At 57.5% G+C, this 67,396-nt stretch overlaps 12 protein-coding genes across 12 annotated transcripts in view; 5 read left to right on the top strand and 7 right to left on the bottom strand.

Annotated features, from left to right (window-relative positions):
• Positions 1-2,372, bottom strand: part of VOLCADRAFT_99579 (uncharacterized protein) — a gene marked incomplete at both ends in the record, with an annotated part of 3,995 nt that extends 1,623 nt beyond the window's left edge. Inside the window, 2 exons of the mRNA XM_002958265.1 lie at positions 263-1,533; positions 2,356-2,372. Of these exons, the coding sequence (XP_002958311.1) occupies positions 263-1,533; positions 2,356-2,372 (1,288 nt within the window). The remainder of the gene's footprint in view (positions 1-262; positions 1,534-2,355) is intronic.
• A 5,285-nt stretch (positions 2,373-7,657) lies between these two features.
• VOLCADRAFT_108086 (uncharacterized protein) lies at positions 7,658-15,956 on the bottom strand. Its single transcript, XM_002958264.1, has 10 exons — positions 15,023-15,956; positions 14,395-14,673; positions 13,891-14,229; positions 13,625-13,749; positions 13,096-13,224; positions 11,879-12,616; positions 9,731-10,181; positions 9,102-9,547; positions 8,612-8,971; positions 7,658-8,229 (listed from the first exon to the last, which is right to left on the bottom strand). The coding sequence occupies exons 1-10, from the start codon at positions 15,588-15,590 to the stop codon at positions 8,116-8,118; spliced, it is 3,549 nt and encodes a 1,182-aa protein (XP_002958310.1). The 5' UTR covers positions 15,591-15,956; the 3' UTR covers positions 7,658-8,115.
• Positions 15,957-16,995: 1,039 nt separating this feature from the next.
• On the top strand, positions 16,996-19,485 carry VOLCADRAFT_84429 (uncharacterized protein; the record flags this gene model as incomplete). The annotated part of the gene is made up of 5 exons (XM_002958289.1): positions 16,996-17,140; positions 17,208-17,281; positions 17,420-17,506; positions 17,717-17,786; positions 18,177-19,485. The coding sequence occupies 5 exons, from the start codon at positions 16,996-16,998 to the stop codon at positions 18,275-18,277; spliced, it is 477 nt and encodes a 158-aa protein (XP_002958335.1). The 3' UTR covers positions 18,278-19,485.
• A 422-nt stretch (positions 19,486-19,907) lies between these two features.
• On the bottom strand, positions 19,908-24,647 carry VOLCADRAFT_69322 (uncharacterized protein; the record flags this gene model as incomplete). Its single annotated transcript, XM_002958263.1, has 10 exons — positions 19,908-20,120; positions 20,326-20,438; positions 20,839-20,957; positions 21,191-21,270; positions 21,998-22,210; positions 22,331-22,428; positions 22,584-22,721; positions 23,701-23,789; positions 24,132-24,289; positions 24,603-24,647. 10 exons carry the CDS (start codon positions 24,645-24,647, stop codon positions 19,908-19,910), a joined length of 1,266 nt encoding a protein of 421 aa, XP_002958309.1.
• Positions 24,648-25,588: 941 nt separating this feature from the next.
• Positions 25,589-26,160, top strand: VOLCADRAFT_99575 (uncharacterized protein; the record flags this gene model as incomplete). The annotated part of the gene is made up of 3 exons (XM_002958288.1): positions 25,589-25,732; positions 25,767-25,850; positions 25,969-26,160. 3 exons carry the CDS (start codon positions 25,589-25,591, stop codon positions 26,158-26,160), a joined length of 420 nt encoding a protein of 139 aa, XP_002958334.1.
• Positions 26,161-28,699: 2,539 nt separating this feature from the next.
• VOLCADRAFT_84428 (uncharacterized protein) lies at positions 28,700-34,080 on the bottom strand (the record flags this gene model as incomplete). Its single annotated transcript, XM_002958262.1, has 10 exons — positions 28,700-29,178; positions 29,421-29,584; positions 29,872-30,013; positions 30,277-30,538; positions 30,822-30,974; positions 31,482-31,576; positions 32,149-32,350; positions 33,150-33,228; positions 33,519-33,676; positions 33,799-34,080. 10 exons carry the CDS (start codon positions 34,078-34,080, stop codon positions 29,003-29,005), a joined length of 1,713 nt encoding a protein of 570 aa, XP_002958308.1. The 3' UTR covers positions 28,700-29,002.
• Positions 34,081-36,339: 2,259 nt separating this feature from the next.
• Positions 36,340-40,932, bottom strand: VOLCADRAFT_99573 (uncharacterized protein; the record flags this gene model as incomplete). Its single annotated transcript, XM_002958261.1, has 11 exons — positions 36,340-36,471; positions 36,916-37,039; positions 37,220-37,346; positions 37,650-37,795; positions 38,049-38,109; positions 38,588-38,617; positions 39,035-39,076; positions 39,838-39,892; positions 40,347-40,433; positions 40,594-40,686; positions 40,918-40,932. The coding sequence occupies 11 exons, from the start codon at positions 40,930-40,932 to the stop codon at positions 36,340-36,342; spliced, it is 912 nt and encodes a 303-aa protein (XP_002958307.1).
• Positions 40,933-41,557: 625 nt separating this feature from the next.
• On the top strand, positions 41,558-44,442 carry VOLCADRAFT_99572 (uncharacterized protein; the record flags this gene model as incomplete). The annotated part of the gene is made up of 3 exons (XM_002958287.1): positions 41,558-41,624; positions 41,773-42,338; positions 42,844-44,442. The coding sequence occupies 3 exons, from the start codon at positions 41,558-41,560 to the stop codon at positions 44,440-44,442; spliced, it is 2,232 nt and encodes a 743-aa protein (XP_002958333.1).
• Positions 44,443-46,948: 2,506 nt separating this feature from the next.
• Positions 46,949-49,632, bottom strand: VOLCADRAFT_108084 (uncharacterized protein; the record flags this gene model as incomplete). Its single annotated transcript, XM_002958260.1, has 6 exons — positions 46,949-47,317; positions 47,608-47,849; positions 48,332-48,409; positions 48,830-49,000; positions 49,221-49,501; positions 49,593-49,632. 6 exons carry the CDS (start codon positions 49,630-49,632, stop codon positions 47,212-47,214), a joined length of 918 nt encoding a protein of 305 aa, XP_002958306.1. The 3' UTR covers positions 46,949-47,211.
• A 283-nt stretch (positions 49,633-49,915) lies between these two features.
• Positions 49,916-53,276, top strand: VOLCADRAFT_77892 (uncharacterized protein; the record flags this gene model as incomplete). Its single annotated transcript, XM_002958286.1, has 5 exons — positions 49,916-50,107; positions 50,247-50,438; positions 50,922-51,022; positions 51,135-51,940; positions 53,224-53,276. Coding segments are annotated over exons 1-5 (1,251 nt in total), but the record flags the coding sequence as incomplete, so codon positions are not given.
• A 1,830-nt stretch (positions 53,277-55,106) lies between these two features.
• VOLCADRAFT_69278 (uncharacterized protein) lies at positions 55,107-56,857 on the top strand (the record flags this gene model as incomplete). Its single annotated transcript, XM_002958285.1, has 5 exons — positions 55,107-55,181; positions 55,420-55,501; positions 55,828-55,942; positions 56,289-56,445; positions 56,705-56,857. 5 exons carry the CDS (start codon positions 55,107-55,109, stop codon positions 56,855-56,857), a joined length of 582 nt encoding a protein of 193 aa, XP_002958331.1.
• A 2,040-nt stretch (positions 56,858-58,897) lies between these two features.
• orc6 (origin recognition complex subunit 6) lies at positions 58,898-59,890 on the bottom strand (the record flags this gene model as incomplete). Its single annotated transcript, XM_002958259.1, has 4 exons — positions 58,898-59,195; positions 59,423-59,572; positions 59,657-59,703; positions 59,777-59,890. The coding sequence occupies 4 exons, from the start codon at positions 59,888-59,890 to the stop codon at positions 58,898-58,900; spliced, it is 609 nt and encodes a 202-aa protein (XP_002958305.1).
• Positions 59,891-67,396: the final 7,506 nt, after the last annotated feature.

Here is a 67,396-nt window from a genome sequence, read left to right as displayed (position 1 = left end):
CAGATGTGGGTCTAGCAGGTGTTAGGGGACTGGAACTAGGAACATGGCGTACGACAAAACACAAGGATGCCATGTGTGAGTGTGCGCCTGTGTACGCGTGTGCTGTCACGCCAGGGCGGCGGCAATGCGCGCACGCGCCCGGGGTTGCGCAGTTCATGATCACCAACACAACGCGCACACAGCAAGGCGGGTGTTGTAATAACGCACCACGCTGCTACAGCGCTGCCCCATGGGGCGATGGGGACACGAACAGCTCACACACCTGGTGCGCTCTCCGCTAAGGGTCCCCAGGCGGTAGTTCCAGCCCGCCGCGGCGGCGCCGCATCGTCCAACGAGCTTCCGCCACTTGACTGCTCCCGCAGCTGCGTGAGCCGCTGTGCACCGGCCCCGCAACAACCGCCTGCATTGCCACCGTCATCCTCCGCGTTCCCCGCGCCATCGAAATTGTCGTCCCCCAGACAGCCATCCTCCACACCGCCACCGCCCAGCGCCGAAACCGCCCCTTGCAGCCGCCGCATCTGGGACTTGTACGACGACGAGCTGACTCGCGGTTCCGCTGCCGCCAGCACTGCAGGAGCAACACCAGCGGCTGTGGCTGCTGCACCGCCGCCAGCTTCAACCCCCAACGCGGCGCCCCTGCTACCCAAGAGCGAGGACGATCGCTGCGGCTGCTGCTGCTGGGTTGCCTCAGAAGAACCCACTCGAAGGCTGCGATCTGGGACTGACCTGCAGCTGCCGCTGGGAGTGCTGGGCAGCTGCATTCCCCGTGGCTCGGTCCCGGGGGGTGCGTTGCTGGTGCTGGTGCTACCACAACCACTGCTAGGCAAGCGGGAGGAAAGTAAGCCCATTCCAGCCCCGGCTGTCCCCGTCCTTGACCCCGTTGACCTCACCGCCTCCAATCCCAGCCCCCAACTGGTCGGCTCTGGTTGGTTCTGTTGATGCTGGTGGTGGTGGTTTTGGTGGTTGAGGGGCCCCTGAGGGTGAGGGGAGCCCGGAGCTCGGCTGCGGCTGCGGGAGGCACTGGGCGGCGGGCGGGCTAGCAGCAAGAGCTGCTGTGGGTCCTGATTGAAGTCGTCGTCGCCATCGGGCACCAGGGACGGCAGCGGCTGGTGGTTAATGTGGGGGTGATGGAGAGGAGGAGCGCTCGACATCACAGCGGCGCTGCCGCCGCCGCCGCCGCCGCCACAACCCAAGCTGCTGCTACCGAGCACATCGGCAACGGCATCGGCAGCGTCGCTGAAGTCGCCGCTGGAGCCGGGCAGCAGCACCTTGAGCGCCAACGGCGGCGTCGACGGCGGCGGCCTGCCGCCGCCAGCGGCGGAGCCGCGACGGCTCATCTGCGACGCCGGTGACGCTGCGAGGTCGTTCCGCCGCGGTGACATTGGCGTGGCGTCGTACAGCTGATTGTGAGGATGACCGTGATTGTTGTGCACTTGCTGCTGCTGCTGCTGCTGCTGCCAGCATCCTGACTCGGGTCGCGAGCCCCCGGAGGTCAATGTTGAAGCCGAACCCGAACTGAGGCAGATGGAGCCCCTCTGGGAGTGGAGGGCGCGATTGTAGGGTTGGGGGGTAGCTGGGGTGCCTCTGCGGCTCCACAATGGCTGGGGGACAAGAGGCGCGAGGGAGGTGCAGGGCCCTGCGGCTGCAGCTGAGGCTGCTTCTGCGCCACTGATGGCGACAGGAGTGTCCGTTAAACCCAGGACCATAAGGCCCTCTACCCCAGGCGCCGCATACATCTGTAATAGCTGCGGGGCGTGTTTTGGTGCCTTGTCCGCTTGGTCCGACACCTTCCGTCACTACCGGCTGTTATTGTTGTAGTGCTACTACTACTACTGCTGCTGCTGCTACTGTTGCTGCCGCAGAGGTTGGTATTTCCTGGCCGCTACCAGGCTGGCCGGCGGCCCTGAGCCGTGTATAGGGACTGCTGTTTCGATTGTAGGCGGAAGTGGCAGCAGTAGTAGGGATATGCCTGTATATCTGTCAGGCCGTAGTTGTACCTCCCCCGCTACCCCTTAGGGGTGCCCTCCTGCTGGCTGGCTGTGTGTCCAGGCCCGGAGGCGAGGTGTCGCCCTGTCCTCGTCCCCTCTTTGAGGCCGTAACAAAAATGCAAAAAAGTTTGAACGGGATGTCGTCCCCACGCGGCTGCAGAGGAAAGGACAAGGAACAGCAAGGACTGCGGGTTAGCCGCGTGCCGGTCGATAGGGGGCGAGGATGCAGGAGTTGGGGGCTAGGTAGGGGATGAAGGTGAATGTGCAAGGAGCCAGGTGGGTGCACGAGGACGGAAAGAAAGCTAGAATTGGTTCATTCTGAAGCTTGAAAGGTTTTCAGTGCCAGATGCGGCCAGGTTTGGCTCACGTGGTCATGGCTGCCATGGCGTTGGAACCCAGCACCAGTGATGACGTTGTTTATAATAAAACTCTCAGTCATACAAGGAAGAATGGGATTAAGCATTACAGGTACTTTTGCTGGAATCCGTAATGCTGAGGAGACAAGACTCGAACGTGCCATTCACAAAATGCAAATTTGTGGGCCCGCGGCGTCCAACAGCTTTCGACTAGCGTCCTAACGACAATGTTTCCGTGTGTTTAAAAGTTAGCACGCTTTCGTATGGCCCCAATGCTTGGAAGCCGTGGCCGCAAAACGAAAGCCAACAGTAACAAAGTTGATACTATCCCGGTGAATTATGATAATGGTGCACCGTTGCTTTCACACGCCCTTGCCTTTGTCCAATAGTCTCACAGATTCGCTTCCACAGTTTTTACCTGAGAAGTTTGTCGGTTCGCCAGGTCCAACCCTGCCTGCTTGCCGTCAGGTCCAAATTTTCCTGCTTATCCCAGGGCCTCCCATAGATGTATTTCAACCGGACGGAACTCAGCAGTACGCCGAGCCAAAGGATGCGCCATGATATACATCACTCGCCCTTGAGGAGATAGCTAGCTGAAGATAGATATCTATTTGGATTAAGGAGCTGCTTGAAAAAATTGTCATGTTATACAGACATGTATGAAATCGTCGGGAGGTTTGCCTGAACGGAGCGGGTGAGGATTGAGGCGTGTATGCCGTCATGAGAAATTACTAATCTTAGACCTTATAATTTTATTGCAGCATTTTGGTCTGATACATAACTATGTGTTGGACAGAGCAAGGGGTTTGTACAGTACCGGTACTGGAAGGTCCCTTCTGGTCCTCAGATGGGATATGCCCAGCCCCAGATGCCTTAAAGTTAAACAGTGGATGATTATCGATATCTCATGGCGAGCTTCTGAAACTAAAAGTAGAAAGCTGCCCGCTGTTATGACCAACAGCACAGTAGCTATGATGTCCCTTTTTCCTAATGTACTGCATATCAACACATGGCACGCTACCTTACATTTATAACTTATGCTTTACTTAACTTGTGACTATATCTTTACTGCGTTCAGGATGGAACCTGGCATTAACCTCCTATGGTCCTCTGCTGCAGGCGAGTTAAGGATGACACGTCCATGCTCAATCAAAAAGGCCTATTGTTTTCAAAAAACAAACGTACACCATCGCAAGCAAGCTAGGGCAATTAGTAATCACGCATCACGAAATGCATGCCACCGAGCCGGGTTGAGATTGTTGCCAACTGATGCGTACTGAAAATATGCTGGGGAGTTGGTTATTGTTTACAACAATAATTCCCAGACGTGTGAGTAGTGTCGGCGCGATGGCAAGCTGCCTCGCTGCCCGCTGCTTGCCATTTCGTTTTGGAAAGAATGCGGTTGACATAAGGTTTAAAAGAGAGGATTTAGAGGATTTAGATGTTGTTCAAATCCTGCGCACTCACCGGTACCAATTATTGGTACCGGTGCAAGAGCTATTATAGCTCTTGCTTTGAACCGCTGTCCATCAAGACACGCTCCTTACCCAATGCAAAAGCGCTTCCCCTGCTCTTTTGTCGTATGGGCAAGCCACGGACAATTATTACCCAGTTAAGTCATTCAGGATCCATCCAACATCGATACCAACACCGACACCACACAGTAATGGACTGCAAAGGCAGGGAGCACAATGGGCAGGCGATTAGCGCATGCACGTGGATTCGGTGTAAGGAAATGCACAGCGGAACTTGTCTCGCTCCACAACCCCAGTCGCACACTCCACGCGCACACGCGGTTTTTACATGCATACGCACCCACCCACCCACCCACCCCCACACAAACGCACAAACACATTTGGACATGCGGACCAGGCGCATTTGTGACATCTCTTCCTCCACGAACCTACCTCAATAGCATTATCAATTTATCATCGTGCTCCTTAACAAGTTAGAAGTTACAAGTGCCGCACGAGTGCGGGGGGGTCCGTCAAAGCCGGGAGGCCATGGACTATATATATTGAAAGTTGATTACACCGTACGACGGACGGCGGTTTGGGTCCTGCCAACTAGACCCAACATCCGTAGAGACAGATCAGCCACCACCACCATCTCAGCATGCGAAACTTAGTCCATCAACTAGACCTCATCTCCACACCTCAGCAGCGTTAGTAAACCTAGACCTCCCGGACAATGTCGGGGGTCTGACCAGAAATCGAACCCGGAACCTCCACATACACGAAGGCGACACCAGACCACACCAGACCACCACACCAGACCACCACACCAGACCACCACACCAGACCACCACACCAGACCACCACACCAGACCACCACACCAGACCACCACACCAGACCACCACACCAGACCACCACACCAGACCACCACACCAGACCACCGCACCAGACCACCACACCAGACCACCACACCAGACCACCACACCAGACCACCACACCAGACCACCACACCAGACCACCACACCAGACCACCACACCAGACCACCACACCAGACCACCACACCAGACCACCACACCAGACCACCAGACTAGACCAGACCAGACTAGACCAGACCAGACCACCAGACCAGACCACCAGACTAGACCAGACCAGACCAGACCTTATCGAGGGCAGGCACTTCCGAAACCCGTCTCCCAAACTACGGAGGCCGTTTCGCCCACCCACCCTGTTGTAGCAAAGGCATTGAGAGTAGGAAAGTAAAGTCTGTCTGAGGCCGGCACTCCCCCGGTCACGGTATAGAAACGTGTTCCGATCGTGGGTTTAGTATGAACTCTTAACTTTGATTGCTGTAAGCAATAACAATTTTCAGTATGTTCAGGAATTTCAAGGATTAATGTCGTACAATTTCTTAGGATTTATATCATCCAGACCAGCCCAGCCACGCAGCCAACACACGCAGCCAACTCAGCAAGGGTTGCTCAAATGCCCGACATGGTTTGGACATCAAGATGCAGGTAATTCAAATTCTATAGGTGCACATGCCAGGTTCATCGGATTGGGACTTAGAAAGCCCGGACTCACGTGGGTTTGAATAGATGCCTCCAAGCCTGATGTCAGTGTGAGCCACTCATCTTAAACTGAAGCGGGGGTCCTTGCCTGGCTTGGTCAGTCGAGCCCCTGGAACCATCCATCCACAGATCCGTCCAGGGGTAGACCATCCAACCGCTATGGACCCTGTCCAACGGTAAGCCCAACAAAACACGTGGGCACTGACGAACTCACGCAGATGTCGATTGTGTGCTTGTGTCAGGAGCCTCTGCAACGGCGATACCAGGTGTCGCAAACCCCTTCGCATTCCCCATCAGGCTAACGAGCACCTGGTGCATCACGGGGTGTTGTAGTGTAGTGCAGTGCTACTGGCCCGTGAAGTATGTCTCAGGCCGGCACTGCCCCGACCACGGTATAAGACCGCGCTCCGAACGTGAGTAGAATATGAATTCTAAAAGAACCCACGTCCGTTCTGTGAGCAAAGACGATTTCAGTAGATTTATGGATTTCGGTAAGGCTGTCGTACAGATTCATGATGTTCAGTTCCAGTGAATTCTTACAAACGATTCTTGACAGCCAGGTCAGTTTTCAGAAGATTTCATGATCATAATTGATTCGCATATTTCGTGATAAGCTCATCGTTACTGTGTAGCTATCGCGCTACAACACGGGGTATGTTGTGTCAGCTCAGTGCACGAATACCTGTAAACACTTTAAAACGAAGCACCGTCAGCCCTCCTGCTCACCTGCTCACCCACCCTCCCAGGCCTGCAGTGCACCGCCCCCATATATACAAGGGTTTGGCACTACTGGTGAGGCGCGACCATTGCCCCCGGGAGATCCCGGGATCGATACCCATTATGGTCAAAAGTCCTTCCGATAGTGGAAGGCATTGCGCCCCTAGATGATGGACGGTGGTGACCTGGGATAAAGTTAACCTGCGAGCCGACCAGGAATGGAGTTGGGCCGCTGTCGACCTGGCAGATTCCATGGGATGCTGGTGGTGGGTGCGGAACCTGAGCGATCCACTGAGAAGTTAACTAGGGTGACTGGATGAGGGTGCCCCGAAATACCGTGGAAGGCAGGGTTTCGCAGGGTAGCTGCCACGGGCGAAGATACACCCCCCTGTTTCACACATCATACAAGGCCCACCACGCACCCCCAACTAAGAGAACCAACGCGCATGGCGAAAGCACTATCTGTACATACTCGCCATGCGTTTTCTGTACGTTCGTCAACGGTTCGGGTCCGACTCGCGTTCAGTTCAGATGTACAGCGACGCGGCAAACATGATGTCTCGTCGGATGGTGTTGGTAGCTTCACGAATCTTGTCAGCGAGCGTGTGGTCTCCAACCGCCGCAGCAGCGTTAGCCAGCTGCCCCAGCAGCTCGTCCAACCGGCGTGTCGCATATTACTGCCAACCGCTCGCCTGGTTTTAGCAACCTTGTTCTCCGTCCATATTGCTTAGGGAGGAAATGCAACAAAAGATTGATGAAAGATTGTTTTCATTACAGCAGGTCCACGTCCAGAGTGGGGCAACGGTGCATCCTGCGCCCAAACACTGTATGCAATACAGCGGGCGATCAAGGACCAACGGGGGTGCCGCGATGTCCAAACCTAAAGCACCCCGAGTACTGAGTCCATTTCCCAACAGGTGATGAACATCATCCTGCACATACTCGTTCGCATCCTGCACACGCACATCCTGTATGCATGCGTGTAATTGTGTGTCTCTGCTTAGCCCCTCGGCCGTTTCCCCCCTCACCCCCCCAAAAAAACAGCGCTAGCTCAACACTTATGCTCCAGGCGACGGTCCACCAGCATTGGAACTAAAAAGCGGTTTGGTTGAATTACAGGAAAAATGACGGCAATAGATCAGTCCATCATCGCATTCCTCGTCGGTACGTCGCGGATTGATATCGATACGCGGGGTAGTTGGGTTGCAGAGGCTGCCAGAGCGGGTCGCCCGCCAGCCAGGCCGCGCACCGGGCCGGCCTGGCAGACACCAATGCAAACGTGCACGCTGTCGGAACGAACACACAAACACACCACATATACACACAGACTCACATACCTCACCATCGTCCTCTCGTTCACACGATCCTGCAATTATTATTCCGAACTGCCATCATGCCATCGTTCCACCATCCAGCATTTCCTTCCGGGCACTTCAACAAGTGCCTTCCCTCACTCAAAAAAGCTGAGCGCAGAGCTCTCCTGCGCTACATAACCCCCCTGCGCCCGCTCCTCCTACGTAGCCCCTGCTGTGCTCCTGCTGCTGCTGCCGTCACCGACTCTCTGTACTCCCTCCCTGGAGCTCGCCTGGATCCGCAGAACCCCGGTGAAGGTAACGGTAACCCAGCAGCAGTTTCTGTACACCGTTTCTAAAAGGTGACACAGATGCGCGCCTTATTCACCTACACGCCGACACGTTCACCTAGATGCTCAGCACACGCAATTCACACATCATGACACACATGGCGCGGATAATTTGCCGTCAATGACACACACACACACACACACACGCGCGCACATGCACGCTCGTCTTTGCGCTCGTCTTTCTTTCCAACAAGTCCTGTCAGAGTTCACTACTTTCAACACTCCACCTTGAACTCCTAACTCTCAACCCAGCTCGAACCAGTGCACATCTTCGGCGGTTCTCAACCCGTTCCACGTTTTACCCTTCGTCCACAGCTCGTAGACCTTGCTGCGGCTTCTTCTTCTGCTTCCTCCTCCTCCTCCTCCTCCTCTGATACAGCTAATGCTGTCACCGCACGCCCCCGCTAGCTTGTCGTCGCCACCAGCTGAGAGTTGCGCGACACGCTGCCGTGGCCGGGTCTACAACGGGCGTGTAGTTGCCGTACGCCATGGACACCTCGATCTGGCCGTGCGCATGCGGGCAACGGTGGGTGTGGGACACGCCAGGGAGGAGGTGGTTCCGGAGCCCCGTAAGATTAAACATGTCAGAGATCGGGCCCGGTCCGAATTCAGTTACGGGTTGGGTGGGGGGTAGATAGCAGTGCAGTGTGTATCAGTCACAAGGGAAAAACTCCCGAGGTTGGGGACCGGATGCGAGCCGCAACAGCAGAAACACATAATGGCCATCAAACCATTGACAGTCAAGGAAGGGGGAGAAAGACGGAACCGGACCAAACTTCTGTTTGTATCGTCACAGGTCATCATGGCCACTCCTGGACCACACTGCCTGGCCAGCACTGCCAGCATGGAAAGGCGGTGGGACTTCCGCCGCCGCAGCGACGTACCGATTTGTACAAATTAACGTTGTGGCCGTACATGGACGACGCCTTGGACTTCTTGCCGTTCAGCGCACCACGCGCGTGTGCAAACGCAGAGCTGCTCTCCAGATGCGGTCGGTGGATGAGGAAGGCAAAAGGATGCACACGGAGCTCATACCCTTCGTACGCCAGTGTACGGATATGTATTATTTTGTTCTTGCCGTATCCGCGGAAGCGCGCGTCTGCCCATGACGAGCTCAATCGGTCGACGACGACCCATGGTTCATACCGACCAGACCACTCCACGACGTACGGCTCTGTCGTATTAAACCATTTGCTGTAGTCCGTATTCTTATGTCCCGTAGAACCCCAATCGAAGCGGAGGACCTGGGGGACGACGGCAACAGCAGGAACAGGGAGATATCTGAATCGAGGGTGGTGGGGGGTGGGATCTAGGGTGCAGCACGGCCCGCACACACCCGTACACATCCACTGCCGCGCCACATCCGCAGGCTACCTTTCCGTGCTGGAAATACGGCAGCAGTCTACTCTTGTTCCCCGCCGCTGCGAGCTTCTCTGCTCGCTCCACTTGCAGGGTCACCGATCCGCTGCGAGTCTCAAACGCCGGCAGAATCCACGCCGCGCGCTGCCTGCGGCCGTGCCTCCCTTCCAGCCCGATCGTCGCCAACGAAAGATTCAGCTGCGTCGCGAGCGCCGCAGGCACGCCGTCCAGACGGGAATCCCCCGTGGCAAAGAGCGGCGCGGCTTCGCCGGCAGCAGCCGCCGCTGCGGCCGTAGTGGCCTCCGTCACGTACGTCGCCGCGGCGGTGGCGTTCAGCAGCTCTGAGCGGAGGCTGCTGGACACGATGAGGTCGACATCCACGAGGCCGATGATAGGGGTGCGGGCCATGAGCCGCGCATAGTTGCGCAGCGTGTTAACCGGGTACAGCACAAGAGACTTGCCTGCAGGTAGGTGACATCGGGCGGGGTCATATATGTGGCGGGCGCTATGGACATGGCTTCTGCTGGTGCGTGTAACTCCATCATAACACACCACACAGCGCTCTGCCGCCCTTCTCGCGGGGACCTTCCCCCTCACGGTCTTCTCTTAAGTCCTCCAGGTCGGTCGAGCCAGCGCGCACTAACCTTCCCGGTACGGCTCCGCCAGGAGCATGAGGTCCAGCTTGCAGGGCTGAGAAGCGTCTAGTCGCGCATGGAAGGCCGCCACCGTGTTCACTGCGCGCTGCAGCGTGGCATTGGATACATCGCCCAGCGCGGCGTCACGGCTGCGAGTCAGGCGCGGCAACAGCACTGGCATGTGCATCACCGCCGCGATTGGACCCGCCCAGGACCGGCACATAGCCTTTAGCTGCCATTTGCGGTTCCAGGACAGCTGCGTGGTGATGGTCACTGGCACGTCGGCGCGCTTGCGCGACCACCACATGCCCACCACCTTGAAATACGTGGGCTGGTCTCGCATAGCGTCGGTCCAGGTGGTACCTTTGATGTCGGGCTGGTGGGTGTTAATGCAGGCAGTCAGTTCGGCGGGCGTGCCAGGGAGCTCGTAGGAGGGAAGCGGGATGGCGTCGCCAGCGGACTGAGAAGTGGTGGAGGCGGAGGAGGAGAGGAAGGGGCTTGTGGTGGTGCTTGGGTCGCCGACAAAGCCAGTGCTTGCAACTGCCTGATGGAGCTGGCGCAGGTCGAGTTCGAGCCGTAGCTGTGTGCCTGTGATGGAGATGGTGGAGGCCGGGGAACTGGTGGTGGAGGAGTAGAGGTCGGAGGAAGGAGAGGTGCGCTTTTCGGAAGCGGAGGCCAGGAAGGGTGTGAGGAGCAGCGCGAGGATGGCCAGAAGGCGACGCCAGCTTGGACGCGGACGGGGATGGGAGTGAACGTCAAGGCGTGTTGCTTCGTTCGAGGAGTGGGACCCGTCGCCGAGCGGCATCCGGTCCGGCGGCCGTGGCAGATGGGGTAGTTTGATTGAAGGTGCGACTGGACGTCCTGATGCTTCAGGCCTTTCCATGTGTTGCTGGCGGGGAGTCTGTTGGAAACTTAGGTGATTACCACGGCAGCTGCATGCCACTATGATCAGTCTTGCATGTGCAGGGCAATTAATTCCGGTATTGGGAGGGCTGCACCCGGGTGCGTGCCGTCCATCGCATGAACACCCTCCGTCAGCGCTGTTCGGTGCGAGCTCCTCCTCATGACCATTCCTTGCATTCTGACTGCTGAATAACCTGTCTGTTGCGGAATTGCTACATAGCACTCCCGATGAGCTGTTCGCGTTTGAAGCCGTGCACCGCATACAACCAAAGCCTCCGGAGAAGTGAAACCATGCGTAATCTGGCAATGCAAACACCAATTCCACAAGACATTACGCGTCATTTCTTGTTAAGTATCCAATTCGGCACGCAAAACTGCCGAACGCGGTCGGATTTGGAAAATGCGCATCACCATAAAAGAATTCTCACCAAGGCCCCACGCCCACCTTTGGAAAACAGTGCCCGGTGCGCCAGCCAAGCCGTTTTCCAGCGACCTTAACTTATGTGGCGCTGCACATAAAATAACTAAAAGTTATCGCCTCAATGCACTTATACCTAAGCTTTTGGGGCCAATACACTTTGCGCCTTTCAGCCGATTATGACATCTTACACAAGGTCCTCCTATACGGCCAAAAAGCGCGTGTATTTTGAAAGGACCAAACAATAAATACAGAATTATTGAACGTATTTTAGTTAACGTGGTAGCTGCATGGCAGTTGAGCTCGACCACACTGTACGAAGTGTGGCGAGCGAATGTCCTGTACCGCTGCCAAGGCATTTGACCTAGCTAGGATACGGCCTCTACGGCCGCGTCATAAGTTGTCAAGCTTCTCTTCCTGCTGTTGCTGTGGCCCCAGCTCGCACTCCACCGCGCTTGAGCCCAGACAGCCCGCAGTCGCCCTACCTCGCAGTCGCCCTGTGACCGTCTGGCCGTGTGACAAGTCCATGCTGCTCACGCTTGATTCTCCGTGTACGTGCTGATCCAGTTCGCCTCCCTCACCAGCAGCAACCCTCGCAGCCATCCTCCAATCTTCATGAGCCTATCCGCAACAACCACTCAGGCCAACTCATCACAACTTCCCCCCATCTCCCAACACGCACATGCACACGCACCCACCCCATCCACCCACTTCTCATCCTAAGCTACTACGACGCCCGGGGCTGCAACTGCGGCCGCCGCTGGCGGAGGCGCTTTGGCGCCCATAAGCCGCTTAAACATGACGTTATCTGCTAATGCAGCCTTCACATCACGGACCATGACCCGCAGGCTCAGCCGTGTCGCCGCGGGGGTGCGGCCCTCCGTAACACGCAGCAGCCCGTCGCAGTCCAGCCCCACCAGGGCGTCCGTACGGAATGCCGATTCCGACATAGCCGGAATGTCCAGCTGCCGACACAGCGCACCGTACTGTGTATACACCTCCGCCAGGCCTAACGCCAGGCCCGCGTCCCCCGCCAGAATGCTCGCAGGCGTCCGTGATGGCGGCGGGCCGCGGGCACAGCTGCTTGGTGTCAAGGCAGCGGCGCCCCCCGGGCCCATTACGCCACGCACGCGGCTAACGGACGGTGTGGCAGCGGCGGCGGCACCGGGCCGGCCGGGCTTGCTCGGCGTCGGACCGTCAAAGCAAGCACCCGGGTTGCTGCTCGCCGCTGGCAGCGGTCCTTCCTGGTTGCCGATTTCCCGAAACGCCACTGCGTCGGCGAATTTAGGCCTGGAGCCGGTGAAGAGAGCGCTACCGGGCTGAAACATAGCTCCACCCCCCTCACCGCCAGCTGCTGCCGCCTTGGTGCCCACAGCGGTGGCGAGTGCGAGCAGAGCCAGCTGCTGCTGCGGTGGGAGGCCCTTAATCTTGGCCACGACTGCTGGCTGGCCGTTGCCCTGGCTGGACATCCGCTGCAGCGCAGCGTGCACCTCCCGGATGCCCACGGATGCGCGGGCGGTGGCCGGGTTGGCGCGATTGTGCTCCATCAACACATCCAGGGCGGTACGGCAGGCCTGGAAAGGGGAGTGTGGCCATGGGGGTGTGTGAGAGAGTTCAAGCATCACAGAACTGAGTCAAAATCAGGCGATCGGCAAAGCCGCGGCGATCGTTTCAAGGAAGAACGAAGAACGAGGAAGAACGAGGAAGAACGAGGAACGAAGAACGAGGAAGAACGAGGAACGAAGAACGAGGAAGAACGAGGAAGAACGACTGCCGGATCCGCTGGCGACCTGTTGTTACTATTGCGGCCATGCACGATTCGCGGGAGAACGTATCTGGGGAGAACATATCGATAACACGTGCAAGCATTAAAAACCGCCAAGCCAACCTTCACTACTCTCCTAAACCCTCGCCAAGTGATCCAAGTGATCCACTCGTGAAATCACGGCGTGAAACCTGCTGTCCGGAACTAGCGAACTGGCTGGCCAACCTTGATCCAGCCTCGGCCTTTCTACTGCGGGCTGTGCGGCAACCTGCACACTTTCACACGCACCTTCAACGCCTGACGAAGGTCCCCACTGCTGCTGCTTATACTCTTTGCAACCATATCCAGCGCCGCATCATCGAAGCAGCGACGCCCCCGCGGGTGGGCGCTCAGCTGCGCGGACAGAATGGCCAGAACCTGGAAAAGCCAAGGACGTGAAATGTGAGCTTAACGGAGCATAGTCATATATATACACATCCTGGCATCTGACTGTGCCGACGCAGTGAAAGGATACGGCTTCAGGAGGATCGCGGCAACGGCATGCTGCAGCAAAATAATCCGGCAGACAGGCAAAAAGCAAAAAGGCACGCTCCCACCACCCAAATGGCCGCCCAAGGCTATGACTCGAGACGGGCCCGTGCGCCAGGACCCGGCTCCCATCTCCTACCACTCGTATCCGTGTCCTTTCAACTGTTCGACTCTGCCATAGCCCATGCCAGAGCATCCGTGTCCTGTCCCTACACCCCTCGAATCGTCTCTTCCGTTATACCACCCTGAAATACCCTAAACCCCCCGGACAGGCAGCCAACTGACCAACCTGGGGCCTGCTGTATGCCGTGAAGACCAGGTGCCTGGGCGCCATGCCCCGAACCCTCAACAACGGCATCATGCGCTCCGTGAGGTCAAGACTGTTGGCCACGGACAGAAGCACCAACGACAGCCCTGGGGGTTTGCGGAGGCGAATGGAAAACATCGAGAGATCATGGAGTGGGACAGAGGCGGGAAAGGACGCGGTGCAGATGAAAGCGAAATGCCATGCAATACAAGTGCAAAAACCAAAAGCTGCTCGCAGGTAGAGCTTACCCGGGGTCGTAGGCAGTTGGAACAGCCGCACCAGCTCTTCCCCGCCATCCCGTCGCCGCAACAGTCGGTCCACCTCATCCAGCACCACCACGAACACGCGGCGCATCGGCGCCTCGTCCTCGTGCCCAGCGGCGTCCTCGGCCCCGTTGCGCCCGCGCTTGGCACTCTTGGCGCGACTGCCCTTAGCGGCGCCCCTGACCCCCTTGCCAGCAGCACCAGAAACCATTGTGGAGTGCACAAGCGAAAGCTTGGAGAGCGTGGCCACGAGGCTTTCGTGTGCGGCTGTCGCGTCGGTGGGTGTGGGAACGTCCGGGATGTCGTTCTGCGTGCAACTCTTGCCTGTTATGGGTACAGGAGACATCGGCCATTGGGTGAGTTAAGTGACATCAGTCTGTTGGCTTCAGGTTACGCTCACTCAAGTTCGGGAGATGCCAATTATGCAAGGACGCAGGTCTACGTGCGCTTGCCGGGTCACAGGTGCTTCCCATGCTCAATGTGACTCACGGCAAAGCTCAAAGGTGTGCTGCAACACCGTTCCTGCGTCAACACATACAAAGCAAGCATTATGCTGTAGGAAACAAAACGCCGTACCCGAGTCAGCTGCCGTTGCGGCTCGTAGAAGCTCGTTCTGTAGCCTGCCGTAGAGCTGGGCTGGGTCGTCTAACGTCATGCAGTTGATGGTGGCGCAGCAAAAGGATGCTCTCCCCACCCCGCCACCGCACGAGGCGGCGATCATGGGCAAACTTGACAAGAGGCGTGATACGGTGTACGTCTTGCCTGTACCTGGAGGTCAAGCGAGTCATGGTGCACGCAGTACACCGCATGGGAATGTAAGGAGGATTAGGACGTGGAGGCATTGCACCGCTCAGGCTCGTTGGATCCCAAATGCTTCGCAACGGCATTCTGTTTCCCCCAGGCCCATGCCGCGTTGCAGCCGCTCTGCGTTGATTTGTTATGCTTACATATACCAAAACCCCTCTACACATAGACAGTATTCGAGTTCCTTCCCAGAGCCTTGTCCAAGATCGCACCTAATGGATCAGGGTTCAGTTCCTTCCTACCCATAACAGGAAACAGTACTGGCGGTCAGTTACGTGGAACCCCCAATGCCACATCTTCCCACCGTACTCACCAGGAAGGCCGCTGATGTACACCGCAGTACCACGGCCCGAGCTGCAGCACTCGGAAACCAGGCTGCACAGCTCCTTGAACTGCCCGGTACGTCCCGCTGGCTCAACACTGGGAGCGCTGCCGGCGGCCTCACCACTGCACGTGTCGGCTGCTGTTGCAGCAGAGGTGGCGGCAGCCGTGCCATTATTAGTCGTTGCTGCGCTTGCAGCCGCGGCACAGCTTGCCAAGGTGCTGGCAAGCGCCCCCGGCATCAGCAGGCGGCGAATCTGGGTAAACTCAGCGTCACTGAGCGACCCATTTGGCCGGACGGCTTCCACCGCGGCGACCGGAACGGTTGCTGTTGCTGCGGCTTTGGGACTGCCAGGTGCAGGCCGCGGCGAGGGGGCAGCTCTGGGGGACCCAGCTGCCATGGCAGCAGCAGCCGGCGCTGTGTCTACGGTTGCTACAGGCGCATTCACGGGGCTTGGCATCCGCTTTTGTGGCGAGCTGCAGATCGAAGGCTGCTGAGGCTGGGGACCCAGTGGTACAACCGGTGCGGCTGGTGCTGCCGCAGGCGCCGTTGCTGGCATCGATTCTACGCTGCCCGGATGCGGCTGCAGCTGGTCCGAAAGGATGACAGAAGGGTTTGGTACAACCGCCGGTGCGGGCGCTGCTGCTGCTCCTGTCGTTGTCGGCGGAAGATCCACCGGCACTGGGGAGCTTGCAGGTGCAGTTGGTGAGGTACGCTTGCCGGTTATTGTCGCCGCCACAGTGGGCGCTTCAACGGCAGCAGCTGCTGCTGCAAACGCCGAACCATCGTCGGCGTGACTGGATGGACCCAAGGCATCCACTGCTGATGCAACCCCGGCTTTGGCGAAGCGGCCGCTTCGCCGAGTGCGCTTCAAGGGAGGCTCAGGCTCGGGCTGGGACTTGAAGGCATCGAGCACTGGGGCAGGCTGTTGTAAGGGAACAGGGGGCCCGTTGACCTTCTCTGGCACGAGCTCGGCCGCTGCTGCGGATTTCCGTGGTCGTCCCCTTGGGCGCGCCACTGCCTGATCCACCCCAGCTTCCGACTGCGGGTCCCGTTGATCCTTGGGAGCCCCAAGATCTTGATCGGGGCCCTTCTGTAGCATGGGCTCGGCTGCTGCTCCTGATTTGCGTGGCCGACCCCGCGGCCGCACCGCTGCCTTCTCATTCTGGGGTCCTGGCTTAACAATATCCTGTATATTGGTAGGCTCGAGCCCTTGCTCAGAGCTCTTCTGCGGCACGGGTTCAACGGGTGCTGCGGTTTTGCGAGGTCGACCACGCGGCCGTTTTGCGGCTTCCTCGTCCTTGGGGTCCGGTTGCGGATTTACGCGCTTACTGCCCTTTGGCACTGCTGTTACAGAGATTTCACCAAGCTCCTTGGCACCTGTGCCCTTGCCTTTCGTTGCAGGCGGTGCGGCCTTAGTACTTGCATGCCGGTTGCTTGCGCTGGCGACACGCGAAGACGTTCGCCGACCAAGTGGAAACTCCTGCTCATCAGCCATGGCCTGAGCTGCTCCTGCTGAAGCCGCAGCTGAAGCGCGAAGCCGTGTCGTGGTCATGTGGTGAAGACGTGGTGCTTAGGAGCGCAACCAAGTTGGGGTTTGCGAACTGGCGTAGACAGGAAATTTTACTGCTTTCTCCCAACTAGTAGTTTAAATAGTAATTTAATGAGGCCTTGCCGAAGACTACTGGCAAAATTAAACGCCTAAACGGGTCGTTGCACCGAGCACAGATATGATAAGGTCACGTTCTTATTAAGAAAATACTATGATCACTGATAAGCGCAGCCCTGGTAATCTCCTGTAGCAAGTTTTGACGCGTAAACCTCAGGCGGATGTGAGACAGCCGTCCCAATACGGACGCGGCCAAGCCGTACTGATTTGAAAATGCGCAGCATGAAATCCTATGCTGTCCTTGGTTTAGGGCTCCTGTGTTTGCTACTTTGTCCGTATTGCTGGATTGGAAAAAATGAAGGGGTCCCAACACTCCTCCTCGGCCAAGAGGATTCAGAAGGAGCTGGCCGAGATTAGCCTTGACCCGCCTTGCAACTGTTCTGCTGGTCCAAAAGGGGACAATATTTATGAGTGGGTGTCGACCATTGTTGGACCATCAGGTGTGTCCCCTAGCTAAGCGCTAGGTTATGAACCAACCGGAACTAACACCGTGACGCCTGTTCCTAGGGTCGCCCTATGCCGGTGGCGTATTCTTCCTCGATATTACATTTCCACATGATTATCCATTTAAGCCACCAAAGGTGCGGAGCTAGTCGACGACAGCCTGAAGTTGCCATGGCTGTCCATCGCCTCCTTAGTGCGTAATTTATCGCTGAGAGGCCCAAATGTGTATGAGTGACTTCATGAAAGTAAAGTACGTGCTGCCGGTACTTCCGCAGATTGTCTTCCGCACGCGCATCTACCACTGCAATGTTAATAGCCAGGGCCAAATTTGCTTGGACATACTTAAGGACCAGGCAAGTGCTGTGATATCTCTACTCATCAAGGGGGTGGGATGGGTGGGAAGCTGTGGGCCTCCGGTCCAGCCCGGGCTGGTAGGCGTCGGTGACAAAAATGACAACCGAGTCTTGTTTATGATTATACCGTCGTTAAGGGGGAAAGGCGGGGGTTGATGCATGGCCAAGCATTGTGCAGACACAAAGTCCTGACGCGCAATTGAACTTGGCCTTGTGCAGTGGAGCCCGGCGCTGACAATTTCCAAGGTGCTCCTCTCCGTTTGCTCCCTCCTCACGGACTGCAACCCGAGTAAGTCGGGCGTCAATGACTGCATGGGTAATTGGCGGGGCTCTTTGTGGGCATGGACACTTGCTTGGCGCTGGCCTTGCTGCTGGGGCACACTGTCGTAGGGTTGCTCCTCTATCCATTGGGCTTTTGCTTCTAGGTCGTTTTGTGTAGCATGGCTGCTTTTCCTTTAGGTAGCAGCCCGCTACTTCGCTGTTATCGCCGCGCAATTTAGGACGAGCCCTTCCGTTTGTACATAGCGTCCCCGTTGTGCTCGTGTGCTGTCGAAACGGTGACAACCTTACCAGTTAGCGTACATTTGGGTTTGGTATGGATCTATATAATCTAGCGGCTTCCTTGTCCGCCTTCTATCCAGCCAGCGCTGTTTACCCCACCATTCCGATTCCCCTGCAGACGACCCTTTGGTTGGCAGCATTGCCCAGCAATATTTGACTGACCGAGATGCGCATGATCGCACGGCCGCGGAGTGGACCAAGCGCTACGCGCAGGGCTAAGGCGTGTCATGGAAGCTTATCTGGAGTGGGGCAGGGTTGGCCGGGAGGAAGTCTTGTTGCAAAAGTGTGTTTGTTTGCGTCGGGCTGTTCACGTGCCGGCAAGTGCCCGGCGCTCAGCAGTGCTCGTACGCTCGTGGAGTTTGGGCCACGCCAATGCAGATAGCATGTATGAAGGCAGGATTTTTCGGTTTTCACCCTAGTGCGTTTTGCCCGGGTTAAACGTATCCTTCGGGAATGAATGCGGGTTCTTTAGCATTAGCAGAGTTCTTCGGATGTGTAGGCTGTAGTGGATATTTTAGTTTTAGATACCTTGGCGAAATGGCGCCAGAAGGGACCTTTAAAATTGTACGTAGCTGTCCGGTTTGGAGTCGATGATGCGGTTGAGCAGTCCGCTGCTCGTAAATGTAGGCTGTGGTGGTCTTGAAATTAGGACCATGCCGGATCACGTACTTACTGTACAGAATGTCAGGACTTCGTATTAGTTGTATGGCTAGCGAGGTGTGAGGCTAGCGTTTCCACGGGCTGCAGCTACTGGCCGATGCAACGGGGCCGCGCTCCGGGAATGGTCAGGTAGTTGTCAATGTGGAAATTCATAAGTGCTCGTTTGCACATGTATAAGGATGGGTTTTCTAAGCATGCCCCGTTCCATGTCACCAAAAATTCTCGTTACCCTGCATACACTGCATCGCCTGCAAAAATGCTATGGAATGGAAAGTCGCATCATTCGCACGTATAGACGGATGCATGTTGTGCCACCAAACAATAGATACCATACAGGCCTACCTGTTGAACGTACATCATGGGGTTCATATGGAGTGTTGATAACTGAAATCCTGAACATGTGCCCGACGGCCAGCGCGAGCTTCAGTGAGCTAATTTTCCTAACTTCTGTCAGGGGAACTCACCACAGGTAAGATACACCTTCATGTACCTAGCCACCATGAAACGGACAACAAATCTCTTGTTGCAGTGGGAGGAACTAATCTCTTGTAACCCGAACGCAACAAGAGCCCCAAGTGTGTGGGGCTGCGCCGTGCAACAGGACCTGTTCCTACAACTCAAATGAGCCAATATACAGAATGTACGCGGCGTATCAACCGAAGCGAGGATGCAAATCACCAACCCCTGCAGATTCCACACGTGTGTCACCGTACAGGCCGCCTCCACGACAGCTGCAAGGGAGTTTTTTCGCCAACATGCAACATTCCAGAATATCCTAAGCCGAAGTGTGGATTGTCCCAAAACATCCCGCCTGCTCCGGCGTCCTCCGTGACAACCCTCACACTCGTAACGCGTTACACCACGCCGAATACAAAAACACCTCTCAAAATCCATCCCTTTTCCCTAAAACTTTTAGGCAGCACTTCCCACCACCCCACACACAAGCAAGCCCGCCCTTTCATGACCTGTCCCTTGGGCGTCGTAGAGCAGAAAGGCAAGCTCCGCCTCATCTGGGATGGACGCGAAGTCAATAAGCACCTGCACATCCCGGAGTTCCGTTATGAGTCGCTAAGCACTCGCTCCCCCACCCCACGCTGGACCCGTTAGCCCCCACTTCTCCCCACGACACCCCGCCCCTGCTTTCCGCCCTGTCCCATGGCAGCTACCCATTCCCCGCCCTAACCCTGCTTCACTGTGAGATGCCTGCGATGGAGTCGATGATGACTCGGTACCCCTCCAGCACGGGTCTGTGCTCCCGCACCGCCTCGCACAGTAGTGCCATATCATTGGGGTCCAGGTTGGGTTGCTTGGCCAGCCACAACAGCAGGTGGAAGTCCGAGAGGCGCTCCACGTAGGGCCGCGAGGACATGCGCTTGAGGTGCTCCCGAAGCTCGGTCCTACCCTGCACCAGGGAAGGGAAGAGTCCGTGTAACGGAGAGATGAAAACGTAGAGAAGGGAGCGGGGCATTGTTTCGGTTGACCTCCGTCTTGGCAGGCCAAATTGGAAAAAAAAACACCCAATGCACAGCCTGCCGCCGTACGGGGCCCCCTGCGGCACTGACCTGTCGTGAAGGCCCATCTTACGCTATCAACCCCGGTGGCCGTACCTGTGGCGTGAGTCGGTTTTCCACGGGGAACGAAGTTGTGAGACGGCCGTCGTGATCCCGGATGCTCACCGGGCACAAGAACCAATCGTTGTCCACCTCGTCGGTATCCCGGTCTGAAGGGGAAGGGGGGGCCAGCGCGATGAGCGACGAATAGGCCAGTCCACAGAGGACACGGACGGCAAGCCCCGGTAGGAAGCAACCGTGGAGAGTATTACATCAGGGAACTCAATGTACATACGCGCAAGATGAGTTTCAAGACCATAAAACATCGAATACATTGAAGACAGACTTCTGCGAAAAAGGAATGAGGGTTAGGATAAGGATAAGGATAAGAAGCGACGGGGAGAAGAAAAGGATGGGAGGTGAAAGGGAAGGTGCCCGACCCACAACACGAGAAAGGCAGGCAACCGAGCAAACTGTGCGCAAACTTAGGAACGGTGTCCCTGCCACCATGTGGCTTCGACTGCTGCGCCCATCTCCTCCGTCCCGTTGGGCCTTGAGCGCACTTCTTACTGTTAAGCATGACTGGCTGCTTCAATTCGGGCTCCTTGGGGTTAACCATTCGGGAGACTCCATCCACAGGGTCCCGGGCCACCACCCAGCCCTCGCGAACCAGCCGGACCGCCAAATCGCTGTGGAAAGGAGTGGGTGAGGGTGGAACATGCATATGAACGAGATGAAGGGCGAGAGAAAGCCAGGAGCGAAGTAGACTCGACGTCCAAGATAGCTTTCTACTATGGTCACTTTCCCGAGTTCCATAACGCCAGCGCCTCTATCGCTCCTCCCGAGTCCCACTGGCAAACGCAGCGAGATGTGCTGCCCCAGCAGGGCCCTTCACTAACAGCTTCCGCTCTGAACGCCTCACCTGCATTGGAACGCCTCGAAATGAACCTGCGGGCCGGTCTCCGGCTCCTCCACCAAGGTGACAAGCGCTGTGGTGCAATGCTCGCCAATTTCGTCCTGCGACGGTGTAGCGAAAAATAAATAAGTAAAGTGCAGGTTCAGCCGAATTGCAAAATGTGTGCCGAGCTAGAGCATCGAGCATCGACCCCGTAATGGGCGTGCGCCGCCCTCCCTTGACATCGGATCCCAGGGCGGATTCTTGGATCTTGGATCATCACGCCGCAATCATGAAATGCAATTCTCTGCGGCCCCTATTTGCGTCGCGAGGTTCCCGCCCACCACTCTATCAATTTATAGCCAGGCGGGAAGGGGGAGAGAATTTGAAAAGAGCTCCGAAACCGGAACACCGAAAACAGAACGCCACGCCACACCACATAATGGTTATGGCCACTGCGCCCAGCGGTGCCCGCGGGGTGGCCGAGCGGCGCGGCAGTGTATAGCGCATAGTGGACGAAAGGGAGGCAGCCCTGCAATCGCGAGACTACACCACCTCGTTCTCCACTGCCTAGCTGGCGCTGCAATCCCGCGGGACGGAGACGGCAAGGCCTCACGGCGGCCCAAATCCCGAGGCCAATACAAATCCCCTGACCTTCTTCAGTGCAATGCAATTCCCGTCTCCAACTGAGGAACTGGAAAAACCCATCGGCGGTCGGCAGTCCCAGTCGGGCCTACTTTCCCTTTTTGCACACCACCTTTTCTGTGTTTCTCCCCCCCTTCCTTCCCTGCTCTGCAATTCACCCTCCAACGCAGCCTTCCCTCCTAACAATACCTCCCCCCTTCCTTCCCTCACCTGCATTGCCGCCATCATGATCAGCTCATCCGTGTTGATGATGTAGTCGCTCTCCGCCGCCGCCTTCTGTGCCTTGACGCTCTGGCAGAATATGAAGCCCACCTTGCGGTAGCCCAGCAACTGAGCCAGCAGGTCCACCTGCTGCTCCTCAGGGGTATGCCGCTGGAGCTGCAGCTTGTCGGAGGAGCCCTCCTAGGGGATCGTGGGAAACGGTTGGAGCCGTGCGGGTTGGTGTTGGGATATAGGAACATGGCGATAGACGTGGGCTGGTTGCGAAGGACGTGGGCGACATCTAAACGGGTTTTGTGGTACCTGTGGTGGTTCGTAAATGAAGTCCACCTTTACTGTTTTATCATCGTCCACGTTGCCGTACAAGAGGCCCCCACGCTTGATTGAAAAGTTGAACGCGCCTACAGCGGCAGCAACCAGGACTGGGTCAGTCAGTAACAGCAGCAGCGGTGCCGCGTTGCAGCACCTGCATCGCCGCTGCGGCGGCGCCGGGCAAGCTTCACGGGCTGGAGCTACACTCGGGGGCATCAAGGGGCTTCCACTCCGTACCACCCACCTTGCAGGTACGACTGGAATACGTTGGCGGCATTCCGGTCAAAGCTTATCGCTGAGACAAGAGGCTTCTCCTGCCGCTCAATCTTGATTACCTTGGCCATCACGTCATTCAGCGTCATATGAACTCCAAAAGGCTTGGCTGAGGTTCCGACAAACACACCAACGACCCCAACACCACGAGATGCGCAACAGGGTCCGATAAGACATCCAAACAGGGGTTGAAAAACTTGAAAAGGGGTTGGCGATGGCATTGCAGTGGGCAGCACCGCAGGATGTTCAGGCATTGCAGTGGGCAGCACCGCAGGATGTTCAGGCATTGCAGTGGGCAGCACCGCAGGATGTTCAGGCATTGCAGTGGGCAGCACCGCAGGATGTTCGGGCATTGCAGTGGGCAGCACCGCAGGATGTTCGGGCATTGCAGTGGGCAGCACCGCAGGATGTTCGGGCATTGCAGTGGGCAGCACCGCAGGATGTTCGGGCATTGCAGTGGGCAGCACCCCAGGATGTTCGGGCATTGCAGTGGGCAGCACCGCAGGATGTTCAGGCATTGCAGTGGGCAGCACCGCAGGATGTTCAGGCATTGCAGTGGGCAGCACCGCAGGATGTTCAGGCATTGCAGTGGGCAGCACCGCAGGATGTTCAGGCATTGCAGTGGGCAGCACCGCAGGATGTTCAGGCATTGCAGTGGGCAGCACCGCAGGATGTTCAGGCATTGCAGTGGGCAGCACCGCAACCAGGTGTTCCGCAGAGGGTACACCTCAACAGGTCGAAACAACCGTCGTGTAGGCGCAGTATACAGGCCAATCTATGCGCGACAAAAGCGCCGCAGGGTATGCTCACGCCCACTCACTCTGCGAACACTGCCAACGAAAGCTAATGGTGTGTGATGCGACAGGCAGAAACCGCAGGGCGGTTTAACTGTCTTAAGACCATTGCCCCTCTCTCGCCCCCTCCACACACACAACCCCGCACGCACAAAGATACAGCGCACACCTCTCACACCCAGGCGTAGGAGGCCGTCGTTATTCCCAAATGCCCTCCCTTTTGATTGTGCACTACTTCCCCACGCACGCTGATATACTTCCTTGGGGACCCTCCAGCCTCGAAACCACCCGTACACCGACCTGCTGGCCGGACCGCCGGCTCCACCTGGCGTTCGAAGCTGTACAACAGGTACACCATATCGCCGTGCGAGACACCTTGGGACCTGCAGTGCGGTTGGGGGACGGCGCGGTGGAGGACGGAGACGCCGGGGAAAAACTGCAGACTTGGAGGAGTTGGCGCCGGAGCTGGGGCTGGAGACGTGTACCGTACTCAATTTACGAAAAGATTATAACGAGCAGAAGGTTGAGAACGTCAGCACGATGCCGGGAGGGCGGCCCATGGAACACAACGTACGTGGGTGCCGCAGCTGCACATGGGTCACGCTACGCTATCTTATATGGCTAGGCTCCAAGCCTCCAGTGGCCAAGTTAACCCATGACCCACAAAAGGCATTACATACTTGTTTTACCCAAATAAGATTGGACTATATTCGTCGTGGACCCACCTAAGGGATGCGTCGTTGATGGCTAGATCTCTGAAGCTGTACGGCTCCTTGCTGGTGAGGAGCCCCGGCTGCTTAGACAGCAACATATCGTCCAGGGGGATGGCCAGCTTGGCATTGATAGCGGCCTTTAGCGCGGATAGGTTGGCGCCGTCATCCACCTACCCACACGGATTGCGGTGGGGCCCCAATGGGGGAGGCGATCGGTGAGAACCAATTCAACGCCACCCGCGCCGGTAGATTGCAACAAGTACGAGCGAGTGATACGCATGCGAGTGGTACTATATTTGGGCAAGTAGCGAAATAGATGAAGATGCCAACGACCATGGAATCGCAGTCAACCCCGTGACGAGTCACGCGTCAAGGCTCGTCGCAGGAGGGGCCCCCGGGGCGCTGGAGGGTTTTGCCTTGTGGGTCCAAGGTCCCCTTCTTCCTTCCTTCCCTGCCAAACCAACCAGCAACACCCTCCCTCACCTCTATCCTCTCAAGCCCATCCCTGGACCGCAAGCGCAGCAGCATCCTGCGATAGCCTTTTTTTCGTATTATTACTGCTTCTCCTGCCCTGTGTTCTGCCGGACGTGCGTCAAGCACGGACTGCAAACGACCCGTGGGTCAATCGCCTCTGGCGCAGATGGTGGGCCTGCTGCACGCGTTTCCTGAAAGGAGCCACAGGAATAGTCGCCAAGCAGCACCGCCAATCAAGATCTGGTTGCGTCTAGGGCGGCACGTCAGGACACTTCTGCAGGTGGATACGCCCAAGGGAAGATATGGACCAAATGCCTCAGCAGACTGCTGTTCCTCGCTAATGCGATTGCCACAGAAGTGGAGAGTTACTAGGAAACCTTCCTCAGTGTCCGATTATTGGACCCCTCCAGAGGGTGGTGCCGGTTCCGGTTCCTTTGCCGCGGCTTCACTGGGGATGCTACACCAAGGAAACACGCGCGAGTTTACTTAAGCCTCGCGCGCCACAGGCCACCGTCACTGCCGCTCCAGCTTGCTGATCTCACACCAGCTCTAGCTAGTCCGCAGCCACAGTTTGAAGAGCAAACCTGCCATTGAGATCGGAGGGATGATTGAATGGTTGATGGTGATGGGAAAATAGTGTGTTTTGTTGGATAAGGGTTGTGGCCCCAGCCTGGACCACCTTTTGCTTCACCGCCGTCAATGGATGGGGTTGAAGCATGTGCATCATGGCTAGGGCTGATGTGGGAGAGCCGAACCAGAGCAGCAGGCTACTCAAGGAGGATGCCGGCGGGCTGTGAAGTTTTGCACCTGGTATGGATTCCGTCCTCCCCGCCCACGTCTTACAAACTCCGTGGGCATATAAGTGACCACTGCTCAGTCCGTTCTGTGCTTCTCAACCACCTGTATGCGACTGGCAATGTTCAAATTTACAGACCCGGGTCCCGGTCCCTTCCCGGGGAATCGACCGCAATCAAACGGACGGGCACACCGAGTCGATGACTAGAGTTTCTTCCCTGCCTCGGGACGTCAGGCATGATAGTTTGCTTCTGCAGGCCGACCAGCCTACGCAGCTGGACGAGCCAGCCACTACAACACGGCTCGTGGATAAGGACCAGGCAGCTCGGGATGGCCCACGCCGGGTGGGTGCTGCAGCAACCGACTGCGACGCCGCAGCGGAAGCAAGGGGACAAGGAGCGGGAAGGGGTAGATCCAGAAGCAGACGCTGCTGGATCAGAGGTGCCAGCGGATGTTGACAGGGTGCGCGGGGTGCGCCTCGGCTTCGGAAGCTCTGAACCGTGAAGCACAGTCACGAGCTCCGAGCAAAGCTGCACCTGGTCAACCCAACCCAACACCCTGCCTGCGCCAACCCTTCCAGGCCCACCCCTGGGCTTCCCCGCCGCTGCCGTCCCATGCTCCTTCCTACGTGAGCTTCCCTAGCCCTGAGCCTGGTAGGACCTACTCGCCGGATGGGCAGGACGGTGTTAAGCAGTACCTGTCACGTCTCATCATTCGTCCCGAGAGGCCCATGGGGCGCGGGAGGGGGAACCAGAAAGCTGATACCATTTAAGTTATTCGGGGTAAAAGGCGGTACCCGTTGCCAAAAGTGGTGTCTGACCCCGATACACCATGCGGATAGCGTGTGTTCGACTACACACGCTATATGACCACGTAGCAAGGATGCACTACATTTGCTTGTTGCAACACGTATACGTATTGCAAACAGACAGGCCCAGCTGTACCGAGAAAGTCTAGACACTTTGGCATACCATGACCAGCGATGGGATGAAACGGTCATCTTACACCGGACCGCAGCGATACCATTATTTAAAGGTCACATGCAAAAAATCCGACTAAGGCACTATGCAAAGACATCTGCCAAGTTGGAAGGTTAAGATCCCTAGACTACCTGAGGGCAGCATTCACGTAAGCGTCATCCATACTTACCTGTAGATTTTTGCGCCTCCTAAGATTGCTTCGTTCCTTTGTTAGCTGTTGAAGTCACCTCCGACAGCTGCGTCGGAAACGTGCTTGCTTATAACAGGAAAGAGAAACAAATGATGCAATTCTCTCAATGGAGTGGTTTACCAATGCCATCACTAATCTGTTGGCATGGCGCACTCAGGTGGTCCAGAGAGCCATGTTCGTACGGCACCCCGTAATAGGTGTTTCGGGGAAGCCCTATGCGGTTACGTGTACTCTCGTGTCATGTCGTCCCCTTCTACCCCAGCGTCTGCTAGATGAGAGATGCAAGGGAGGGGCCCTCTTGCGCTGGTGTAAATGCGCAGGCGTTCCTCTCTCCCGCTATTGATCTCCGAACGGGGGAAACTGGTTTCGAACCCCTGGATATCTGTACCGGGCGGGACCTCAAACGAGTCCCTTGGTGGCGACGCTCAAATTTCCGCGCGTACGCACTTGTGTGCAACCGTCTTTGCTGTCGGCGCCCGATCCGCCGCAACGGTCGGTGGAAGCAGGCAAGGGCGGTAGGTGGGCGACAGTTTTTGAACGGAACCATGCACAATTGATTATATCTAAACAAAGGCAGTGATCTCCTTTCCAACCTGCCTTTAGACGGTATTGCTGTGCGCATGCCGCTAACACTATTTCGCCCCCCCACCCCAGCTGTGCCGATGTGCCGCGTCAGGATTTCCGCGAAAGGTTAAATGTTATTCGTTAAGCCATAAAGCTCCAGAACTCTTCACTCCATTAGCAAAGCCCCATGTTATGCAGAGGAAAACCTTCCTGGTTTGGTGCCACCCGTCTCTCCCGCACGGCCAGGTGCTACGCTCCAATCCCTGTTTGCCCCAATGCCTTGAAATGTCACGTTCGCTAGTAGAGCACATCGGCGTCAGGCGGGAACTCCGCTGCTAGCCCCAGGCCCGTTCATTATTCACTGCTGTACTGCCATCTGTTTGAAAGAATGCATGGCAATGCCTATGACGTATCTGTGTTCTTAGCCGCAACGTCAGACCATTCTGCGGCGCCCGCAATCGCTTCGGCCCCTTTTACCCGGCTTCTTTCCTCCCCATACCCCGATTTTCGCCCACCCCACTGCCCGATCACTTCAGCCCACACTTGAAGCCCCAACTCTGGACATCGTCGGTCAGCAACTCAGCGCCAGCCACTACGAGGTGATGCAATATATCCATGCCATCCATTTCCAAGCTCCATTACGCACTTCTCCATGTCAAAAGGAGCAAATCCGTCCCAAGTGCAGCACCACGCGCTAGCAACAAGCAAACGTGTAGACAAGCATCAGCATATTGTTTGTGCTGTCAATTAATAAATCGAGGGTTGCATCACCTTCCAGTCCACTATCATCAGAGTCAAACCACCAGTCCGGTGTGGGATTATCTCCTGCCATTACCACATCATACAGACACCATACAGGCACGCGTATACATCTACACGCACAACTTATTACATGTATCACTACCCCCCTTACCCGACTTCGCGGCTCCCTCATTTCCCTCACACATATAAGCCTGCCTTCCCCCGCGTGTACTTATACACGCAGTGGGTACTCAGCAGCCACACACCTAGTGCGGATGAGGGCGCTTCGGGTCACTGGATGAGGCGAACGGCAAAGATGGAAGATGATGTTGCATGATGAGCATGCACTGCGGATGGTATGAATAACAGAACACACGTAGTCAACAACCACGGCCTGGATGTAATCATACACAGGCAAAGGATCACGTGGCTCTGTATTGCCTTCGTCTCGGATGCATAGCCACAGAGCCACAGATTGCCCGTTCACTGGATGGCCGCAGGTTAGCCGCCTTGACCGCCATCTCAGACTCGCGCACGCGAGTGGTTGGCTTTGATTGTCAAAAAAATCAAAAGATAAGCACCCAAAGTATAATTTACAGTGTTGCCATGCGCTGCACGCCCCCTTCACTGCGTACAAATTACCCTAGGGCCCCTACGCAAGGTGGCGACCCACTGCACGCTTTTCAAGTGGGAGGCTTAGTTGCATCCTTGGGAGGCTGCCTAGTCATAGCCACATCCATCGTCGCTACGTTAACAGGGACCCACGAAGAAACGGTGACGACCGCCGCCCCCACCGCCGCTGGCGCCAGGCCACATAACATCACCAATAACTTGTCATCCAGGTGCATCCAGGTGGGCAGACGGCCAGGGGCCCGCCAAAGCTGTCCTCCTTTCCTTTTCCCCAGGTTTGCACCTCCCCACACGACCACACACGAGCATAAAACTCCCGTTTCTGAGCGAGTTAAGCAACTTCAACAGTGCCCAACCGGAATCAATGGATACATTTGTGGATCTGATCCAAAAGCTAACACAGCAGGCGGCGGCAGCAGGCCAGCCTACAGCAGGCCTGGCCCTCGAACTAACCTCTAAAGTCGATCTGCAGCAGGAGCCGGCCGCAGCCGTGCGGCTAACCCGGGGGCTCAATCGTTGGTGGCATACCCTCCGGAGACGCCTTCTTCCCCTTCGCCATTGCTGTAAAAGGCCGAGGTGGTGACGGTGGCCCCGGGACCGAATGCCGCAGTAGTGCCCACGCCCTGTTGCGGCCCAACGGATCCGCCGGCTCCGTCGTACGGCTCGACGCCCTCCTTGGTAACATCTACACATACGTTGCGGGTTGACGGCGATGTTCGGGGTGGGGGAGACGGGCGTTGGGTGACAAGGGGAAAGGCAAGCGATGAACCCTCAGCCAGGGGTTATAGCGTGTGTGAGGTATTGGTGGGTAATGGAGGTAATGTGAGTGCGGGCGTTCAATAAATGATAAAACTTATGGAGTCAATGCATGTATCACACGGGAGAGGAGAGGAACAGAGGGAGGTTTCTGGATTTCAGGGTACTTACCCTGCCCCGCAAGCTCCTGATCCACAGGCACCCGCAGCCGCTTGGCGGCTTTGAACACGTAGAAGAAAGTGCCCATCATAAGGCCCACCCAGAGGCAGATGGCGACCGCCTCGATAAGCTGGCATAATAGCACTTGGCCGTGACCGCCGTACAGGATGCCGTACCTGCACCGCATGGGAAGGGGGCCGTTTAGACCGACGGATGGATATGTGGATGGACGCAGGCAGTGTGCAGCTATCAGGGGCCACTGCAGGGAGGAATGGTAGGCGGCCTGTTGACTATGGATAAGGAAGAGTTGCGGTCTGGCGGCGATGGGGCTGGCGGTGGTGGCGGTGGCAGCAGCCGTGACGGTAGCAAAGATTAAGAGGACGAGAGGAAGCCGCGGAGCATGAGCACGAAACCCTCCCCTGCCCTCTCCCCCAACACGTAAGAAACAGACTAACTCTCTTACTTTCCAGCTGCCTTCACTGAGTCGGCCAGGCCGTCATCCCCGTACACATCCGCCATGTACTGCGGCTTGGCCAGCAAGCCGGGGAAGAAGAGACCCCACAGCCCGCAGAACAGATGCATGGAGACCGCACTGACGGGATCATCTGGGAGGAGGAGGGAAAACAACGGGAAAAGGAAACGGTGGGAAGGAAGAAGTTCAGAAAATGCGGCATAAACCGGCCGCACATATATGCCGCGGGCCAGAGAAAAGCAGAGGCAGGGACGACGTACTCAGGCGGGCGACAATCAAGCGGCCACCGCAAAAGCCAAGAGGCAGGACAACAGGTCCGGCCACCCAGGGTTCCGCTGCCTCTATTACCAGACCACAATTACCATCACCACACACACAAACAAACATGCAACCCACCAATCTTGAGCTTGTACAGCAACAAGTAGTCCGAACCAACGAACACCAGCGCCGCAGCGCTGCCACACAGCACCGCCGCCCAAGGCTCGACCACCGCGCAGCCCGCGGTGATGGCCACCAGGCCCCCCAGGCAGCCGTTACACACAAGCACTGTGTCCCAAGTGGATGACATGGCGTAGCGCAAGAATAACGTAGTGAGGCCGGCAGAGGCGGCGGACAGGGTGGTGGTCACCGCAACACGGGACACCACCACAGCGGCGTCCTGAGCGGGGTATGGACGGGTTATTGGGGACAGGGGCGGTAGTCGAGGGTGTGCGGGTGGAGAGGGGTTGGGGGAAAGAGGCCAGATCCCTGCGGACTGGAGAGTTGGGAAGTCTTGGGAAGAGTTGGGAAGAGTTGGGAAGAGTTGGGAAGAGTTGGGAAGGAGAGACACACATGTAAACTATCCTCAACTCATTCAAGAACGGCAGCACCAGCAACAACAATAATAAGAGACGCGGCGACGCTGAAGCCACAGGAACCGCAACTCTTGAGACGTGCCTCACCGCAGTGGCGACGCTGAGGTTGGCGCCTGGCGCAAAGCCGTAGTAGCCAAACCACATCAAGAAGGTGCCCATCACAACCAGCGTTGCAGAGTGGCCCTTGATCTCGTTCACCTTGCCAGACGCGTCAAAGCGGCCAATGCGTGGTCCAATGATCTGATGGGAGGGTTTGGAAGGCGGGAAGCCAAGTTGCGTGAATAGGGCTGGGAATTACATCGTAATCCCAAAAATGGACCGTAATTGCTTATGGTGTAATGCGCAACACCGTAAATACCGAAATGAAGGACTAAGTGTGTGCTTCTCGGCGAGAGTTTGGGGGCCTTCCTGTCGACTGCAAATAAAGGCGAGGCGGCTCGTTGTCAGAGCGCTTGCATGCACGCGCTCACAAAAGCGCCCACGCGGCCCCGAGGGACAAGAGCCCGAGCGCCTCACGACCAATGGTCACATCCTCCTGGGAACACCTGCCCTTGAGGAGGCCGCCACTTTTTGAGGAGGCGGGATATGCCGCTATGCTGCTTTGCAGACCGCTTCCCGTCCCGCGTATGCCATATATATGCCGCATCAGGCCTGCATCAGCTATGGCAGGGGCCATATGCTCGCAAACGAACGAACATGAATAGATGGTCACACCGCCACACCAGTGCCTCCCGGGACCCCACTTACCCACGCGCCCATGAGTGCTGCCATGCCGCCGGTCACATGCACCACACCCGCCCCAGCAAAGTCAATAGCGCCCGACCGGAGAATGAGGGCGTAGCCTCCCTTGGACCTGAAGAAGTTCGAGGTTGGGGTTTGGGTTCATGGCGTGAAAGCATTCCTAATAAAGTATTTCTAATATACTATTTGTCGGTGCTCGGGTAGCTGTTGGTCCGTCGTGGGTTGGCGGACGTCCTTTTGGACTGCCCGGCATATGACCGTGCAGGGGCCTTCTGTCGGGTTTCAGATGGATCAAACCATCAAGGATATGACGGTAGCGGACGACCCAGCTGAAGTTGGCGAACCTTATCCATAGTATATGGATAAGGAGGGTCTTGAATAGCAGGTAGATGGCATAGCAGTTTGGATAGTCCGGTTAGTCCCATATACGTTTTTCTCTTGTTGAGCGTTAGGATACTAGTTTTTCTTGTGCGCTTTTATGATATCTATCAATTTCGGACAGTTAGACTGGCCGTTGGGCCCCTCAGGGCCCGTATGGGGCCCCAGGTTACACTTTCGGAAGGCAACGCGACTCCAGAAGATGTATAACACACGCAATACTTCTCCCGTCTCGCAAGTCCATCCCGCCCGCCCCAAGCCAGCCCCTGCCCCTGCCCAGGCCCCCCTCGCACACGTCCCCCCACGTACGTGTTGAATGCGCTGAGCCAGCCGTCCGGTGACCACACCCAGTGCGCTACCACCGGGTACACGAAGGCGGATATGAAGAAGCTGTAAGCCAGGTAGGCGCCAAAGGTGCAGCGCTCTGCCACGGCCCCGGACACAATGGTGGTGGCGATGGCGCACAGCGAAAATTGGAAGAACCACGAGTGCCAGCCCTGGCGTGTGTGCATCCGGGTGCAGGTTGAGTTGTTGGACGTGGTCGTAGGACGTGGCATATGCAGGGTTTGTATGGGCTTATGGAGGGGAATCATCGAAGGGTCCCAGGCAGGGACGTGGATCGGCTGGCGGTAGCTGGGGGCGCCCGCGGCGGGAGGACGAGGAATTGGGTACCGGGGGGAAGGAGGGGAGGGAAGGGATCGCACAAGAGGGCGTTTCGTTTCTCCAACCCTGGGGTGTAGCCCATTCAGAGTTTTTAAGATACAGTTCCATTCCAGCCACCAAATGCAAGCTAAGATAACTTTTCAGGTCTGGGGTTATAGCTAAGGAATAGTTTACCAGCCTGAATTAAAAAATTCTCAATCCTTCGATTGTTATAAAATTCATCCTCCCCTTAAACGAACGAAACGTTGAGCCCATGCAGTGCCCTTAAACGGACTCCGCCCCGCAGTTGTTCGCACCGGTCACCTTAAGGCCCGCTGCCTCGTTTGACACATAGCCACGGCGTTTCTTACCCACCCATATGTACTTAATCGTTTCCCTCCTGTTTACGTCTTAGGGGAAACACCTGGAGAGAGCGCCCTTATTTCAGGGGGCCTTACGACACCTGCGCGCTGCTTTAGGTCCAGCTTGACGTCGTCGTGCAGAAGACAAGTTTGTGTTCCTTTCTATTCGCTGCGCTGTTTTCCCAGCAGTGAGAGTTCAGAGCTGGCCTCCAGCGGGGCTGACCCAGTCGGCTACCACGGCTGCTGCCCCCCCCATCACCACACACACACACACACACACACAGACACACACCTCATCAGGGAAGTCGTCGTCAAACTCCAACACGTTGCTCAGGGACGACTCCTTTGTCGTGAATGACAAAGCGAAATTCCTGAACGGAGTAGCGGCCGCCGGGGGAGGGCCGTGTGTGTGTGGTGCGCAACACGTGCGCAACGTGTGCCCCACACACACGGGCGCGCAGTTTGGAACGTGACTTTGGAACTTATTGCGATTAGGTGTTGGGCAGTAATATACAACGTACAGGGCTGCCACGGCGAGCAGTGTAGCCTCTATGCCAGTCCCACTGCTGTGTCCACTAGCGTTTCGGAGTCGCCGCTACCCTGTCCTGAAAGCGGCCCTCGACGACCGTGCCACCGCCACCAAACCCAGCCGCCGACCCACCAATTTCCAATGAAGCCGTTGGATGACTTCTTGGCTTCATGACCGAAGGCGAACGCATAGCCGAATAGATAAAACCCGATGGCGCCGGTGCAAGCGTCGAGGATGTTTTTCATGAGCACGTTCATACTGTTCTTGGAGCGGATTGCGCCAGCGCATAACTGAAATTGCGTCGCAGGTCGAAGAAAATTATATGTCGCCAAGATGCAGGGAGCTAAGGTCAAAGGCATGACCGGCATGCCTTAGACTGCCTGCGTACCAGCGCCCTTGTGCAACTACTCACCAACGCGAAACCAAGCTGCATTGGCCCAAACACAAGATATGCGCTGAAGAGAACAAAGGCCACATCCAAGCTCAGCGAGACCTCAGCTTTGGCCGTTTGCTGAACTTCTTCGATGAGTGTCTGCTGTTGAGTCGCCAAATAGCGAAGAACACAGGATGCCGCTGAAACACTGCAGTCATAGTTGTGACAAATTGCGCTCGCGATGTTGGCATCTTGCACCAAGTTGGATACTTCTTGCGTTTGTTCAGGTGTGCATGAGTATAGTATTGTGGGTACACTCATGGTTAGATGGAGGTTTCGCGGCTATCTCCAACTAAATAAAAGCCTAGCTAGCTATCTTAGACTTTCAGGTCCATCGTCAACATTGCATCGAAGCATCATCGTTCGTGCTGACATCAAAATCCATCACAGCAAGGCAAGCGTATCTGGCAGGCATGACAGGCTCGGTATGGGCTTCAGTAAGGGTACGGCTTTGCGTACGACTTCTGCAGGCGCATCATGTCCTACAGATATGTCCATATTGAGTTTTCATAAACATTTCGTGTTCTTGTGGTGTGGTCGGGTCAGATTGCTCCAGCTAGGAGACAGGCGGCCCTTGGAATTATGAGCTCGTCCAACACCGCTCCGGACTCATCAACCACCGCAGAACTTGAGGAGGAATACAAAAAACATCGAGAACGGCTGAATCGGGATTTTGATCCATACCTGCAAGACGGATTCAGCGTCTACAAGACAAACCCTCGGCGGCAAGAAGCATACGACCGCTGTGCACCCGAGGTCGTCCAATTCCTGAAGTGCGTCGAAAGGGAAGGTCCCACGTGGTTTTGGCGTTGCAACGCGCTCCACATCGAGCTCCAGCGGTGCTACAACGCGGCAAAACCCGAGAGCCCTTCCCTGCTGGCGCATCACGTGGAGGACTTCAAGGATACCTTGGCAAAACGTTGGGAGCAAGCAAAATGGTGGTATGAAAACCTCATGGGAAATAAGGGTGACGATTGAAGGCACGGCGGGAACTGGCACTGGAGGAGGGGTTACAGAGTGATCACGAGTAGTCGAACCCTGATGTCTTCTTTTCCGTGACATGAGGTATTGGATCGCGCTGCGTCCTATATCTGGCTGCCAGCACGCAGCGGGTCTAGCTTGCAGCGGAGAGAGGGCCATGGCACGAAAAATGAATAAATCCGCATGCATCCGATGCCCTTAAACCTGTCCTGCTGTGCTTGTTGTAGCGGCCGGACGCAGTGTATGGTGTCCTGTTTTTTCATGGTTCGTGGCGAGGTTCGCTAGGCGTGCCCTGACCTGCTAGCTGCGGCAGTTTCCTGAACGCAATGACTGTCAACTGGAATTTGGTTAAACCTGCGGGTCTGGGAGGGCCCGTGGTCTGAAAGGATGTGGCCAGGGATCCGGCCGCCGTTTTGAGCCGCAAGGGGACAGAGATTACGACAGAGACGTGCGACACCTTACGTAAGGGCGTTGCAAGGAAGGTAGGGTCCGCTTAATTATTTAAGGGCCTCAGACTGACTTTGGCAATGCCATGCGGCCGAAGGGAGTATGCATTGGCGCCTAGGCGCCTGAGCAACGAGTGTTTATAGCGTTTAGTGCTGTCCAGCGTATCCTGGCACTTGCGTGCCTGTCTGGGGCGTGACCGAGTTTTGGATCCTTCTTGACACGGTGCGAACAATAAGGTTTCCAGTAGCCAAGAACGCGGGTGTCCGCTCAAGTCGTAATAAACTGATCTTAATAAATTAAATTTGGCCGTCTGGGACGTAGAAGGTATACCAGACCGCATGCAAAAATTGCGTCACACACAAATGCTCAAGTTCTGCCATTTTCCGACGCATTACGCCCCAGAAAGGTCTATATGGATATCACCTCCGGCATCACCTCTTCCCAGCTTCCACCACCACCTGCCTGCCGCTGCTGCTCAAGCCACAACACACTCGCATCTCATCTACGCCGTCCAAACAGTATAGTTTCAATCCGTCAACGGCCATGTTCGCAGTCTCCAGGCCTTTCTTTAATGCTCAACACTGCGCCCCGGACACTGCCTCTGAACTGACCCCTCGCCTCACCGGCCTCCGGCTGCCAGTCAGCCTTCGTAGGTGGGCACCATCGCTACCAGGCGAGCATGGACTATTCCGACTTGGCGGCCATTCTAAACGTGTCCAATAAGAGCCGGAAAGAACACAATTCAGTGTGTTGCACTTGCACTGCTCACTTCAATGCACAGCGGTACATTCCCTTAAAGACTTCAGCACGTCGTTTCAAGAGATCAAACCGCCGAGAACGTCAGCACTTCTACAGGAAGGGAACCAAGAACGAGTATCCCGCACCACGTGCCGCCAGGAAACGTGGTAGCTACTAGCCCGCAGTTTGCGCTCCCGAATGCAGGCGCCTTCTCGGCGCACGCAATTAAACCGCCGCCTTAATTTAACCTACCGCCCCAGATGGAGGCGCACGCAAGCAAAAGGCCGATGGACATGGGAACTGGAATCCTGGTCGTGACCCTGACACGCAGTGGCCCTGTACGGCCCGCTAGTGTCAACAAAGGCAGCCGTACGCGAAGGCCCTGCGGCCCACCGAGTCCAAATCGTACGACATGACACAGTCGTCTAGGCCCACCCACAGGCGATCGCCGCCTGCGGTAAAGCTGATGCCGGAGATGTCGCGACCCTGCGGCAGAGGCGACCAAAACCATTGCGCACATTCGTGTGTGTGTAGCGAGATCAGGGACGCGCAGATCTCGGAGGAATTCCAGCCGGATATCTTTAGATCTCCGTGGGATGAGGCTGTTTCCAGGCCGCAGGTCGCACCTTGCCCCTCAAAGAGCATCATATCTGGCCAGCATGCGTGCGTGACTAGCTGTCGGAACATACACGAATGGCAGCATCAAAAAGGCCGCCATTGCTCCTGCAGAAACCTCAACCCTGATGGAACCCGTCCTCCCACCTAACAATTACCAACGGTATGTCCACCGCTTTCCAAGCCTACTCATCCCGGTATCATGTGCACTACCACATGTGAACCTTAGCCATTAATACACCACCACTCAGCCAGCCCCCGAGCTTTCGCATGCCACATGGGGTTGTTGCTGCCCAGCACCCGCCAGAAACACACCTGGCCACAACCAGCGTTGAGATGTTGCACCTGGGACCATTGCCGTACATCGACGATGTGTGCCAAGTCTTCGTGCTCGGCGAAGGCCATCAGGTCCAGAACCCCTGGGGAAAATTTGACGTTGCTGCGAGAGGCAGACGACACGGGGCGGAAGGCGGACGCGAGTGTGAGCACATGTGAAGCGAATTCAGGGCTAGCGTGTCGTCTAATCCTATGGCATCCAAGCAGCCACAGGATGCGGAGGCCACCTCAATAAAGTCATGGACCCACGAGTTGCTGTGTTCCCAGTTTCCCACCAACCCACCGGCACGCCGTGGCGAGCCGGCGCTTGTGCACTGCGGTGGGGGCCCGCACATCCCACACGGCCAGTGTGCCGTCTTGATGAGCCGACGCCAGAAATGTGCCGCTGGGGGACCAGGCGGTGCTGCTGCCTAGTGGAGAATGGAGTCGGGTGGGACATAGCCGATAAGTAAATGGCTAAATAAATAAATAATTTGGGAAGTAAGATCGGACCCCGATAAGGCCCGGAGCGAGCTGGCCCAAAGGGAGCTTCAACCACGATTAGTGTGGAGTAGGATGGGCAGGCAAGCCTTGGAATTGACATTCCTAAAGCCCATTCGTGACAGGGCAAGGATTTGAACCGCGGTCGACTGGTTCCTACTGTGGAATCAAGTTGATACGAGACACCTCTCAGCGTCCCTGCACCGTCCGGTACCGCTGGGGATTTGACAGACCTGTATCATGCGCCTCCCGAAACGAGTAGAGCCGCGTGTACGACGATTCTCGTACAGCGTAGACCACGGTTTCGGTGGAATCGCCCACGCAGGAGAGGAGGCGACCATCCGGCGACAATGCGCAGTAGTTGACGGGCACTTGGGTCCTGGAGTTGCCGTAAACAGACAACTCCACGTAAGCCACAATCATCTCAATATACGCCACAGCGAAATCACAATTATGGAAATATAGGCACAACAGGCTTAGGAGGAGACACCGCGCTACCGAGGGCAAGAACACGGCACGGTCGCAGGGTCCGAGCGGCGACTACAGGGGCGGAGCCACACGCAAAAGCATCTGAGAGTGGAACCGCAGCCTCGCGTGCTCCAATGGTTGGTGTTACACTCAACTCAACCCACCGGAAGGAGGTTGTTGGCACCAGCGACTGGGGGCCGATGTTGAACACCTTGACGATGTAGTCTGGGACCACAGCAGCAGGCACATGAAGGGGGGAGGGTGATGGGGCTATGCGCTGAGGTTGCGCGGGAGAGGGTAGAAATTGGCAAGGGGACCCCTAAGAAACATGAGGGTACAAATATTAGGATAATCTGGAGATAAACTGCCTTCCCTACCTTTCCTAATCTATTACGGAACGTGGCAGGGGGCATGACTGGGGAGGACAAGCTGAGCGCCGCACAAGCATTGCAAAGGGCGCAGCGAGTTCGGGCAGCGAGTAAGCAAGCACAGGAAAAAGCTTAAACTCCTCGCACGGGGACTTGTAGTATCCTGGGTATCACGCGATCTGACATCCGCCAATCGGTTCTTTTCTGAAAAAGACGTGATACAACAGGACTCGATGCGGACGTACGCCTGCAATCTAAGCTGCGCCTTGTGTGCACTGTGGGAGGGTGCAGGACCTGGTTGGCGCGAGATCCCGCTCGTCCAGCAGCGTACTCACCATTATTGCAGGCGTACAGAACCAGCTGCCCTGCAACAGCAATCACAGCAGCAACAGGCGCCACGCAAACAAGTGGACGCGCAAGGGAAAGAAACTGGGATATCGCCACCATCGCCGCAATTAACAGCCACAGCCAACATCAAAAGCAGCAGCAGCAGCAGCAGCAGTAGTCGCAGCAACATTTCAACCACAGCAAAAACGCAAGTCGCCGGGCATTCACTTAATCGAGCATCACTTCAGCAAACGATTCAACCCGATGACGTCAGACATGAAAAATCAGCGATACACACACCACCAGAGGATCACGCACTCCAAATCCTTTGCCGCCCAAAGCGATAAGGGCAGCAGGCCAGAGGTGTCTTGTATGCAGGGCTTACCCGCCGCTACCGCAGCCCTGAAGGCCACCCACACGCACGCACGCCTACATGCCCCTCCAGCTCCCTTTACCTGGGGCCATCCTTGCTACGTGCACCGCGTTGTTGACGGACCCTGCAATCCAGGTAGAGCGGGACAGGCATATGAAGAACGATGAAGGCCGATGCGGTTCTCCTCATATGGTGCGGTACCACCCATACAAAGGTACCTCGTGCACCTGCCTCCGGAAGGAAGCCATGTCCCGTCAGAGCATGTGCCAGGCCAGCAACAGAGGGCTAGCTCAGAGCTCATCACAGCAGGTTCTCCCCAGAGAGCACCACTTCGATATGCATTGCTGTCGACGCGCGGCTTTGGTGGAAGGATGCCCTTTAAACCTTATGACTTGTGCTTGGGCGAGAGCAAGGGCGAGAGCAAGCAGCCAGCGCAGCAGGAGTGGAGAGACCGTCGCAAGACCCCATGCACGGATCAGCCGACAAAGCCAACCTGGCGGGTGCCTAAGATCACCCCAGGCGCGCCGGCTCCGCCCACGGAACCCTTCAGTTTCTGAAACATCTAGTATAAGACGCAACGTCAACAGCTCACACCCCTCGTACACTCCTTGGGGAGCAGGGTGAAGCCAGTCTCCTTCAAATCCCGAAACAGCGGCCGACAATGTGCGCTCCCGCACGGCCGCGTTCCATACCGCGCAGGGTGGCGACACAGGCCTCATCCCTTTGCTAATGACAAAATGAAGCGACGCAAGCCAATGCGAGCGCTTCCCGTCCCCACGCAATGTAAATATACGCATTTCTAGATCCCTTCCTTCCAGAGCGGCCGGATAGCGCCCGGGGTGGCTGCCATTATATGCCCCAGAGGCCTCTGGCCGCCTGCCATACCTCCCAAGGAGTCGCGGTGTAGCACCCGCTTTTCTCGAAGGTCCTTCACGCATAGCTGTGGGAGGGCGACAGGCAATGGGCGGGAAAGCGGCGGGCTCTGAATACTCCGCGAGGATATAGGTTGGGGTTGGGTTGCGTATGATAAGGAGCGTGAGGAGTCCCACAGCAGTCCCACAGCAGTAGAGGTGGGATGTGTTGGAAAGAAGGAAGACAGCACTGCACGCCCGGACAAGGACCAGATGTGGGCTGCCCAGTGCGGCGTCGTGAAACAGGGTGGCAAGGCAGTGTAGAGGACGGTACGGGGCGAGGGTCCCCCAAAACACGCCCTGATCGTGCATATGCGCATGTGTATATGTACAAACGGAAACTTCGCCAAGGCCCACAAGCGCCCTGTTCACCTGCGGGAGCGCCTTCCATACACGCCAAGTCCACAACGCAACACAAGTGCGCCTGAAAGCTGCCCCATGTGTCTGACGGTGTACTGTCCGTATTTCAAAACGACCACCCACCTGACTGTTAGGCCCCCCTGCTGCCAATATGCCGTGCGCGTACGTCATGCTGTTTGGACTCCAGTCCAGGGAGAGGACTGCTGTTACCTGCACAGGTGGGGTGACCCGGGCACGGAAAGGGATAGGCAACAGTCCCCACTGTTGGCGGGCAGAAGGGCCCTTTCGTGCTTGTGGGGACCAGCACAGCACTGGCAACGGGTACCTGGGTTGGGATAAGGAAACGGAGGTAGCTGCTAGCGCTACGCACCTCTCGGCTGGTCGAGTTGTACTGAAGGACGCTTGAATCGCAGACAAAGAGCAGCTCATCCGATGTATCCCCCGCCGCGACAAGGTCGCGCAGCTGCCAGTGGTGGATAGTAGTTGTGAGGTCTGGTTGGGGGTAAAGGTCGGGGTTTGATGGTCACGCGTGTAGCGGGACTAGGCTACCAACAGGCTGCTGGGATGGATAAACCGACCATGCCGAGTTTGTGAGATGGTAAACGTCGACTCCGTAAGGCTTCCCATATCGCCAGGTTGCTAACGAAAAAGAGCGACGATGGGGCCGAGTCGGTTTACCCTTGGCCCTCCCCACCCAACTGTTGAACATTAATTCAATAGAAACTCATTGGAGATGCTTGTACCTCAAGCCTGGTATTCATATTCATACATCTTCGGTACGAGGCACTTGCTTCTTGAAGTTACGTGACCAAGTCGACAACCAAAGGCGAACTATGAGCTGGTGTGCTCTTCCTTGTAAGCTTCAAAAAGTATACAATCAGTTACGACCAGGCTTTTGATATGTGGGATTGCTCGTATTCATGCGGGTATTGCATTGCGTTGTGCCAAAAAATCCTACGCCAATCAGCATACTCCCTACACCGTAGCTTCAAAATACTTTCCTTGTGCTCTTTCTTCTGATAAAATAACACAGGCGCGACACCTCGCAAGGGTAAGTCTAGAATATAATTCAAGGTTTCACCGAAGCAAGCTCTAGGCAGCAACTCCACTATAGTTTGGCTTGTGCATTGCTCATTGCCTTCAACAAGCTCATAGGAAGGTTATTCTGGCCTATCGGGTGGTTATCAGCCGCCGCGGAGTAGGGCTCGCTCCGTTCCTTGCACAGCATCCTTACCTGTTGTTAGCTTTATCTTGTTTACGAATCAAGCTGGTATTATCAAGGTCCGGGGAGGGGAGCTGGGCTCAGCCCGAGCCCCGGCCTCGGGGAACGGCCTATGGAGGACGGGCCCAAACTTCTCCCTCAGTGGCTTCGTGGTAGTTCATCAGCTCTTCACCATCGAGGTGTGTTCTATGCAGCAAACACGGACCAGCAACCGCAGATAGTGCAACTGGCGAGCTCCATACCGTTAGCGAACCGTCACCAGCAGACGTCTGAATTCAGTCACTTATTAATACACAATTTGAAGGTGCATCCATGGTTGCTTTGCAGGCGATATCTCTGACGCCAGCAAGCGAGGCAAACCTGCTGGTGGCTTCGACGCTAGCGCGCGCTCAGCCGCGCCACCCGATCCCTGGCTCGCCAGAGGCGGTTCCAGTGCCGCTTTGAACGGTGCCATCAGTGCCGCACCCTTGAAAAGTCAGTCTGACTTTGGCCGTATCCCGGACCGCGGCAGTCTTTCTGAACGGTCTTGGAAACCCCGCGACAACGGCTACCCGAACACCGGCGGTCGTTCGGGATACGTCCCCGCTGGGCTGAGACACAGCAGCCGAGATGACCGGGATGGCATCTCTCTAAAGCCAGGCGGGGGGTACAGCGCCGGCCGCGCGTATGGCCGATCCGGCGAATCGGAGGGCGGTGGCAGTGGCGGTGGCGCGCGCTCGGAGCGGGGACAGGACCATTGGCAGCCGGCTCGCACAGCATCGGCGAGTGCGTCGGCGGGTAACGGAGGAGGTGGAGGCGGACGGGGGAATGATGACGCCCGGTCTCCGCTGCGAACCAGTGGCCTGGCGACTAGCAATGGCAGCATGGCAGGTGTAGCTGCGGTGCCATCCAAGGTGTGACATGTCGGGTCGCGTGCCTCATTCCCTCCGCTGCTGCTTTGCGTCGCGGCGCACCATGTATACGACACGAAGATGCTCTACGCCGTTACCATTACGTTATTGCGTCGGGGGGTACGCCATACGGAATGTGGAACGCCTGTCGCAACTGCGAAAACTCGAGATGAAAGCTGGTTCGGCCCGTCCCATGACGTTTGAAGCTCGTTGCTGTAGTGTTACCTGGACACTGGAACATGCAACTCTGTTCTTCTTGATGGGAGCGTGACCACCCTTATGTTCAGCAACTAAGGGTTTCCCTCAATGGGGACATTTCGCGCCGCCTTGCTTAACGTCAGCGGCAGGCAGGGCAGCTTCCCGTGGCCTTTGTTTAGTAGCCTCAGACGTCGTGATGATTATAAGTTCATATCCCAAATTCCACATCCTAAGTGTCTTACCTCCGCTCCCGCTTGCGCTCCTGTCCGCCCGCTGCATGCACCTGCTTCGAGCTCTTCTCCCTCTCCAGGCCTCCTTTGAAGCCGACTTTCCTTCTCTGCGCCCTTCATCGGCGTCTGGCTCTGCCAGCTCTCCGGGCCCGCCGCATGGCAATGCCGTACAGTCAGCGGCTACCACGACGTCAGCGCCATTAACGAGTGGCACCGGCGCCGCCGCTGCCGCCGCCACAGCAACCGCGTCATCTCTCTTGGACACTGCCAACTCCCCTGCCACACTGCCTCCCTACCGCAAGACATTTCTGTCGTCCCGTACCAGCTCCAACTGGACATCAAAGCTGGCGGAGGCGCCCGCTGCACCCAGCGCCGGGCCCAGTCCAGCCCAGCCAGTACCTGTCATCGTTCTCACAGAGGATGATGCTCTAACGCCGGAAGCTGTGGCTTGCACGCAGTCGGCATCGCCGCCTCCTCTGGCGCCGGCAACTGTGGGGTTGACAGCTGGCAGCACGGCGGCGCCAGCGCCTGCACCCGCGCCGGCGGCGCCTGTGCCGGTGCCGGTAGTGCCGCCGCGGCCCTCCGGGGTCTGGGGTACGACATCTTCAGCGGCGGCCGTGGCGGCGGCGGCTGACTCTGGCCATGGGAGCATTGCCGGTGCCGGGGCGCCTGTTGTTAACCGGACGCGGCTGGACAACCTGGCTATGCGGCAATCGAAGCAGCTCATACCGGTCATTAGTTCTGGGTCGGGGAAGTCCAAGGCTGTTGGCGGCTTGGGCGTGGCGGCTGGGGGAACCCCGGTGGGCGGGCTGGGTGGGACGGGGCCACGGGCACCAGGAGGCGCTCCGAAGCCCCCGCCTATTGTGCCAACGGGGGCCCTCCTAAAGATGTCGACGGTGAAGCGGGACGACGCGGTGCCGGGGCCAGGTACCTCCGGGCCCGGGGCCCGGGTGCTCGGGTCAAGCAACACAGTGATGTTCTCCAAGAAGGCCTCTCAGCCGCTGGACCGACCGCTGGCCCTGGCGCGTACGTCGTCGTCGTCGTCGTCGTCACCCAACCCGGCGCTGGCGCAGGCCTCGGCAGGTGTGGCCGTGGTGCCGAGTACAGGGGCATGTGGTAGCAGCCTCGGTAACGGGATCATCGGTGGCGCGGTGCCATGCGCTCCATGTACGGGTCTCGACACCGCCGATGAAGGCAGCAACACGTTGAAGGAGCCGCCGCTGCCAGCCGCAGCGGTGGTGGTGGCCGCGGCGGCTGACGAGCTGGGTGAGCTACCGGTGACCGCGAACACGATGCCCGCGCAGTTGTCTCTGCCACAGCAGACGCAGCCGGTAGGGGTGCTTCCCCAGCGGGCTTCCAGCGCACCGCATCCGGCGCTGCATGTTTCGGAGGAAGAGGAGGCCTTCCTGCGGTCGCTGGGATGGACGGGATTCGACGAAGAGGATGGGGATGGTGAGGACACGGGCCTGACGGAGGAGGAAATTGCTGCATTCCGCGCACAGCAGCAGCGGCAGCAAGCAGCCGCTGCGTCGGTGGGGTCACTGTCGGCGGCTGCCGCTGCCGGGCCCAAAGCGGTTCCGGGAATAGCGGCACGCCGGCGGGGCAAGGCACTGATTGTGGCGGCGAGCTACGGCAGTGAGCAGGTCTCCAGCTCGTCTGATTCAGATTCTGAATGCTAACAAGCTCCTGCGTACCGGAGGGATCTCAAAGATGATCAGGAATATCTGGTACTAATGAGCTGCTCTGGGGCAGCACGGGCGCGGGACTATGTGGTATAAGTGCCTAAAAGGAAGGTGCTAGCGCTAGCTGGGAGGGTTATCCTAATTCCTTACCTGTGCGATCACTTTTTTTGCGCGGTTACTATTGGTTGAAGTTGGTGTGGAATGTGGATGGGACGCGGGTAGAGGAAGGGACTGAGATGTTGCGACGGATGTGGCCGGCGTCGGTGTACGGCAGCGCATGGTGGCTGCATTCCTGTGGGGGATGGTGTTAAGGGGTTGTATGCTTTTGCTTGCTTAAATCTGAGGGCTGCAGCCGCGGCCACGGCCACAGCCACAGCCAAGGCTGTTAAGGGTGCAGCACACGTACCCAGCCCTTAATGCCGATCTGGCTGATGCGCGCCCTGGGAAGGGCTGCTAGGAGGCAGCCGGACAGCCCAATGGCATGTAAGGATGGTGTTCAAGTGCTCGTTTCTTGTTGGGCCCTTTGCTTGGCTGCTGCACATTAGCGCCACCTTCTTGCTTTGCGGAACGTCAGCCTGTGCTGTACCCGCTCTAGTAGCGACAGTCTTCATTTGGGGTGATTCTGGGAGTGAAGAAAATACGCGGGAAGTCAAGCCTAAGCCGCCAGGCGCGTTGCTTTGGCAGGCTGAATGCCATACCTTGTTGATGCATTTGGTTCCGTAACCAGTTGTCCGCTGTAGCTGCATGCAATACCCCTAGCATGGGATGCGAAGGGGTGTGTGTGGGGCTCGAAGAGGCCAGCAGAACGGCGGATTACCACTGAGACACACTTGTACGATTGTTCTGTTTGTTCCGGGCCTGAGAGTGGTCGCACATCGTTTTCGCGTCGTATGGGCCCCTTGTACGGCGCCCTGGAAATGCGGGTTAAAGCACTGCTCATGAATGCAATGACTCTCATGCCAGGTGGGCCGCCGTCTGTCCTTGTCTCTCCGCTCTTTCAACCGCCTGCTCTCTCCCTCTCTCTTTTTCTGTTCTTTAGCTGTGGGTGTGATTTGGTTCGATTCGATTTAGAGAGGCATGGTATAAAATTGCAAATGCATGCAGCACGCAGAAGGAGGCGATTGTTGTTCGAGTTCCGTAGGATTCCCAGATTGCTGTATTGGCGGGCTGCGGGCCTGCTGATTGTCTCGCCTAATGTGGACATGGGTTGTATGAATATCATGGATTAACGCGGTGCGTGTGTGCGCTTTAATTTGGGCTTGTTGTGGGGGCCGTAGAAGGCTGGCACTTAGGTGCGTGCGCTTACGGCCGGGGAGGTTATACCTCGGTGCGGTGCGGTGCGTTGGGAATCAGGGCCCATGAATTCTTGCGCGCGCGGTGCAGCATATGGGTCGCGATGGAAAACGTGATGATGTCGACATTGGCGTCAATGGGCGCCCATACTTTGTTGCGCGGGGGCTTTGCGTGTTGCTGTTGCGTATTAGCGCATGGCTCGCGGGCGCCAAGACCCTTGTTCCGCAGAATTTGGGTTTCTGTGTAACAGCGTGGCGACGCGTGCTGCTCGTAAGATGGCTTGTGCTGACGCTTTAGCAGCGATGGAGAACGTAGCTGCTCATGAGTTCCCTGTTCCCTCGGGACATAATGGGAACGTACTAGTAAATTTCTCCGCGCAGCAATTCCTACCGCCCAAATGCGGATCGTGTTGTCCAGGCCATGCGTTTACAGCACGGTATGCTTTTCGGTATGGCATGGCGGTGGTTAAGGCAGTTATTGTTTATGTGCCATTTTTGCCGTTGTCTTCCGCCGTTGTCGTGAATGTGGCTCGAGGGCCGCTTAGAGGCCGCTGTCAAAGGGCAACTGCAAGGTTCAGGCTAAGGTCTCTTCGGTGATGGACTCAGAAACTGCCGATTAAGCATGTTATCCTTTTGCCGCAGCCACCGGCTGTACGCGTACCTCCTGCGGTTGCACCTCTCCTTGCCCGGTGTACGAGTTTTTTTCGGTCAGGGTGCAAGGTTAGCTCACCGAATAGATTGGTTTGAATTCATGTGGGCTGCTGGGGGCGTCATCGATCGTAAGGACGACTGCTATTTTGGGTCACGTGCCCCTGCCGCAAGTAAAACTTTATTTGGGCACAGTAGCACGACAGTCAGGGAGTGGCGATAGGACGTTCCTAGCAAAGCGTTACTATACATAAAAAATAATTATTGTGTCGCGTGTGCCACTTGCACGGACTGTCCGCAAAACCGTGTGGAAAGGAGCCCGGTATTCTAGTCCCGCTTCAAGTGGCCCAGCGTGCCCGTACCATTCATGGCCCATGTTGAGACCCTACTTGGCCAAACATTCTTCCTCTCGCTCCCTCGCCCTCTTCATCGTCTCTTTTCCCTCCTCTCGTAAGCAAGCAGTAATCAAAGTTTTCATGCTCTCAGCCAATGCCAGTGCGACAGCCCCTACACAAACACGAAATGAATTAAATCTCCATTTAGTGCCTAAGTCTAGCCCCCCTGACTCTACCATCCGTCAACCAGTGCCATCTCCCGTAGGTCCCTCACATCGCGTCATGGAAGGGTTCATTCATGTACGGCAGCAAGGCGCCCACCTGGGAACACACACACATGGTGCCACCTGCCACCTCTTCGGTCATACCAACCTGGTCATAAGAAATACCCACTGCCTACTGCGCATACCGGCCTGTCGGCTGGAGCGTAAGGACTACACAAGTACAAGCGCAGCGGTCGACGCAGTACAGATGCCCCGTTCTGCCGGCCTTCAATCGTCGCGGTCGCCCCTGGCGAACATGGTGAGGAGCCGAAGCACCTCCGTGTACATCCACACCAGGGTCATCATGAGCGAGAAACCCGAGTACCATTCAAACCTGTAATAGATCAACAGCGGGCGATGGCGTGTGCAAGAGCGCGCGTTAGCATAACGGTAGCATCTCTAGTCCAAACGGCCATCAAGCTTTGCCTTAGCAGGTGGCGAAGGGGAGAGGACATCTGCACAAGACAAACCAAATGCTCCTTCAGTTGCAGAACGTCGCAAGTTCCAAACAACGGGCTCTGCTCAGAAGTGCCTTTTCCTCCATGTGAAACGCCTACCCCGCCCAATTAGCGAAATGCTGTGTTTGATTCCCATCCGCTGGGAAAATCAACGCCAAAGACGCACCACTTGGGCATTCGTGCACGCGCCGCCGATTTAATCATGTCGAAGTCAAGCAGCAGGTTGGCCGCTGCCAAGCTGGCCGCAACGAGGCCCAGGCCGATGCCCAGCGGGCCCCCGGATAGCATGCTAGGCAGCCGCACGCCGAAGAGCGTCATGACCCAGGTCAGCAACATCATCACGAAGTAGCCACCAGTCACCATCAACACACCATCGCGGAACTTGTCCGTGACGCGGATAAGACGAGACTGCAGGGTATAGATAAACGGGTCACGGGATCGCGGGAAGGGCCATGGGAAGTCAGCTGCATGCTGCATGGAAATGCGTTTACGATGCCCCTGAGGGACACAGTCTTGTAAGCACGCGTTTGTGCGGTGTGTTGCGGGAGACTGGCGCGAAGGAGCAAGGGTTACCGACGGACAAGCGTGGTGAGCAGGTCCAGAAGGGCACGGGTGGCAGTTGCAAGGTGCCCATGCAAAACAGTTTGCTAAACTCTCAGCTAACACGAATGCGACCCCACTAAGGATATTGTACGTTACTCATGGAGGTCGGTCCTGTCGAGTGCTCATTCCAAGAGAGTTGTCGGGCTACATGGGGTCCATCCCGATCCCAGAACTGGCCGGAGCCCAAACCGCAGTCCCAGCTCCGTTTACAGTCCGCTTCTCGGCCCAAGTTGCATTCGCAGTTACTTTTGCGGCCCCAGTCCCCAACCCGTTCACAGGGCCCTAACCTGGAAGGCCACGAGCAATGATGCGGCCGTGCCGAAAGTCAACATCAGCGCATTCAGTACGATGCCGGGGTACATCATCTGTGAGCGGCAAGCGCGAGCACACATCAAGAACCATTAGCCTGTCAAAAGTAAGTTCACGACGGTTCCCCACAACGCCGCCTGAGGACCGCCGCAGGCAGTGATCTGCACATGCCAACGTCCCCCAGCCGCCTGGCACTCTGCGCCCCGGTGCGTTACTTCCTTGCCGGGCCCACATGATCCTTTGTGGTCGTGGGCCAGCTGGTCCGCGACGCCGTGCCTCCGGGGCCTCACACGTAACCAAGGGCCTGCTGTAAAGCCTCAGTGCGCCGCCACTTGGTAATGCAATAATCCGCCCCGTATTTCCCACTGCCAGCGCCCCTGGCATCCCAGACCCCGGCTTTCATGCTGCCCCCCGGGCTGGGCTCTTTCCCCCCCCCCCAAAGTTCGTGTTCCGGCCTTTAGCGGTTCGCAGCACACCTCCAACATAACGGAAAACCCTGCCATGGCGACTCCTTGGGCTGCCGAGAAGACCAGAGAGGTGCCCATAGCCCATTGCGGCTTAAACATAGTGACCATGGCCGACAGCAGCGCCACGACGCCCGCGCCTTTGCTTGCTGCAAGCATGACAGATGCATTGCCTGAGGCGATCTGGCAGAGCAGTTTAGGACAGGGGCAGGGCAGGGGGTGCATTTTACTGATAACGCCTTTCACAGCCGCTACTTGTAGGGTTTGTAGGTGGGAAGCTGTTTGCGGCATCTGGGTCGCGACGAGGGTGGACAGGGCCAGGACCGATAAACATGTAATGCGCGTACAGAGCTCATGCCCAGGCTTGCGCAGGGCTTACGTTGGCCTTTGGCTGCTGACGCACCTGCACCCAGGTAGCCATGGCCGAGGCCACTGCCACCACCAGCAGTAAACCCGTCTTCTGGACGGCCCCGTCCACTGTCATGGGTGGCCCGCCGCGTCCTGACTCAGCTATGGCGTCGTCCACCTTGCCAAAAGTGAAAGCTGGGTTCGTTGATGTGCTGGTCATGACTCGTGAAATGACAGCCGCACGGTCAGGTTTGGGCCCCGAATGGATGAGCTTTCGAGAGGCCTTGAGGTTGGAAATATGCCCCCTGCCGGCTGGCCGGGTATCCTCATGGCGCCCTGAGTGTGGATTGCGGGGCGTGCCTTTTGTAGTGACGCAAATGCTTGCATAGCCTGCGGCTAAGCTTTGCAACCAGTTTGGGAGCCTCACCGGCGACGCAGCAGAGGCCGATCGGCCTGACAGCAAGCATTTCTGCTTAACGAACTAACTCCCGAAAGCTAAACTAAATTACAAGCTGCCCAATTTTGAAGTATGCGACTACTGTCAATACCGTATGGACGCCTAAATTCAAATCCCTGAGCACCAATCTATTACAAACCCACGAGAAATATCAGCAAAAGGACGAAAACATAGGATGTTGAAGTGTTGCATCATGCGAACCTCCATGGAATGCGGAAGTCTAAACAATCCCGTACCAACATGGTCGGTGAAGGACAACAAAATGCAAAGAAAATTTAAGCTTGTTAAGGAGGTGGTTTGATACGCAACTTAGTACAAGGAATAAAGGCGAGGCTCAGCCAGTTAGGTCCTGGAAAGCTTCGTCGAATGACCCATTTGCGGATCGAATGAGTTACCAGTCCAACGACGTTGTTGAGGCACTTGTGCGAGAGTATCTCGTGCGAGCTGGCTGCACTGCCTCCCTTGAAGCCTTCAATCGGGAGAAGGTCCGTCCCTATTTTATACTTTGTTGGGGATCAGACCTTTCAGGGCAAAAGCTAATCCATGTTTTGCGTGGGAGCGCCACGGCCCAGCTTCCGACTAACATTAGACTAACGAACACGACCATGGCACATGTGCGTGCAGCCGAAGCACGCCAACAGCATCACCAAGCGGGAGATATTGCGAAAGTCCTTGGGCCTCGAGAAGGCGACTGCATACTACAAGAAGCAGAATCCCGCAGCGGACGGCCTTCCATCTACGCTTGAAGTTTGGGTTATACATCAGATGGCCAAGCTGAGCGCCACGCCAGAAGCCGCTGGACCAATACAACTACAGGTCAGATTACGTTTGTATGGAAGTCAGGAGAGCTTGAAACTCGTCCTTTGCTCGTGGCTACGGAGCACGTGGCGGCCAGCCAGCTGCTCATAGCCGGGTTCCCTACGGCTAAAAACCTGCACATCTGGTCGTTTCCGCTTCCTTTGCGTTCCGCGTCCCATCTGGGTTCGGTCTTAGCCACTTCTTTAGTCCCCAAGGCATCAATACCCCTCCCTAAGGCATCAATCGCTTGACATACGTCGTATACCCAGTTGTTTCAACAGTCAGCCGTTCCCGCCACCAACATTGACACCTGTCCCCAGTCGTTCTGGCTTGCTTTTGCTAATTACATCATCCCGATCACCGGAAGCAACGGACCTTATCAGGTTCGTCCTTAAACCCAATAAATGCGTCACTGCGTTGAACCCGGTGTTGTTGGTCCCTTGGTTGTTGAATCTTACGAAAATCCTGTGTATTATGCTGCCCATCTACAAGGAATCACAGGCCCAACGCCTAGCGCCAGCTCCAGCCCGGCCCATACCCCGGGCGGTTACAGAGCCTGAGGAGGTGTCCGTGCCGGTGGCCTCTTCAGGTCCCCCACGCAGGTACGTGCTACGTAAGGCCATCTGAAGCCGTAGTGCTTGCTGTAAAGACAGGCCGTGCGTGTGACGTACCGCATGCTAATCAGTGATCTGCAACTGTCCCTGGCAAACGCAGACCTGCCTCAGGCAGCGGCGCCATTCCCAGCCCGGCAGCCGTCTCTACCTCCGCAAGCCCTCAAGGTGCTGTGCCTGCGTGGCGTCGAAGGGGAATGGTGGACGTGCTGCGCAAGAGCGTGTCGGGAAAATCCAGGTCCAGAAAGAGTCTGGCCCTAAAAGTGTCGGCGGCGTCGCCCGCGCAATCATTGCAGGGTGCATCGGGGCGTCCGCCTGAAACCCCAACGGCCAGCCGGTCTCGGCGGTCACTCGCGCGCCCGCCGTCGATCATGCCGCGTCTCGCACCCATGCCGCAAACACGCGCTGGCCCTGCTGCAGCCCCCAGCCAATCACCGCAGTCCCAAGGGCTCACGCACCTACCGCCCGTGCGCGGCGCAACCAAGCACAGGCCCTCCTCACGCATGAACGTGTTACCCCATCTGCACCGCCATCAGCAGCAGCACATGCAGGCACAGCAGCAAATGCAAGCACAGCCACTCCACCCGCATGCGCACGTCATGGCCGCAGCAGCACACGTGCACGCCCATGCACCCGAAGCGGCATCTCCTAGAAGCAGCAACCCCCCCAGCTTCAGCTCCTCGCCTAGTAAAGCATGCGCGGCCTATACAGCTACCTCTTCTGTTGCCAGTCCCGCCGCGTCCTGCTCCCACTCCTATTCCATTCCTTCCATGGCCACTCCCTCGACCTCGACTTCTACCGCCACCACTGTCACTCCCACCTCCTCTGCCGCCACCACCACCACCGCCGCCACCGAGCCTGACCTGCGCGGCCCTCGGTGGGAGGCGACGGCGTCGTCCTCGCACGAAGGTGTGTGTGCGTGTGTGAGTGGGTGGAGAGAGCAGTGCGGAGTGGCATGGGGGGGGAGGCGAGTGGAGTGGCATAGTGTGGGATGCTGGGGGAAATGAATGATACTGGAATGGGTTCCGGTGCCGCGGGATCCTTGCTCGTATTTGAATCAATGAGTAGCATTCAGGGGCGCACAGAGCTGACCGGAATAGAGCCCGGGGCTATGCTGCTGAGGAAATGGCGAGCTCCACGGCGGGGTGGGTTCTCGCATGCGTGTTGGGACCACCTTGCCTAGCTCTTGAATGGTACCGTAGACCTTCCCCTTCGTTAGCGCCTATACCAAGGGCTATACCTTCTTTTTAGGCGCGCGCTGATTAAGTACCTCCGAACCCGCTGTATAGCTGCCGTTGCACCGTCAGGATAACTGCTCAGTGGGACGTGTTTCTGTAACAATATGCACCGGTATGCGGTGGCAAAGCAGTTGCACGCTGTCGCAGTCCGTGATGTGACGGGAACTGGTGTGGCACGACCGCATTGTGCTGCTGCGTTTGCCGTTCTGTTAACGGGAAAGATGCTCGTCAATCTTATTTCTCTGTGGAGTGAGCATGAGCAAGGTCCCTTCATGCGCTTGTGGACCTTCCGCCATAAGCACCATAATCCTGGCCCCGCACCGCACCGCTAATCCCTTAGCTCGGCTATGTAACCCAATGCCCGTGGCATCCTAGCTAGCACCATCAGCATCCTGCATCGACGGCCCCAGTCTTTCCGCTGGCAGTAGCTGGCGGGCGACTGGGTGGGTGTGCACTGCACCACGTCAGCTGACTGCACCACATTACCCCGGCAACTCGCATATCCTGCACCGGTGAAACAAGACTTTAGTGTTGATACTTGGGAGGGAAGGAGCTGGAGACTTTCTGTCGCGTGCGGCCTGTGCAGAGCCCGTTACGTAGAACCCACGTACTTTTAGCTGCCTCCCTGCCCCCCTTCGCGTGTGGTCCAATTTGCCTTCTTCCTGCTCCTCTTGCGCCTGTCGCCGCCTGCTGCACTTTACGCCGGACACTGTATGTCTGCCGCGGTGGACAGGAGGGAGACGGAGTGGTGGGGCAGGAAGGCGGGATCGGGCAACGGTGCACGCGGCGCGCTTTAGGGGATTTGGATCTGTGCAGCTTAGGCCTCCCCGCTCTTGCTGTGAATGGGCCACGTAGCGCTCTGCTCGGATCTGCCTATACATCCGTTGACCATGTTCCCAGCTGCGCTGCTTGCAGCAGCTTTACCTTTATTTATGTCTGCGCGCAAATTTGCAGGGGGGGCAGGCCGACCGGCTCCAGTACGGCAGGGTTTTGGGTTCGGAGAAACCGCGGCCGCCCGGCCTGCGCCGCCCGTTCCCGCCGCCCGGCGAGGCAGCAGCACCAGGTGGGGAAGCGAGACGAGAAGGGAGGGGATGCCTAATGTTGATCTGCGGTGGCGCGGGCGTGTGGGCGTCAACTCAGATTACAGTCGGGTCGCACATTGTCTTAGCCTCTTTGGAAAGCACGCCCTCGCACTCACGACGTCGGGCATCGTTCCCTCGGCTTGTTCCTCCTTACCGGGCCCGCAATCTGCAGCTACCGTGATGACTCGGACGAGGAACCGGAGATTATAAACCCGGGAACGGCCCGTGGATCTGCTGGCCCTGCCATGCGCGCATTGCAACCCGGGCCCATGCACCACTCTGCATCTGCCTCCAATGTGCCTCTACGCACCTCCGCGTCGGGCCTGGGACCCGCGGTCAGCGCCCCTGGCAGCGGATCCTTCACGCCGCCACGAGCGTCGCTGGCAAACCGGCCGCCTGGTGGGGCCAGGCCGGGGGCGGGCACCTCACGGTACGGTGGCGAGATGGTGATGGAGGACGTGGGGGACGTCAACTTTGATGACGCGGACGACGGCATCGCTGGGTCCGCGACGGCGGGCATGGCAACGATGCGGATTTCGGGTCCTGCCACGAGGAAGCCGGTGAGTCAAGAGGATAATGGTTTATCTTTTGCGTTCGTTTTATCCATTTTGGAAAGCCTTCGGCCCTCTGAAGGCTCATATGGGCTCGTTAAACCTTTGGAGGGTAATGCAACTCCTGACGGCGTAACACACACATATGCCCAGCTTGCACAAAGTGGACATGAAACGCTATGGCATGAGCAAAAAGAAACTGGAGTAGCTTAGGAAATTTCCGGCCGTGCGCTGAGCTTTTGACATCCTGTTGCTGACGGCCTGCCTCATCTTGCTCTGGCGGTCTCTCCAAAACTGGTCTTCCCTTCCCAGGGGGCCGCCATCTCGCCGGAAGTGATGCGAAAGATGAAGCAGCTGCTGTGGGGTGCTCAGGGACAGCCGCCGCCCTCGTGGAAGCAGGGCTTCTTCTTCAATCGCAACCCCGGTCTGCAGTTCGGACTGCAGCAGAAGCAGGGTGGGCCGTGCGGCGTGCTGGCGGGCATGCAGGCGCTAATACTGGCGGCGCTGCACTCGCCGGTGGGTTGCTGTGCGAGATTGGCGACAGCGGGACGGGGACTATGCGAGTAGTATGGTAGGTTGACCGCAAGGCGTGTTGCATGCCTAAACCGCATCTCCCCCCCTCCCTCTGCTCCATGCGCAGGCCACCGGCTTCAACACATCTCCTCGTGCCCCCGAGCAGCAGTCCGCCCTGGCGTCCGCCATCACCGAGTCGCTTTGGCAGGCGCGCATGGGCCCCACCGCGGCGCTAGTGCTTCCGGAGGGTGAGGCGGGCGGCGCGGCTGGCCGTCTGGGCTACGAGCAGCTCAGCCGGGCGGTGGCGCAGCATACGGCTGCCAGCAAGGAGGCCCTGCTGGTGAGGGGTTGCCGTGCGTTGGGGATGGCAGAGGAAAGGGGATGGGAGCTGGGTTTGGAGCTCGTGCTGAGTGGGGTACTTAGGTGAAGATGCCACAGTCTAGGCGTCGAGACGCCCCGAGGTGCTGGTGGACATGAACCGGTAGTTTACGACCGGGCCCAGTCGGGAGCAGCCTGATGTGGCTCGCACAAGCGTGCAGGAAACTGCCTGGCGTGGCCTAGCCTAGGACCCGGACCGCACATGCATATGCACATTGGGGTGCCCCAGTGACGTCCTTGTGCCTTGATATCAGCCACATGTGCCCGTGCACGCGGCACGCAGGACCTGGTTCGGGGCTCCTTGTCGGTGCTGATGTCGGAGGACGGCTGGGGTGTGGTGCTGTTCGTCATGAGCTTGGCGCTCAGCCGTGGAGTGGACAATGTCAGGGTGAGTGGACAATGTCGCAGCGCGCCATGCTCTTGTGTAGGGTTTGCCTTAAGCCGTACGGCCCTGCTGTAAACGCACACTTTAAAAATGTACAACCCGTAAAGTGGTGTGCTCGATGCGGTGTGCTTCCTTGCTTGGCGCGGTTAGCCTCGGGGTTTTGCTCTACTCTTTAACACATCGCCTCATTCGTTTCGTTTCGTCGGCTGTTCCCCTGTCTCTACTTGTAACCCCCCTACAGGCGGACATGGACGAGCCCAGCAACAGCCTGATGGGCATGCACGGCTACTGCACCCAAGAGCTCGTCAATATGATCATCTTGGGTGAGCCGTGTGAGGGTTCTGGTGAGCTGGTGTCCTGTTCACGAGTGTGCGATATTCGGTGAAGCCCGATATCCGGTCCGAATGCGGGTGGTGCCTGTCAGATGCCCCGACGACAGCATTATTACACAAGCCAGATTCGTTCTTGAAACACATGTCAGGGCTGTGTGGTTTTAGTGGCTATATTGGCATCTGCAAGTTGATGCTTTACATCGGGGTCCGGCCCTTTCCTACCTACCCTGTCGCCCTCCCCATTCCATTACCCTGCCATGCGTTTGCCCTCGCTGTTTAGTGGTTGACATTCTTCCCGCTATGCCCTCCCAACCCAGGCGTTGCCAACTCAAACGTCTTCGACGGCAACAAGCACCTGGACGGTGCCACGGTGCTCAAGGGTATCAGCAGGCGCTGCCGTGTGGGTCTGCTGACGCTGTTCGAATGGTACAAGTAAGCATAGCGCCGGGTAGCTGCAGGCATGCGGGGATAGGGGAGGGATTTAGTGCGCAGCGCAGAGAAGATTCAGAAACATCGAACTAGGCGCGAAGCCAGACGCGGAACAGCGAACGGGGAACATCAGTATGGAGGTGGAGCTGGGACTCAACATGGCCCTTGCGCTAGGTTCCAATAGTTTGGTCGGTCGTCCCATAAGTTGTCAAACGGGCGAGGGACGGCAACAAGGGACCAACTGCGGTGTGTTTTCATTGCTTGTCTGCTTCCTTGCGCCAGCTGACATACGCGTCCTCCCTGACCTGCTCACCTATTCTGGATGTTGCACCCGTTATCTGCTCCTCAGGTACGTGGAGGTGGGTCCCTCCCTGAAGAACCCCTCGCTGCCCGTGTGGGTCATTTGCTCGGAAAGCCACTTCACGGTGCTGTTCGCCCAGGACTACAGGCCGCTCCAGAACCAGCTGCCCTTCGACCTGTACTTCTACGACGAGCTGGCCAACCAGGTCAGTGAGTGCGCGGCCTTGCTCTGGGGAGCGAGTGAACTGGGTTGCGCAGGGTGAACAACTTGGGGCAGGCCTTCATCAGAGGCGCCACGTTTCGGGCGCTTATCGGAGGCGTACTGTAACGCTGTGGGTCAGGGTGGGTGTTGCTGGACGAGGCCTGGTAGCTGGATGCTACATGGCAACGACTTCCTGAGGGTCGACATTCCCATGGCCGTACTCGATTTTGCAGGAAAGCATCATCAAGCTGTCGGTAGCAAAGGATCCTCGGGGCGGCTGGACCGCGCGTGTGGGCTCCAGCTTTGGTGACCGCGGCAAGTGCGAGGGGCAGAATATCCCGCCGCTTGAATGCGTCATCGAGACGCGTTGGCCGGGGGTCAAGGTCAACTGGAATGGCCACGACCCCATTCTATGAGCAGCACGAGGGCGGCCTTAGAAATAAGGGGTGGCATTCCTTACACGTGCGGTAACTTGGTTAGATCGGTGCTTAAAACGCACCTGAAGCAGCATGTGCTTTTGTACAGATGCAGGAGGCGGATGAGAAAGGGATAGAGGATAGCGAAGGAGCGGTAACGTTTCTATTGGGGAGCATTCGCCTTGATCCTGATCGGTGACCCGTAAGTACCCCCTTCGTTTACCTGCCTTAACCCATAACATCATGGCGCCATGCGGCAAGTAGGGCCCTTGTCGCGGGCCTTGTTAGGGCGGTTGTCGTTCCCCTTGTTATTATGCTGCCATATAAATTACTAGAGTACTCGAAACGAGGTGTCGGCTCGTCTGCGTGTCCTTGATCCGCACGGTACGGTGTCCACTTGTATTATTCAGAATTGTACATATCCGTCCAAAACAATATCGCGGCAAGTACCAATGGCACATGGGGCGTAATTGTACTGACGTAGTCATGGAGGCAGTGAAAACTCTTTTGCCAAACCAACAGAGTTTGCAACGTCGGGGAATACATATCTAGGACTTTTATTGTTTGGCTGTGAGGGGATACTGTACATAGCGCTGTGTGGCTATATGGCGCAGGGGTATGTCGTACAGTTACAACTGCATGATAGGGGCGCGGAACAGGTTAACCATGAAAACTTTATTGCGGAGCATGATATACACCATGGCGTGCTGCCAACTTGGCCGGAAATCCCTGGTGTGCAGTCACCTTGTTCGGCACTCCCAGATCCCGGTGTACTTCACACACGGTCCAGCTTAACCCAGATGCATCACAACGCTACGTCACCGCTAACAGCTCTCTGGTCATGTGCCTCAACTTAAAAATCGTCTGTTGGGTTCAGGGCGTATGCATTGCTACGCATTCGCGTTTGCTAATCTACATGTACATACATCTCGCTCGGATCGAGTCTAAAAGAAGGGCGGCCTCCCTTAGGCATAGCCTCACACAAGCATGCCAGAAAGCCCAGATTCCGCGGTATCTCAGCGCGGCCCTGGACAGGAGCCTTGCCCGCCCATACTGAGTACGCTCATACTTCAGCGTCGCTATATGTCATCGCCGCTGCTTCCACGCCAGCGCGCCTATCGCTACAGCTCATTGCTCTCATTCAACTTGAGACGTGTCCCCGATGTCCGCCGCTTCCAATCCAAAATCCTTGACAGCGCGGGCCTTCTGCCGACGCACCAGCCTCCGACTGCTCTCGACCGGCTGGCAGTCGACAGGACCATCTCCCGCGCTGCGAGCCGCTGACGAACCCAAGCCTATGAGCACCAGCTTGAAGTCGTCCACCGCGACGGCCTGGGGCCAGGGAAAGGTGTGCTCTTTATTGCAAAATTTTTTCGTGCGGAGGACTGCTTGCACTGGATGGGAAGGGAAGGTCATCTCCCAGACACATCAGTAATGTCGAAATCTGTGTGCGTCGCAAACATAATTGCATCGCATTTGTTCGCGAAGATAGCCGAGAACGTAGACATGCATCCAGGTGGCACCGGTGCGCAGGCAGCATGTTGACAGTACTCTTACACCTCCTCACTATCGGAAATGCCAGATGCAAGAGCCATAGCACCATGTTTGGACATCTTAGGGTTTGGCACCCAATATTCCACACGTCCTAGGTACTCACTGCAGTGTCGCTGCCAGGCACCTGCCCGTCTTCATCATCATCCGCGTTACGTGCCACGGTGCGTCGTCTCCGCTTGGGCCCTTCGTTTGGGCTGCATTTCCCACCGGCAGTTGGTCCCGGCACCGACTGCTCATCAACCTCGCCAGCAGCTGGTTCCTTACTCCTGCAACCGAATACATCGAGGGCAGGCTTAACGAGTTGAGAACCACACTTTTGTCAGAGAGGAAGCCCGGGACCGCCAATATGCAGGATTCCAAGCTGATGTATACCGTTGCTTCCCCTACAGCCGTTGTCTATGCGGGTTGCGATGTGTGAGATTGGGTGTCAGCGAGCACTGCAGGGTTCAACTTTGTGCCCGCACCATACACACCACGCACATATTCTTACTCGTCATTTCGGTCCCGCTTCCGCGACGCCGCTGAAGCCATCTGGTCCCCGCAGCGCGAAATGAAATCCCCCAGTGCCGTTGCCAGCTCCGCTCTCGTAAGCCCCATTTTATTAATCAGCGCAGCACGGTCGACCCGAGCGCGGTGTTTCTTTGCAGTATGAAGGAAAGCAGCGGCAAGGAGAGCGGGCCGGCTGAGATCTGCCCGGGCGCGTTCTGCGTCACTGAGAGACTCCAAGACGCGGTTCTTGTACATGCGCAGCAGCTGCTGAGTGCTATCGTGAAGCTGCGAGCACCTGTCAGGTCAGGTCAAGGAAGAGCAGCGCATGGAGGCTTACAAGGTTGCCGCCAACCAGCGGGAAGAGGGCAGAGCAACGATGGGGATGCCAGGCACAGGTGGACTAGGTTTCATCACGGTTTTGAAGGTAACGACTGCGGCTAACATCCGCAAGCAGCACAAGCTTGCCTGGGCGAAACAATACAAAGGCTGCATGGGAGAGGACTCCCCCAGGTAACGCCTTACCCGAACAGCGTGACCAGCTCCCTGAGGTCTAACGCCGGTCTGACGTCAAGAAGCCGTTGTATCCGCGTAAACATTTCATTATATACCTTTGGCGCGGAGCAACTGTAACGAATGAACTCCTCCCTTACAGGAAGCTTACACCCAGGGGTACTGCGGACAGAGCACAGACCACGTTAAGATGCTGCGGCGGCAACTGGCCCAGCCAGAACTACGCACATCACCGAGATATCTCACGTTTGGCATGCTAGCTCAAGGCAAACTGCAGGTCTGCAGATCTCGCCCTGCATGATACGGTAACGGCAATCGACCTCAACCCAACTCGCAACAGGGTTTCCGAGCAACCGATGTACCAACCTGGCCAAGGCTACCGGGAACCTTTAATTTTAAAAGCCGAAGAAGTTCAGCCGCTCTGCCAATAGCAGGCTGCTGCGTTATACCTAATGAACGTGCCAGCTGTTTAATGTCCATGTCTCATACGTTTCAACGTCTTAAAACATAAATACAGTGTTTACCTATATGTTATCATCATGAAAATAAAGGGTTTATGATTAAAGCACAGTGAGCCCGCCCTCCGCACAGATGTGGATCCGCCGGACAATTCAATTCGCGAGCGCGTGATGTCAACAACAAAAATCTGCAACTTTCACCAATTTCCTGCCTGCTAGCATAAATATGCACATGCTACAAGTCTGTGCAATTGCAATTCCATCAACGCTTAAAACCGGTTTTCTCCGAGCCGCACACCACACCAAAAACACAACCTATCAGGCTTACATATCCGTTAAGTGCTTCCCGGCGCCTGTTGTTCCCAGGTCATGTTGACGAACAACCCTCGGTGCCTGAGACTCCGCCACAGCAACCTCTAGCTGCACGGGAACTGCCCTGGCTGCTTGCAAGTGCTGGTGCACTATTGCCCTCTCCCCCGCGTGGACAACCGGCCCCAGCATCGCCTGCCCTAATGCCGACCCCACCGCGCCCAGCCCCCGCTTGCCCGCGTTACCCAGGCCACCAACTCCGCGCGCAACCAGTCCCGCGGCGCCGCGCATCCATTGAAATGGCCCGCCGTTTCTGCGCCTGCCTGGCTGCCCCTGCGGCACTTGCAGTTGCTCCTGCTGCAGCTGCGCCGCCGCGATTGAGGACGACGAAACTGAGCCCAGGGATCCCCGAGGGCGTCTGTGCTGCAGATGCTGCTGCGACATGCCGTCCATGCCTTTGCCAACACTGCCGCTACCTCGTAAACGCGCCCAGCCCTCGCCGCGCACGTGCCATGCCTCGCATTCAGTGCTGCCACCATCCACTCTGGCACCGCTACCGAACCGCAGCCTCTTTGCCGCTCTGTCGCCGTCACCATAATTCGTACCCGGCCGCTGCATGCCGTCAGCGATGTGAAAGGGGCGATTTGCCCGGCCCTCACCACCATCTGCTGCTTCCTCCTCCTCCTCCTCCCCCTCGCCGTCCTCTTGCTCGCCTTCGCCTTCTTCCTCCTCACGATCACTGTCGTCCGACACGCCGTCCAACGGGGACAGCGTTCCGGGACTGCTTCCCCAAATGGAAGACGTCCCCCGGATGACGTGATTGAGCGCGTTCTCCAATAGGCTGCTACTACTTAAAGAGGACATGGTGGCGGTGGAGGTGCCAGCAGCGAAAGTTGCTGCTGTGCCGCCGCCGATCTGCGGCAGCGGTGGCAACGTGGCGCCAGTGGCGCCTCGGTCTGCGTCCGCCGTCCCTCCCATCCACGAGCCGAAGACCAAGCTGCTTGCTAAAGGGGAGCTAACGCCGGATGTGGCCGTGGTGGCCATAGGCGGCAGCGGGGGACGGGGAGGGCGACCTGGCGGGCCCCGCTGCTGCGGGCCGCCGCCTCCTGCCGACAATACCGGTACTGCCGGAACGTGCTGCTCCGGGGCCCTGTAAGAGATTCCAGGACACGGTAAAGCGGGTAGCTTCAGGAGGGAAAAGTCATCGAGGCCCTGCGGGACAGAGGTCATCAAGATCTCTTACACAGGGCGCGCTCAACAGGCAGGTGTGGCTTCATGGCAGCGGCAACTGCAGGCAGAGCTTCCCTTTGTGCGCACAACATACAACATCAGAGGACAAGCAATTGGCAGGTGCGACGGGTTGGCGCTGGCAGGGTGCCGATACAGGCGACCTGGGTTATTATCAGGATTGGTCATCGTCATGTGCAACCGTCCGCTAGCCGTCATCCTCGCAACGCGCCATAGGCGCTTTTCACTGACCTGGCCATGTCGGATGGTGCAGCATTGGCGGGGTGCTGGGACACGTGCTGCTGCGGTAGCAGAGGCAGCGGGCTGGGGGTGGCAGTGGGTGGTGCCGCCTGCGGCGGCACCGGCGACCGCGATGGGGGAGCTGGTGGCGTCATCAAATGCTTGACTGCGTCTCCCGGGCTGTCAATGGACAGCAGCAGCTTGCCCATCCGCACGTCTACGCAGGCGGGGTAAACCATGGCGCGGGAAAGACCGGCAGTCACCTGCATAAAAGGGAAGGAGGGAGTGAACAGGGATAGCAATCAGGAAGGGGCTGAATGAAAGAGAGGAGAATCGGGACGCTGGCATCGGCTGCATGCCGCCGCCGACCGGCTACAAATATGAACCTGCTCGTGGAGGAGCTGAAAGAAAATCCTCTCCTGGAATTTAAACCTACGGAACGAACCCACCTTGGACCTGACCCAGGCGGATAGGCGGCGCACAACCAAGCCCCCCGAAAGCTTCCGGTTGCCCAGCACTGGAGTCACCGTGAAAAGCATCTTGGGGGGCTCAGCGAAGCTCAGCCACAACCTGAACACAAGGCGAGGAGTTACTTGTAGCGGCATTCCAGCACCAAGAAGGCTAGGGCCCAACGGATTAGAAGCCTCAGAGCCATGCAGCAAGTAACTAACATGCATACAGAGCAATCGTAAGGGAATGGACAGCATTACCCCAAGCGTGCGATGCAGATGATCCAACCCCGACCCGACCCTTCCTGGACCCGCCCCAGCTGAGCATCTGCAAGGCTCTCCGACACACCGGTCGCTGGGAGGGGGTGCCAGCCACAGCAGCAGGGTGCCCTCGAAGCGGGTGGCCTGCAGGTGCACCTCCACCGGCGTCCCCGACAGCGACCCCGCGATGTTGGCCGCGAGGGCCTGGCCCGCCTTGCGCAAGATGGAGAAGAACGGCACAAAATTCACCCAGGATCCGCCGGTGCCACTGCCTCCGCCTTTGCGAGGGCACCGGGCCCCATCGGGCGCAGCAGATATACCAGCAGTGATACCAGGAGCAGCTCTTGTCGCCATCGTTACTGAGCCGCCTGTTGACGCATCCACGAGCGAGTCTTCACGTTTGGCGGCTTCGTCGCCACATGACACGGCGCGATGGTTAATGCTATGCGGTACAGCTGCAGAGGAGGGGTGTGGCGAAAAGTAAGGGCTTCCACCTGCAACTTCATCAATGCCAGCATTATCCGCCGGAGCGGCTGCACTGGCACTTGTGCCGGGTGCCTCTCTCGCAGTGATGGCTGCGGCCACCGCCACACCGCACGCACTCGGACGCGCCTCGCTGTAGCTCCTGGCAGTAGTGGGGCTGTCCTCCACTGAAGCCGAATCCACCGCCGCCGCCGACGGTGCTGCCCTGGAAACGGCAGCGCCGGTCACCGCAGAGACCAGTGCCGCTGCGGAACCATCTGCGCGCGTTGCGCTGTCGGAGGCCTTGCTAGGCGCCGCTGCCGCCGTCGCCTCGCGATCAGCGTGGATGCGCATCGCATCAACGGTGTCGGCTGCTGTGCTGTATGACATCGTCTTCGTGAACGGGATCGGCGCCGACGCCGTAGTAGCGGACGCGGCCGACGCAGACCTGCAGCCATAGAGATACAGGCTGTGAAAGAACATGATCAGTCCACCCGAATAAAACAGCTGGCGGCCCATGTGCGTTCTTGATTGACTGGGTAAAGTGCGTCCAGGCACATCTTAACCACCAGCCGCCCTACCCTCGACGTCCCTCTCCTGCCCGTCACCGTCGTGCGGTCCTGTCCCGATGGATCAGGTTAATTGAACAATGGTTCAGCTCCCCTCTTCAACCCGCCCGTTCCTCACCCCTTGACGACAGGCTCTTCGGATCCTGCCCTGTCAAAGTCGATCTTGGTGGAAATGGTCGCCGTGGCCTCCCCCACCCAGACCACCTGTGTGCGAGCGCACAATCGCACAGCACAACACAGGGCGTCGCGACTCACCCAAAATACAGATCCTGCTGTACCGCATCTGGTAAGCGACCCGAGTCTTTTCCCTACTCATGCGATCAATGCAAGGAGTTCCTTGCCGTGGGGTACATTCCGATGACGACTAAAAGAACAGCTCACCACGTCGACCGGAAATCAAACGACAATATTATATCGCGTTGTGTGTAATTTAATCGGTGTGTTGCCGCCGGCACTGGTCCTCAGCGTTTCCCGCATGGTCCCGCTGCCCATCTATCCACCAGCACCTTCAGCGGGGTCTCTTGAGGTCTACCCGGGACCCTGCACAGCTACCACCTGCATTAGCACCACCCGCCCTGGGCGCTGCACTGGCTGCAGATACAGTAATGGCACTCACGTCGAGAGCCAGCTGCGGCCAGATGGGGCTGTCCGGACCGAAGTTGTTGGGCCCTGCGGTACGGTGTGCGCGTGGCGAGGGCCAAGGGGGGAGGGAGAACAACCAGCCACGAAGTGACGTGAAGAACCCCTTTTTAGATTGCGGCGTGTGGGACAGGAGCCAAGTCTATGGGCGCTGAGCGCTTCCCTCAGCACAAGGACTGGAAACCCAACTCTCGCAATCCCAGCCACTACAGCTAAAACCCAGCACATGGCCGACACCGTGGCCGCCACCCACCCATTTTTCCCATCTCAAATCCACGGGAATGCGTGTACAATTTGCCTGCATGTCCCTTTAACAATGCCACAGCAAAAGTACGCATACACCTGCCTAACATGTGCCAAGACCACCATTTGCAGCAATAATCCCCCCTATCATCTTCACTACTTCATCCCGGGGTCGCCGCCTTCAAGAACGCCTTTTGGTCAGTCCTACTTCTGGTACACTCTTGCCCTGGCAGCAGCTTCACTCGTTCGTGGTTCGTCTTTTCCCCCCCAACAGCACATGTCGCATGCACGTACCCGCCACCGCGCGTATGTTCCGCAGCTGCGGTGCCGTGAACCCCAGGTCGAGCGCCCGCAGCAGCAGTTTATCCAGGAAACCAGGCCGCCGCACCCGCTCTAGCTTGGACTGTATGAGGCGGTGGAGCCAGTCGCTAAAGCCACGACGGCGTAGCAGCTCAAAGCCGATGCGCACAAGCACCATGTTGAGACCGAACAGCCCCTCCACCAGCGCACCTATAGCCGTCGGCGAGGACCAGGGCGGGACGAGGCCTTAAGGACCAGAGGCTTTCTGGATACTGGAGATTAAGGACAAAACGGGCGAGGAGAGAAGAGAGGCTAGAGGCAAGCCGCGCGGGCTGGTGGAGAAAGGGGGAGGCACGTGTGTCCACTGGCATGTAGGGCATCATGCTTGACTCCCTAGCCCTTGTTGATCCATGTACTCCATCAGACCCGGACAGAAGAGGCTGCAAACCAGACCCCACCCTGGAACTCAATGTTACGCAGTTGGTGTATCTGTTCTACGCCAGCCACCACCCGGACTGGGGCCCCTCCGCATCGTACCGCAGGGAGGTGCAGCAGGCCCCGGCACGTGCGTGGACGGGTCAGGTGAGTCATTTCCAAGCCCAGCCTCCGCTGCGTCCGGCTTTCCGACATTGCCTTCCGTAGCCATGTTCAACGGGGTCTGTGCTATTGTTGGGCCCGCCGGTGGGTTGCCCAGCGGGCTAGCAAAGCAGGCGCAGGCAGCGGTTTCCGCTGCCGTCGAGCCCGCGACGCTGGTCCGCGACGGCGTTGACATGGTTTCGAAGCGCGGGGTCAAGGATGGAACGGTCGGCGCAGCTGCAGCTGCTGCAAGGTCTTGGAGCGACTTGGCGGACGCCAGCTGCTGCTGCTTCAGTGCACGGGCGCGCTCCTTGGCCTGGGGGGAAAGGGGAGAGGGTATAGCGTGTGCGGGTGGACGTGAGCGGTGTTGGGCAAAAACCTTTGGATGTCCGGGGTCGAATGAATCGAGGTTGGGTTGAGCCGACGCAGTGACGCAACGAGAAGCCGCAGCGTTCGCCTGCGGAGGAAATATACCTCTGCTGCCGCAGCCGCATAGTCACACCCACCTGGCGGGCCTTGGCCTCCTCCTCTTGCCGACGCAGTTGAGCTTCAGCACGGGCTCGTTCACGGGCGGATCGCTCCTCCGCCTTCCGAACTTCCTCGGCGGCGCGTGCAGCAGCCCTGGCCCTGTTCTGCTCCTGGTGTTGGTCGTTAAGAAACAGATATAGTGGAATGGGTGGGTGGGTTCATATGTGAGAAGCATAAGATCAGATGTCGAAGTCCAATGGATCAACAAAGCAATCCATGATGGGGTGGTTGGGAGGGCTCAATAAAGCTGAAAAAATGAGTCGCCACACAGGAGGGTGGGGACCTGGCCAGAGATCAGGTGACAAGCCGGGGTTCAACAAGGATGGAAACTCCGATGAACCAATCTTTTGGCGTACACGGCAAGGGCATCGAGCACCCGCTTGCTGCGGCTGCTACGCACCGGTACATGTTGCATTCCCTTTTCCTGGGACTACGCCTGCGACATATCACGCCCATGATTCTCCCTTCTGAAAACTCCCACTGTAAGCAACCACCACCGCTCCTGTACTTCATCGGACACCGTAGGACCCACGGGTCAACATGTCCTCGTTGATGCGCCGTACCCGGCAGCTCTTGCAGCTCCTGTTATTTGTGTGAGTGCAAGTGAGGGCCTTGGCTCCCGCCCTACCTGCTTCTGCCGTTCTTGCTCCTCCCGCTGCAGCCGCTTCAAATCCTGCTTGCTCAGGTTGCGAGACACGCCCTCCTCTACTGCGAAACCCCCCACCGACAACGCGCCGGCACCGCGGGGCTTAGAGACGCTGGTGCCACCGCCTCCGCTGCTCAGGCAGTGGTCCAGGGACCTCCGCGTCTGGTCAGCAGCGGCGCCGGCGGCGGCTGCTAAGCACGGTGGCACCGTTAGCGCTGGGCCGCTGTCCTTCCCGGCCGCCTTTGCGTCCGCCGCCACCTTGCGCGCCACCTCAAGCAGGTCGGGCATGCTGCCGCCGTGCCTGGACTGCTGCGCTCTCAGGAAGGAAGAGCTCTTGCGATGGCCGGCTGTAGCGGCTGCCGGCAACGGCGACAGTGACGGCAGCGGTGATGGCGGCTCTGACGCCAAGCTGCCGGCGGCCACAGGGCTGCGTTCCTGTAAGGAAAGCGAGGAGCCGGCCGTCATGGACACGCTGCCGCGTGTTTCCTGCACCGGACTAGATGCCACGGGAGATTCTAACACGTCCAACGCCGACCCGCGGTTCGGCGGTGAAGGCGTTGGCTGTTGCGACGCCGCCGCTGTTGTCGGTGTTGCTGAGGCCTGGGGAACGGCCCACGCTGCCAACAATCCGGACGTGTCCAGAGGTGAACCGACAGGAGCTCCTCCCTCACTAAGTGCCGCTGTAGCCGTAGGCCTTGCAAGTTGCTCCATACACACCGTCGCCTCCCCAGCGGCCAGCGCTGCAGTAGCGGCAACGGCGGGGCTCACCGTGGCAAGGCTGCTAGCCTCCGCTACAACCTCCACGGCGCCCTCCACGCTATCCCGTTTCTTCACATTCGACGATAAATTGAACATCGGTTCTGTTCGGCTGCTGCGAGGGCGAGGGCAGCTGGGAGCTGCAACACCCGTTGCGGTACCTGCGCTGACATCCACGTTGACGACTAATCCCTGCGTTGGTAAAGGGCTGTCCCCGCCGCCCGTGGAAGCCAGGACCCCCTCTCCTACAGTCCGCGCTCCTACACTTGCCGAATTCGCCGCCATCGCACGTGTTGCAAATGGCATCATCGCTTCATTGTCTT

Source organism: Volvox carteri (genome assembly GCF_000143455.1).
Source record: "Volvox carteri f. nagariensis unplaced genomic scaffold VOLCAscaffold_90, whole genome shotgun sequence".
In the NCBI taxonomy this organism is placed as follows: domain Eukaryota; kingdom Viridiplantae; phylum Chlorophyta; class Chlorophyceae; order Chlamydomonadales; family Volvocaceae; genus Volvox; species Volvox carteri.
The sequence above is the reverse complement of the archived record's forward strand: the minus strand, read 5'-3'. Positions and strand labels throughout refer to the sequence as shown.

Bases quoted from the DNA above. Each gene is read 5' to 3' on its own strand.
- VOLCADRAFT_108086 (XM_002958264.1), bottom strand. From the start codon at position 15,590: ATGCCAGCAACGGCGCCTGCGGCAGCACCAGCCGCACCGGTTGTACCA. The intron at 13,225-13,624 runs GTTGGTCAGTTG...TGGCTTTTCCAG, and splicing joins CGGCATACAGCAGGCCCCAG to GTTCTGGCCATTCTGTCCGC. The intron at 12,617-13,095 runs GTGCGTGTGAAA...TCCCCTTTCCAG, and splicing joins ACCTTCGTCAGGCGTTGAAG to GCCTGCCGTACCGCCCTGGA.